The sequence below is a fragment of the Strongylocentrotus purpuratus genome, unplaced genomic scaffold (genome assembly GCF_000002235.5).
Source record: "Strongylocentrotus purpuratus isolate Spur 01 unplaced genomic scaffold, Spur_5.0 spur5_contig_36, whole genome shotgun sequence".
Taxonomy (NCBI): Eukaryota; Metazoa; Echinodermata; class Echinoidea; order Camarodonta; family Strongylocentrotidae; genus Strongylocentrotus; species Strongylocentrotus purpuratus.
The window spans coordinates 261,114-325,615 of NW_022145018.1; the positions used below are offsets into that span (position 1 = coordinate 261,114).

Sequence of the window (64,502 nt, forward strand, 5' to 3'; positions counted from 1 at the left end):
TATATTTTTCTTTTACACAAATATCTGATTTGAGGATTGATGACGATTTTCCGAGAAGCCATTCAACAAGCTATAACATTCCACAGGGACTGAATTTGAGAGTGAAATCAAATTTGGTGACCCCAGTACAGTTGTAGCTACCTTGAGTGTAAACAACAAAATGATTCAATGAGTGAAATACATGAGGACATTGCATTTTTTGTAGGGGAGTTTTATACATTGAGGTGCATTTTCACCACGCAGAATAGCAGCCCAAGTCAATGCGCGATCAGCGGGCCATGTCACACAATGGCTGAAAAGACAATATTCTAATTAAATCATTCAACACATTTCCCACATGCCTAAAACAATAAAACTACACAGAATTGTAAATAAAGGTATGTTGGAAATATATGTGAAATAAAAATTAAAACATATTGTTTAGTTTGTTTTAAATAAATTTACAAAAATTGCTATTTCTACCTACTGACTGCTGTTGAGTGTGTTCGCGGGGCAGACTGTGTGCACAGGCAGTGTGATCACCTTAATACTATTACCCCGGCCATTGAATTCAGTGCTTGCCCGCGCATAATGTGTGCATAATCTCCACTCCCCGAAGAGCATTCCAGCCAGGCGTTACTTGCCGCTCAAAACACTGTTTGGCCCACACTGACGGTCGCATCCTACCGGGTACTCATTTAACACCTGGGTTGAGAGTAGCAAGTGCAGGTTAATGCCAAAGGATATCAGTGCCGTGTCAGGATTCGAACCCTCGACCTTCACATTTCCAGTCAAGCGCCAGTATGTCCTCCGTAGGTTATAACATGGACCTAGTAGGTCCATGGTTATGAGACGGAGGTGAAGGTTCTTGAGAGAGATTAGTCCAAACACGTGTATCAATTACTGACATATACTGACCTCGATCTACCAGAGGTCAGTGGCAGAACAGACAAACCCGCAAACTTTCTAAGGGTTGATCTAAAAATAAGAATGTGCAGTACATGATTGAATGTTAGGAAAACGTCAAGTCGACTTTATTATTGATTAATCTTAGGTATGATTAAACGTATCTTCTCTATTTTGAATTAAGAAATTTAAGATCAATAATGTAAAGTTATGTATATAAATGATTACCCAAACTGTCCCTGTACAACGACTTCGGGGGTATTTTGAGATCATCACTAACATACATGTGCTCGGAAAATGCAAGCCTGAGTGGGACGCGTCTTCGGGCCAAGCCCACACACACAAACAAATATTTGGGTAATCTAACTCAAATAGGGAAATACACTTTGACACTATAATGACACACTTTACCGAATGTATTAACTCATTGAATTGAGATTGATAACGCACAGGAATGACTTTTGTTAATTTGACATTATAGTGACATGGCAAATGAGTGTTTTAAATTAGTGAGTAATTTAACCTAATGTTGTGAGTAAATCGCTCCATCTCAACTAGTGAGTAATTCTTCAATTACTCAGTCAGTCAGGTTATTAGGCTAATCGCATGGTATTATATTGCAAATGAGGAATCTAAATTAGTTATTTAACCAAATGTTGTGAGTAAATAGGTGCGCAGACATAGGGCTCCTCATTATATACACACACAAAAAGACACATCTGCACATACATGTATAGGATGAGATATGCGAGCTGGGGATCTTACGAAGTAGTTAAGATGAGAGAGAGAGCCCCAAATAGCCTTGCTTATGGGCCTCGCGATTGCAGGACTTCGCCATGCACTACATACACTTCGCTCGTGCACAAGAAGAGCTTCAACATTTCAGCACTAGATCTAGATTCTATATCTAATCGGTAGCCTTAACTTGTTTTAGAAAAAGTCTGAATAAAATTCAAGGGATCCCCTTCAGTAATATTACTACTCACTGATTCAAAATTAAGAACAATCAAATCTACTTACACTTATTCTGTGGCTCGTCGGCCGCTTAAAACGTGACGATCGGGTGCGTACGTACGATTACGAACGCGTATGAATATTCATCAGCGAAATATTTACGCGCATGCAAAGAGTGAGATAGCTGCTAAGCTTCGAAGAGACTGAGGTTGTGTTTTTTTTTTTTTTTTGCTCATCCAACCAGTCTATGACATATTAGGGAGCAAAAAGCCACTTTACACAATTGTGAATATTTTTACTCATTCGGCCACTAAAGTTGGAAAATACTCATCCAATATTAACTTAAATGTACTTTAATGAGTAAAAAGACTCATCGAGAAAATAATCGGGTCACATACTCGTTTTAAATATCATGTGTGTAAAATTGCACTAAGAGAAAAGTGGTTTATTCAAAAAATGTGTAAAATATGGAATTTATTAGATATATTCTCTCGACTGAATGAGTGAGCTTGGATTTCTACTCGCCATACTTAGTTCCGTTTTTGTTTGTGTGCAACGCACATTTTACACGTACACAAGCATGTACTATAAGTACTACACACAGGGATTAATGCCGGATCATTGCACAGCAGTTCATCACGACCACTTGCACAAAATACAGGCACGTTCCGTGGCCGTTCGATCACAGCTAGAGCCGACAATATTATCAAAGTCGAGTCATAACAAATGCATTTCAAAATTGAAAACACAGAAACGATTAAGACAGGGAAATGGAAGAAAAAAAAGGTAAAGAGAACAACACTGAATATTCCGGCCCGCGCAGGAAATGCGTATATTAATATACTGAAGTACAGTAAACATGGCGGCCGTCCGGCCGATTATAAAATTATATATTGCGATTACAGTTTACAAACAGTTTTTTTTTATATTTATATTTTTAAAACAGGACATTATACAAATCATACACTAATTCAAGTACACTTTAACAAATATATTTTCATGATTATGTATATTTTTGGGGTCTGGTAATATGATTTGGTGTCAAAACATTCTAATTATTACACTTTGAAAATAGTGCTATCTACGTGTTATACTCTTCAGATGACATGTACCTTTTCGAACTGAGAGGGAGCTATACCAAATTTACCGGGAGTACCTTTAAATTGTTTTATTTTACAAGTTACAAAACGCTGTTTACATAATAAACCACGTTTAATGTCTGTCATATTGGCATTATATAAGTATGTACCATCACATTTTATTAAGAATGTTTAGAAATCACATTGCTATAATACTAATCTACGTCATAATAAAACGGAACGTTTATGGATAGGGTAGGTGTAGGGAATTGCAGACCTCTAAGCACATTTGCAAAATTTACATAAACATGAACAATGTTACACATACAGAAAGTTTTGTATTCTCTTCGGTAACTTCTTCTCTTTATTTGGTGTCAAAATTGTGGTCGTGATGTAACTAAATAATAAGATAGCAATGAATAATGACGTCATCATCAAATGTCTCTTATTACCAACATGTGCAGGTAATAAGGGACAGTTACATATCAAGAGATTGTAAGTACAATTTGAATGAAAATGGGATTGTTATAGTTAGTTCAAACACTTTTTGAAAGAGATACATGCAGCCAATGAACTTACTGTAATTTTGAAACGATTTTAAAACAATGTGGCCTACTTGGGATACTCCCAAAACCGGTTTTGTATACAAACAAAGGTTTACAGTCTATATAAACCAGCTCGCTGATCTCACATTTTTATTCATATTGTCCAGAAATCTCGTGAGTCTTCTCATTCTATTGGCAACCCAATATTCAAATGTGCACCTTCTTTTTTTTTCTTTTTTTTATTTTCCAAATTTTTATTGATTTTCGATTTTTTTTGGTAACATTACAAAAACAACAATCATACAAGAATTAAATAATTGTATAACATTAAAAGAACAATAATCAAATACGAATCACTGTAACAATTATCAAAAAAAAAAACAACAATCAAACAAACAAACAGACCTGATGTAAAAACTAAAAAATCAGTCTCGGCTGGTTTGAACTGTATCATTATCAAAATATAATTATGGATAATTAAAATAAATTCTCAATAGGGAACCATTGTCTATAGTGCATGTTTTCTTTGTGCTTTTGTTTAGCAATTACCAACTATATATGTCTGATTTTGCAAATGAACGTTTCAAAACCTATGAAACTTACTACTAAATTCCTGAATTTCTGAATATAAATGTATCTCTTCAATAAGATAATTAAGTGATTCAATAATATTTTATGTGGTCCCTTCCAATCCTTTATGAATCCAAACATCATTATTTTCCGAGATAGATCCTCATATCTGACAGATAGCTTTAGACCAATTTTATCAACAAAAGCTCGTCTTAAATCTTCAGCAACCTTACCTCATAAAAAAGGTGTAAAGGAGTTTCAACAGAGGTCTCGCACAATGTGCAAAGTTCTGTCTGAACTTGCTTCATTTTAAATAGTCTCTCATTGGTGTATAGAATATTATGCAAAATTTTAAACTGGAAGACTCTCATCTTAACTTATATTGTGCATTTAAATGGGAGTAGATACATTTGTGGCCATTCCTCCTCTTCTTTCCCAAATTTAGTGGGAAAAAGGGGTTCACAGACAGGTCTACATGTCAATTTACTAACTAAATCAACATAAATATTTCTAGTTTTTAGTTTTTGAATTTCTACTGTCAAAAGGTCAGACTGATCATGTTCATAATCTATTTTCTCCAAGAACATTTGTATCAATAATTGAAATGAACTTCCCCATTTCTTCCTGACTAGCGATACTATTGCCAAATATATCATGTAGTATTTACCTGGTACTCCTCTTGCTTCCCAAAGATTAAATTGCACAATGTTTCCATGTACATCAAAAAGTTGATATACATAACATAGACCTGCCTCATGAAAGGCCTTAATACAGTAAACTGATGTATTATCAATAAGAATATATTGATTGTTCCAAACAATTTGACTAAGTACACTTGCTTGGGCTCCTTGATCATCAACAAATTGATTATACTCCTTTGTCTTGGACCATGCTAACAACAAGTTATGATAAAATATGGGAATTCCAAGAGAATTCAACTGGCTCATAGAATAATTACTCATAAAAATCAATTTTCCACCAAATCGTTTACTATAGTGGTCAAAGAACAACTTTCAATGATGATCTGATTCTGTATAATATCTCTGAATCCACTTAACCAGCTGTGTCTCTATCATGCATTTTAGTTTCGGGAATTTAAGACCACCTTCAGTATAATCTGCAATCATTGTTGCCCGTGATATCTTATCTGGACCTTTTCATATAAACTGAAACATCAACTTTTCAACCTCCTTAACAAAATCATCGGGTATTTCAATATTGGAAACTATATACATAATATTAGACATAACAAATGTTTTCAACAGTTGAATTTTTCCTATTAAAGTTAACCCCCGATTCTTCCATCTTAAGAAATTACATTTTATTTCATCCAGTCTCTTATCAAAGTTCAGTTTCCTGACTACTTCCTGATCATATGAGAAATGAATGCCTAAAATTCTTATGCTTTTGTCTGCCCAATGTATATCATTTGTTTTTTCTCCATTGTGCCTATCTTTCCCAACCCATATACCTTCCGTTTTTGTTTTATTCAAATGAAGACCTGATATGATTGAGAATTCTTCAAAAACTTTAAAAACCATCTTCATTGATTGTATATTCCTACAAAAGCAAGTTATGTCATCAGCATATGCTGTATACTTTATTTGTTTTCCACTAAATTCAAAAGCCTGACTATTATCATTATTATTAAGTCTTGTAAGAACAACTTCCAAGCTCAGTATAAACAGTAAAGAAGCCAGAGGGTCACCTTGTCTGACTCCTCTAGACACTGGAAAATATCCAGTGGTAAATCCATTCACCAATACACAACTACTTATATTAGTGTGCAATGTTCTAACCCACTGTATGAAAGATGGTCAAAAATTGAACGCTTCTAAACAATTTAGCATGTACCAGTGGCTTATTGAATCAAATGCTTTTGTTAGATCAAGGGCTAGCATAATACCTCTCAAATTCTCCTCCTTAGTATATTGTAAGATGTCTGATATTAATCCTATTCCTTCCCCTATGTATCTGCCTTTAATAAAGGCAGTTTGTTGACTATCTACTAACTTTCCTATCACCTTAGCAACTCTCTTCGCCAATCATTTAGCAAGTATTTTAACATCTACATTTAAAAGAGTTATGGGACGCCAATTGCTCAGTGTGTGTTTATCTCTATCAGGCTTAGGGATGAGTTTAATTGTACCTTGTCTTTGTGACACAGACATTACACTATTTCCATATGCAAAATTGAAAGAATCAATAACTTCTTTTGATATCAAAGGCCAAAACATCTCATAAAACTCCACAGTTAACCCATCGTTCCTAGGTGTTTTATTTCTAGCCATTTTGAACAATTCTGCCCTAGCTTCAGAGCAAGTGATATTTCCTTCACATGAATTTTTTTTCTTCGTCTGTGAGTTGCTTGATGTTACTCTGACTTATGTAATCTTTGCTCACCTCATCTTCCACCTTATCTTTGTTCTCAAACAAAGTTTTATATGATTTTTTAATGAAATCCTGTATTTCAGACTGTTTATCAATACGTCCTACATCTGAAATCAAAACATCAATATTGGAATTTGCTGCTTGACCTTTTTCCAATGACAAAAAATATTTAGTACTCTTTTCCCCTTTTTTCATACCATGTACACCTTGACCTCAAAATTGCCCCATCTGCAAAATAGTCATATATTTTAAACAACTCCTGTTCTATTTCCCTTTTCTTTTTCATTAATTCTTCATCTATATCTTCTGCTGCCATCCTGTCATCTAATTTTTTCAATTCTTTTTCAAGAGCCTTTCTTTTCTCTTCCCTTTCACATTTCTTCTTCTTAGAAAATGGTACAGTAAATTCTCTAATTTTAAACTTTAACCAATCCCAAAGCCCTCCTTTATCATTACTATCTGTAAACTCACCAATCCATTCTGAGTATTTATTAGCTAAAGCATTAACATACTCCACATCATTCAATAGACTATTGTTAAATTTCCAGTAGGACGGACCAGAATTTTTTGTCTTAATTTTCATGTGCAAACTAACATGATGATGATCAGACAAAACACACGGTATGATATCATTTTCACTAATTGTATTCTGTAAGGATTCATGGATTAACCAAAAATCCAATCTAGATTGCACCAGCGGGTTATACCTTCTCCATGTAAATCCTTGTTTGCAGGGGTCAATAACGATATAAATCACAGACTTGGCACATTTGGCACATATGGTTACTTAAAAAAGGCCATGGAAAGGGCTGTCCAAATGATGATTTAGATCTCGCACTGGAAATTTTACTCTAAACATAGTGTATATTATATATTATATACATTCTGAAGAAAACAAAACCATTGATATTATCACAATGTCTGTACCTAGTCCATTAATTTGTTTTACTTGAAATTTTGTTTCAATACATCATTTGAGACAATATATTACAAAATCAATGTAGAGCATTTAACTGCTTCCTGTTCAAGAAATAAAGGTAAAAATAGAGTTGTCTTTACTGATTGAGATGACATGTATTCAAACAAGTTTTTTTTTTTTAATTTTCTTAAATAAAATATATACAATCAAGAATATTTAAATTCAAACACATGAATAGCAATCAGTGATCTTAACACATATAAGTAAGAAATGGGTCATATTTTTAATAACTGCTTCCTGTTCGAAGAGTAAAGGTAAACAACAGAATTGTCTTTACTGATTGAGATGACATGTATGCAAAAGGTTAATATTTTTGTCTTCAATAAAATATATACAATCAAGAATATTTATATTCAAACATATGAAGAGCAATCAGTGATCTTAACAGCCTCATCTGTACTCCTGCCTGATACAAATGGACGAACTTAGCATCTGCAACCTCATCCATTGACAAATCCTTTACAACTAGCTTTACTATGAGAATACCTAAGAAGTTTCAGAAAATTAAGGGTCTTCTGAAGCCTTCCCTTGAAATTATGAGACTTGTAACCTGGGATTTCTTTCCGTGTACCTCCTCAACACAGTTCTTGGACAATGCAATTGCTGTATTATTATCTTAACACCTCCTGATCCTTCACTAGTATTACATCTACGATTGATTGACAGAAATGATCATATGAATTTTCATACAATTTCTTCTCAAGGTTTCCTTCGCTGTCCTTCTTTGTGAGAAACCTTGTATAATTCCGGTAGCAGTTCAATTGATATCTCTCTTCTAAGGCGAAATGATCCTCCCTACGAATCTCTATTAGAATCTGCTCATCTTTGCGTCAGTACTAGCTTACCTGCAGAAATTGTTTAACAGTAAGCTAATTTCTCCTTTTTTATTTAACTTGTAAAATGCTGTTTTTTTTTCTTTTCTACATTATGATACACTGTACGTACTGGAAGAATATGCGGAACCATAGGCTAAACACGATTGCTCATGTGATTGCCTTGGTCGAAGTCGTCAGATCTTTGTAGGTGGATCCGTTATCACTGATTATTCTGCCTCCAGCGGAACATCGTTAGTTTTTTGGCTGAAGCAAATTTTTAAAGAGAAAAAAAAAGAATCAGGAAAAAAAATATATTGGTCCACACTTTACATGTAATATAGGAAATTAACAATTTGACATATTTTCAGTCCCCTTCCTAAGACAAGGAATACACAAACTTTCATTGTGTCAATTGTTGTTCTTCTTAATGCTGACTTGTTAGAGGTAAAGGTCAGTTCTAGTCATGCCATTGCATTGTGAAAGAAACGTTGTGGAATCGATCAGAAAAGGTTAATCATCTAGCATTTAAGTATTGGTTTGTACTGCAGGGTTCTGGAATCATCAAAATGATAAGAAATTTGGCCCTTGTAAAGTTACAGGCACTGTACACAGTGAGATGTACACGGGACTACGTGACACGTGCGCGATATCTATCTGGTCCGGATAGATATAATAATTTACCAAATTTAACAAACAAAATTTCGATTGGTATTACTAATAGCTGAATCAAAGTGTTCATTATTTTTAATGTCCACCCAATAATGTTCGATCTAACTTTAATATGCTATTATACATTACTCATTTACCGTATGAGGTCAACCGTAAACAGTTTATGGCCTTATCATACATGCATGCGCACGGAGATTCAGCACTGGCAGTAACACAGAAGTCATTACACTGAATACAACTGCGACAGTTGCCAGGAGTGAGAACAGTCAAGATTTAATTTTCTCATGTATTTGTTTTCTTCAAACATCGGTGAGTGAATGTTATTGTACGATATGTACTTCATTCCCATTCAGATATTACCGATTGTAACTAAAGTGGAGCTTTTGAGTTAATTCAAGTATTGTACAATGATGTTGGAAAATTTTACAATCAATATAGGTGGTCATGATTTTACTTCAGGTATTGTTAATAAGACCCGAAGCCTAAATTTGCTTTTTGAGTGCGTGTGGAAGTGTCCGCTTATTTCAAATTATACAAAGTTATTTTGATATTCTTATGATTTTCATGATGATAGCCTACCTGCATGTATAGTGCCTGCATATATTATGAAGGGAATAATTATTTATTGGTAAAATCTAGTGATTTTTAGAGATAAGCCCAATCAAGAATAACCTAGATCGTTAACACAAATACCAATGCATGGGACTGTAATGTGAAAAACTGGGCCAACAGTCATTGACTAAAACCCGACTAAAACTTAACTTATTAATAATAATAATGATTTCGATATATTGTTAAGATGATAGCAATAAATTACCTTCATGTCCTGGTCTTACTTGCTTCTTTCTGGCCCTCTCGATCTTAGTTCTGTCGGTAAATCACATGTGACATGCGCGATGGTACTCCAATTGTTGAGGAGGCACATTGAGAACATCTTGATCTTTTGAGACAAAATAAGCCCCAAATCATACTTTTCAATGACATATGCAGCAATAACACTTTATTTGGTGTCAAATTCCTTCCACTGGTAAACCCTGATGATAAATTGTGTCTAGCTTGTCTCAGAAAGTGAGATATTTGTCAAATCGGCATCAACAACGGCTTGCAGGACTCCATGCACGGTAGCAGACAGTGCATGCAAACAAAGACTCAGAGTACAGGGACTGTGATTGCTCAATTACACTCTGCGATCTAATACCCCAGCTATAATTGGTCAATTAATAAACAGCTATGACATCAACATTGCAGAATGACTGGCTGATACATACAGTGATTTGTGCAACTTAATATCAAAATATCGTACTTCATTTTTATAAGAATTTTTATTTGAAATATTATGATGACCTCAATATAATGTTGTGTATTATCAACAAATGAAACAACTTATGAAGAATCAACATGATGCAAAAAAAGATGAAGTCCGGATTAGAGACAACACAAAAGTTGTACCAGCACGCAAAACATTGCTCAATCCTACAGCTCGATACTGCACCCTCACTATAATCCAGGCGATGAAGAAAAACAGTGTACAACTGTTGCAACTTTGTAATTTAGATGACAGATTAATTGTCACCGAGGTAGTAGTCAACTCAAAATACACTTTTATGTTTAAAAATCGATGGTGTATAAATACGTGCAGTATCTCTGTATAGCTATTTTTAAAATATAGTAGGCCTATGACCAAATTGATCCCATAACTATAAAACTAACTTTGTGTGAGATGCTGCTTATAAGTATCGGCTTGTATGGTGATGTAGATATGCCAGAAGGAAAGGATTGGGGAGTCCTAAAAAGGACTGTATTAGTGTTGCTGATTAATTAGTACTCTTCAGATAGGCCTACGTACACGCGCATGCACGCGTTTACCCATTGGTATTTTCATTGATTATGCGATTTATAAAGGTTAAGTCTTAAAGACCATTAACACTACTTGGCCAGAAGGGATTAGACCACACAGCGAGGTCACTGACAGGTGGCTATTTCATTAACTCAGCTCTCAACCAACGAAAAAGAGGATCATGGGGACCAACAGGCATCGATTGGGGAAGTTTTCTATATAGAGGGAGCAAGTAGTTACAAGTAGGACAGTGGGGCTTTAAAGATAAAGTTGAGTTCTGGTCATGCGATTGAATTGTGAAAGAAAAGGTTTGGAATGGATCAGAAAATGTTGATCATGTAGCATGTAAGTATTGGTGTGTACTGTAAGGTTCTGGAGTCATCAAAAATATAATACAATTTGCCCAGTCTTGGCAATGTAACAATGACTGTAAACAGGTAGATGAGTATGGGACTACACAACAGGTGTCGGGCCTACTTACCTTGATTTCCTTACCTTTCTATGCGCATCACTCAGCCAGTATACATTTTCTACCACAATTGTTTAGCAAATGACATTTATTTATAATCTTAAACATTCAGTGTATGATTGAATTCGATATTGTGAGAATTAATATCCCTTTTTTCCCAGAACCCAAGCTTATCTTTAAACGGAGACAACTCAACAGACCATTGTTCTACCAGGGTGCAACAATTACTGAAACCTACAGTTAAATATTGTGCCCTCACTATATTAACAGGAAACTACCAAAGGGACAGCAGTGTCACACACATGCAGACCTGTCTTAAATTGGAATCACTTGAACGCAGGAGGGAAAAAAGTCGTTTGGTTATGTTGTACAAAATCTACAAGGGAAAGGTGGGCTTAAAGCAAGAGGACTACATACAAGTATCAACAGGGTCAAGGTTAAGAAGAAACCACCAACACTCAATAGAAATCCCCTTTGCCAGAAAGGACGTATACAAATACTCCTTTTTTTCCAAGAACTGGACGAGCATGGAATGCCCTCGACCAGCAGTCTGTAATAGCTACATCAGTTGATAATTTCAGAAACACACTCTAGCATGCATCACCTGCCATACAAGTTAGCGACATGCGGAATACCGCCCTGCTGACTCCAATTTCAGAAGGTTCAGAAGGTTACATATGAAAAATATGGACAGTATATTACTGTTGCAAATTTGTAATCTGTATTACATATTATGTAATCTGGCTCAGCGTTACTATACCATTTTGGACAATCTCCTTACATATTTTACTGTGATAGTATTGGTATCGGGTGTTCACATGGTATTTAGACGTCAAGTGTACCCATCAATTCATTATAACTGTAAAATTAAGGCCTGAATGGGGAAAAATATTGTAACAATTTTGGTCGATAAAGCATTAACATTAGGGCACATTTTTTTTTTTTTGTTACATATAATAGGCCTATCAAATCTCTTTTGATGATGGGAGCGAGTACAAAAATTACCCGTGCAAAAGTGAAACAATCTTAGTCATTTTTGGCCTAAAATGTCCGAAATGTCGCGAGTCGGTTCAACATATTGCTCCGGTTGTCTCATTTTCGCTCGCTGGAATATTGCCAGCACAAACCACCGACCTCTACCTCCTGGATGGATCACCGCTCATTCCCATTCACTATACGTTTTTTACTTAAAGGATGTATTGTCTGACCGTTCATGAATATTCATGTTTTTGCTTACCTCGGCAAAATGTTTTTTTTTACTAAATGGAAAAATTACGGTGGGTGAACTTTCAAAAGTCAATGGGACATGAGGGTTCCAATGAAAGAGTTATTGATATCGTACGTCGATGTGGATGTGCGTTTCGTTTAAACAAAAAAATATTAATTGTTAACGATTTAAAACAAAAAAAAATTGGTGTAAAATTTCAAAGGCTAACATGTTAGGCTGCTGACTCTGACGATAGGGGGCGTTGTGAAAGGAGACTAAACGGAGCCATATTATTGTTTTAATCAACAGAAAACTATATTACGGGAAAGGTATTCAAAATCTCCTAGGGTAAATGTTTTCACGATAGGTTTTCTAACCCGACAACCCAAATGGAAGGAATGAAGCCGCTTTTTAAAAGGTTGAATTGAGTAGGCATACTGTCCTTTGCTACCCCAACACGGTCGTTTGGTCAGTGTAACGTAGCCTTCAACAAATTGTTATTATACTTTGCGAACATTTTCAGTGAAACATTTAAACTAAATATCATTATTGATAATATGTTTTTAAACAACACTTGTCTAAGACAATTCTCGCTCATACTTTTTGTTCTATGCTAGCTTATACTAGATAATTATCTAAAAACGATATCGAAATATTTGTATGTAATATATGTATTATACCATTAATCATAGGCCTATCAAATCTCCTTTGATGATGTTAGCGAGTACAAACAAATGTTTGATCAATAGTAATTAACGTTTATCTGCATTAACGATTAGGAAACAATTCTAACCTGACTTTGGAAGTGGAAACTTCACTGACCGCTGCTGGTTCATCTTTAGGAGAACTACCGACTGATTTGGATGGTGACGGTCTCAAGGATGTGGAATCTGTTTTTCCTGGGGATGTCTCGGATATTTCTATTTTAGAAGTGGAAACTTGTGTTAGCTTTGTAATTTTGATTTGATTGGTTTATTTATGTTTAATTTTCTGTTTGTTTTGTAGTTTTACAAATATATAACAAACAGATCATTGCAAATGTTACATGACTATAGATTATATAAAGAATTAAGTAAGTAAGGTTGTAACTAATTGAAAACACCAAGCAGGAGAGTTGACAAAGTAAGCAAACATTGAAAGCATGACAACTCTCAATAGATACATAATAATACAAATATGGAGGGAAAAGGGGAAAAGAGAGACAGAGATAAAAAGAAGGAAAAGAAAAGAATTAGGAGGTGTACATACAAAATAACATAAGTATGCGGTAGTTGGATTTCAATTTCATATATCAAGATATAAAAGAAGATGCACATTTGAAAATTGGGTGGCCAAAGAGATATATTATAGAATAAGAAGACTCACGAGGTTTCGGGACAACATGAATAAGAATGTAAGATCAGCGAGCTGGTTTGTAAAAAAGCTGTAAACCTGGGCCTGCGAGTCAGAGCCTTAAAATGTTTAGTCAGTATCCCAGTTGGTCACTCTTTATTCATTCGTGTATTCATACCAGGCCATGAAAGGTTATAATCAACGTTTCAATGAATGTAAGCAAACAAAGTAAGAGTACTTATAAATTATCGAGTTTTGTAACGACTGGCGTACGAGGAAAAATTATGAAGATTGAAAAAAAAGCAAATTTTGATGGTGGATTTTAAAGATAATGAGCAATAAGAAACTTGTTCACCGGTCTTTTAAAGGATAGCATTGTATTCATCGTTTTTATTTCAGGGGGTAGTGCAATCCAGGTATCAGGGCCATAATGTTTAAATAAGTTTTGGGCTAAGACGGTTTTGGCGTTAAATAGGTAATAGTCATTGGAATGCCTGGTTAGATCGGAATGAAAATGAGCATTATGTTGGAATAATATGACTAGTGATTGGTGAAGAATACCTAATTCAAGCCAAATCATGAACATATATTTGTGCATATAGTGTATAACACTTATGTTTAGATTGTTTAATGTGGCAAATAAAGGTTCAGTGTGGTCGCGGTAACCTGCATCGGTACCAATTTGATTTTTTTTTCTGTAACATTAATATACGAATAGTATTGCACTTAGGCCTACACAAAAGAAAGATGTTGTATTGCCCTTTACGACCAACCCAACATTCTTGAAGAATTTTGTTTCAAGAATAACAAACAAATATTTTGTTTGTTTAAATGGGAGAGCGCAGAGTGTTGTCTCAACAAAACATTTTAAACCAAGGATTAGTATGAGGTGAAAAGATATGAATGGAATGATGTCGTTTGAAAACACATGTGTTAAATCATTACAAACTGAGAAATATCAGCCCATAGCGGGCAATACAACTTCTTCTTTTTTGTTAGGCCTTATGAGTAGCCCATATAGTATTGCAATAAGAAATGTATGGTAAAACCAGTGTATTATATTGCACAACGAGCGAATGTGTTGGCAATTTTTGTTAAAGCTCAAATAGTATAATATTTCGAGAAAGGGGTAGAGATATAGTTCACGAGATCATTCCAGTTTTTCATTTATTTATACACCTAAGAATTGGGTTAATGACTTTTTGTCTATTGGAACATTATCAACAATCAGCTCAAAATTATGAATTTTATGATTTCTTGAGTTTCTAAAGTTAAAACTATTTGTATTCATTATGTTCGTGGTATTTGTTGTATAATCCCGTTGCATTATAATTTGAATTACGATTCGATTTGACAAATCATAAATTTTCATTGATTAATTGTATAACCTCATTTCCTTTTCAATTAGCTAATGATCAACATGTAATTCGTTTTTGTGAGATAAGGTTTGAATTAGCCAATTTATACACAATTATTCAAGCCAATTTTAAAAGGATCATAGTTGTGACTAAATTCTAAATACATTTACCAATTTACCATTTTAAATGTTACTTCTACCTTTCAATAAAAACTTGTTTTTCAAGGGTTTAAGAGTGGGTATGATTATGAGTTTTGCCTATACATATATAAAATATGTGAAGACAGAGGTAAATTAGCATGCATTGAACACAATTATACCAGAAATATATCACAATGTTACTGTTTCAAGTTTTTTCTATTTGTTCGGGTCCATACTAACTTGCCATATTGTCGTTCAGGAGGTCCCCTGCTAGTCGAAGGTGATTACTCGCGTTCAGGGCTTTCTTTAAGTCGTTACGTTCTTCTGACCTTGGTGTCTCGTTCCTCCAATGGCAAAGCATTGTGAATGTTCCCATGTATGTGTCAATTCCGTATTTTTCCTTCGTTTGTATGTAAAGTTGTATTTTCGATCGTTCAATACGCAATACCACGCCTAGAATGTACATGTCAATATCCTTATGATTGTGCTTAGCCACTGTCTTGAGAAGGTCGTCAAAATCTTGCTCTCCAGATGCCTCTGTAGGTCTATATTTGTACGGAGAAAATGTCAAATGTTACTTTTTTATATAATAATCTCAGTTGACCGATTTTACAATGTATAGCATATTAAATTTTAAACTGGGATTTGATTTAAAGTAGATAAAAAAAAAAATTGCTTGCCTCTTTTTGTTGGTGTACGTCTTGAAATATTTTGCTGTATTAAAAACGTGCTTTATACATACCTACTTTGATGTAATTTTCCCGTATTTCCGAAGCACAAGCGTGGATTCAATTTTTTTTAAATCTTTTATTTTATCTCACTTTCTTGTTAGATGCAATTGTAAAATAACTATAGACAGAATACATGGTATATTTCCTTTAGTGTAGCGTGGATGACAGGAGTCAAAGTACAACGTATGAATGAGTGCCACAAAGATGTAAATTCTCCAAGGTCTTTCCAATCTTATTTTAGGCATTATTTGATCTTATTCAATTAAATTAAGATGGGCGTGTATCCCCAAAATAAATTCATCTATACAAATCTGAATATTAGTCAAAATTGACTTATATGATGGCATTTCAAAAAACGTTAAATAACAATATTGTAACATAACGCAAACAATCATGACAATTCCCGCTCATTCATTTTGATCTGTGCTGGATTATATTAGATAATCATCTAAGAAGAATATTATTACAAAATATATGAAATATCCCATCAAGTATATTGTTAACAATAATGATTAGCGTTAATCGGCATTAGCGATTAGGAAACATATCTGACCTATCTTTAGAAGTAGACATTTTAACGGCTGCTGCTGATGCATCTTGAGGAATGTCGACTGATATGGATGCTGACGGTCTCGAAGATGCGGAATCTGCCTTTCCTGGTGATGTATCGGTTATTTCTATTAATTTCAAGAGTGGAATTTAGTTTAAATTTGTAAAACTGTGTATTCAATTTGTTCATGTTATTAGTTGGAGAATCCTGTTGCATCATAATTAGAGTTAAGATTCAATTAGACAAATCATAAATTGTCATTGATTACATTCAATGCCTCATTTCTTTTTAAATCTGGTAACGATCAAAATGCAATTCGCGTTGGATAGATAATTTGTATTGATTAATGTAAGCAAGAAAACGTTTCTGTTTTACAACCAGGGCAATGTATAAAGAACAATAGTTGTGACTAAATTCAAAACACAGTTGCTAATGTGCCATTTCGAAGGTTACTTCTTCTTTTCAATAAAGACATATTCTTAAGAGTTTAACTGTGGGTATGGCAATATGAGTTTTGCCGTAACGTATGCTTTGTTCGTAGCAACATAGGTAAATTAGCATGCATTGAACAAAAATTATACAACCAAATATATCAAAAATGTAACTGTTTTCAGGCTTTTCTATTTTTGGGGTTATACTAACTTGCCATATCGGCGTTCAGGGGGTCGTCTGATAGTCGACGGTGATTAATCATGTTCAGGGCATTCTCCAACCGTTCACGTTCTTCGGACCTCCTAGTCGTATTCCTCCAATCCCGAAGCAAACTAAGTGTTCCTATGTTTGTGACAGTTTTGTATTTTTCGTTAATGTGTATGTAACGTCGTATTTTCGGAGGTTCAAAACCCAAAACCCTGCCTAGCTCGTCGATTTCATCGAATTTACGAATCTGCTGAGCCACTGTCTTGAGATGGTCGTCAAAATCTTCCTTCATGGGTACCTCGGTAAGTCTATATTTGTATGGAAAAAATTAAAATGTAACCTTTTACATAATAATCTCACTTGACCGGTTTTAAATAGCACATTAAATAAATCGGATTACTGGTAGATACATAAGCCATATTTTCTTGGTCATGTCTTAACATTTGTTGTTCTATGTAACGTGCCTATATATATATATATCTACTCTGATTAGATTTTTCGGTTATTTTTTAAGCACAGGCATGGATTCAAATTATTTTAAATATTTGTGTGTCTCTCAATTTCTTGTTAGATGTAATTGTAATCAAATTATAGCCAAATTGTCCTTTTTTTGTGTAGCGTAGATGACATGAGTCAAAATAAGAAGTATTGATAATTGACAGGAGGACGTAACTTCTTTAAATTCTTTCAAATTTGTTTTTCATCTTTTCTTCTTAATCCATCGAATTAAGAGGGGTCTATATCCCAAATAAAATATTTCTAAACAAAATCTTAATATTAGTTTTAAAAGACTTATCTGATGGATTTGTTAAATCTTTAAATGAAAATATTGTAGCAAGAATACAAACAATCACGACAATTCTCGCTTATACCTTTCGATCTATGCTATACTAGATAATTATCTAAGAACATTATACGAATGATATTATGAAAGATATGAAATTACCCATCAACGATATTTTAATCAATACCGATTAGCGTTTATCGATATTATCGATTAGGAAACAATTCTAACCTGGCTTTAGAGGTAGGAACTTCACCGGCTGCTGCTGATGCATCTGAAGAAGGAATTTTGAGTAATATGCATATCTTAAGAGTTATTATTTTCATAATGTTCATGTTTTTGGTTGAATAATTATTTTATATCATACTTAGAATTAAAATTGAATTAGACAAATCATAATTTGTCATCTAAACTTGTTGCCTCTTTTTTGTTAAATCTGCTAACGATTAACATGCAATTCGTGATGGTGAGATTTAGTATGAATTAAAACAAAAATTGGACTGATTATTGTAAGCAAAATCTTTGCATCTCCATTAGGTGCCGTGGTCGAGTGGTTAAGTCGCTGGACTGTCGATCACAAGGTCCGCGTTTCGAGACCCGCTGCGGCACTAATGTTCTTTGTCATGACAGTGATCTATATTTCCACACTCAATGTAAATGGGTACCTTGCAGGAATTAATTCCTTGAAATGCTAGAGCGCCGTTATGGCAGCACAGCTAAGGCCGGGGAAAGGATCTCCAAGTTTGGAAGCGCTTAGTGATTGTTATAAGCGCTATATAAGAAACTGAGTATTAGTATTATTGTTATTATTAAAGGGATAGTTGATTTCTGTTGCAGAGGGCGCTAAACAAAATATTGTTTTGGTGATCTAATGAAAAACTGAGTGTCAAATTTGAAAGAACACATTCTTAGATGACAAAATCATCTTTGTTTGATCGAGATTGGTTCAGAGATGGCTAAAATATCCATTAATATAGCATTTTCTAATAATTGTGTACCACCACAAATATTAGATAATTTGAACAAGCCCTTACAAAAACGAAATAGCGACATATACGTTTTATTCCAGCCAGTGCCGATGTTGGCTTTTTGTTGGCTTTTTCGTGTTGGTTATAATAAGCACAACCAGCCGGTCCGTGAATTGTTATTATTCATTAATTGATTATTAACGGTTACCGTATTTTTTTTTTAAATTAGAGCTGAATTGACATGATCTTATTTGCTAAATTTCACACATTTTGGGGTCTAAAATTACCTTCATATTAATTTTAGGTCATATAAGGGCACTACAAATGTTATAAATAATAAAAGCAGCAATGACAATGCACTTTAAAGGCATTTGCGACCTGAAACAGGAACTGAACTATCCCTTTAAGCTTCTTTCGAAATATGGAGGAGGAGGGGAAAAGTAAGACAAAATAGCGATTAAACAGAAAGGACAAAGTTAACAATAGGCGAATTTTTCCTCTTAAAGTGGTAATTCCAAGTGTTTTTTTGTTATTTGATGTCTGTTCATGACACTTTCTCCTCTAACAGAAGTTGTAGCTTAGTTTAACATTCGATTGATAGGACAAATACATGAAACAAAACAAATGAGCAAAATTATTTTTAAACCTACCAGGAGAAGCAAGGAAATGTGTTCTGAATAGTACATGCATGTCCATCTGATGCTTTGACTGTTTCACTTTCAGCTGCACCAGCACTTCATCTGCTTTCCCATTAAAATCCAACTCGAAATAGACAGTACGTCTTCTAGCCATTCTGAAGGAACCTCCATCAACATGCTTCCATTGGATATAATTAAGCGTTAAAGGTGAATAATCAATAATTGTTTTATTGTATATATCGATGGAAAGCTTGTAATGTGTAGAATATATCTTCTTTTTGGTAAAATATATGACTCCACTAAGTAAAAATTACCCCCCCCCCCTCAGTGTTATTTAGGGTACGCATGTACGTGTTCCCAGCGACCCCCCCCCCTTTCAGCGAAAGTCCTGTGTGTAAAGTAAATACGGTTCGACCTTTTTTCTTTTGTTATACGAGCCTTTTTCAGCACCCCCCCCCCCACCCCCTCTTTCAGCAAAAGTCCGGTGTGTAAAGTCAATACGGGTTGACCTTTTTTCTTTTGTTACGAGCCGGGGAGTTTGGGAACACGCATGGTACTATTCCTCCGTTCACGGAGTGGGGGGGGGGGGATAACTGAACAAAATTCGTCTTCAAATCACCCACTTCACCGAAAAGTCTTACAGAATAGCAAGTGTGCTGTCGTTGTTCAAGAGTACTGGTTGTGGTAGTTGTGGTAGCAGAGATCCCCACTTATTTAATTTGAAATGACAAGGATAATTTATAACCACTGAAAAGAAGATTAACAGGCATAGTCCTATACCGCCGCTGGATTAAAGTTAAAGTAGATATTCATTGATTTCAAAAACTAACTTTATATACATTTTTGCAAAGTTGAAACTTTGATTCGACAAGGTAATAAATATTCAATGCTTGGAATCATTCGAAGTATTGATCATTATAAATTACAACACGCTTAAATACAGCCCCGGCATAAAACATGAAGAGCTCTCCGAGCGATGCTCAGATGTGTGAGATCACAGTATGGACATGATTTGCACAAGCAGACGATGTCCCATGACATCTCAACATTTTCAGTGCCTGCATTTCATCTTCTCTTGAGTTCTTTCTCTTACTTCACTACCGTCAGGGTTAATGTATAATCTATTGCCTCACTCTAAACCTCACACATGGTCTTATTTTGATGACAAATGCAGCGATACAAAAATAAAGGAATCTGTCGCTTGTAAACAAAATAAGACGCCATTGTATATTCAGCTGGTCACGCCGCGGTATGTTCGGCGTTTCAAGAGGGAACAAATATATACAAAACACACACACCCCAATTGTCATTTAATAAAATCTGAGAATGTATACTATTATCTACATCTATTAGGAATAAATTATCGTCAAAATCATTCAATACATTAAGGTAAAAATGATTATTCCACCATTATGACTAACAGTATATAAATATACAGTATGCCTTAAATCTAAATGCTCATAACTTGATTTTGCACAGAATGAATGTAATTGTAATGAAAAATAAAAGTAAAAAGGTTCAATTGAGGGCGCTGTATAGCTGTCGCTAGTTGTGTCTTGTGGTGTGAATTACCTTACCTTATTTTCACTATTTACTGCAAATCTCTTCTGAAGATTTTTTGACTATTTGTTATTTAACCTCTTGGGATAATATATAGCAAGGTATGGATCTATTTCGAATCATGGTTTTCGTGCATTTCATGAGTTTGTATTTGCTGACATTGTCGATTAACTATATCGTAGACACTTACACAGCAAATCATTTAAGCGGTCTACACCCTCGTAACCCCTTTCTTATGCAAAGTACTGACGCGGACTTAACAATGTCCAGAAGGCGTTCACGGCCACCGCGGGACTGTATTACTGTAGTCAGCCGATGAACTTCTCCAATTACGTAACACCTTCGCGTCAAAACAAATGTCGCCGGAGTGGCGTCGCGTTGATAAGAAACTTTGTATTGAAAGACGGAAACGAGAAAGGAGAGGCGGCCAGCATATTCGACGCCCATCAAACCAATTCTGAATTATTTTGATAGAGAGCACTCGACGATTCAGTCTCGGAATGTAGATCAAACACATTTTGTGGAAATTAGAAGAACCAAATAGAACAAAGATCTTTCGAAAGTATCTTTCCCATCTTTTATAATGAGCAACGCAAGATCCTTGAACAATAAATTTGATGAGTTTGAGGCCTATGTATCATCTATATAGGCCGACGTTGCCGTAATAACCGAAACTTGGTTCGCGGATAATTTATCAAAAGACAGTGTTTCCATAAATGATTATGACTTGTTTGCGAGGTCGAGGTCTCATCGCAGATGAGGCGAAGTAGCTATACATGCACGGCAGTTCCTGAAACATCAGCCAATGTCAAGTGTGACCGTCCCTTGTGACCTTGATGTGGTTTGGATCAAACTCCAGCCACAAGGACTGTTTCCATGGTGGTGGTTGCGGCAATATATCATCCTCCTTTGTATGCAGCGACTGCTGACACTCAATTCGACCATTTGCTGCACTCGATGAACGCCATTGCATCTACACATCCAGAGACGGGTTTCATCTTGTTGGGGGACTACAATGAGTTAGACATCTCGACGCAAACCGCAAACAGGGGGTTCCGACAAGTTGTCAGTGAACCAACAATTGGAGGTGACCAGATATTCTGGGCAAGATAGTCACCTATATGCCAGGCTACTATAATTCCCCAACAACTCTACCCCCAATGGCCCGAATTCACAAAGGAGGTTTAGATTTAACCTAGGCTAAATCGCGTCATAATACGTCATAACACCGAGCTTTAGACCATGGGTCATTATTTTGGTATTCACAAAGGAAGTTTAGATTTAACCCAGGCTAAATCGCGTCATAATACGTCATAATTTTAGCCTGCTCAGAAGGGTGGTTTAAACAGCGGGCTAAATCTAACCCACGGTTTAACGCGTCATATGACGTCATACCAGCGAGCTTTGGCTTTTTAGCGCAGACGATCCTACACATTTTGTTGACAAATTTGTGGTGAAACAAAGTGAAGAGACCTTCACAAAGTTGCTGTTTTTTCAACTGTGATAGCCTACATTGAAGGTATGTTTAGTTATTCACAAAATATGAGTACCATATTCTCAGCTTAGCTATAATGAAAGCACAATTGAACATGTTTTATGTGTGTAAAAAGTGCACGAATAATAATCTAATCGTAAGTTGCACACTTTGCGAACATTGCCGCAAGACCTCACGCAGCTCGGACCCATGTGTGTGTATTTGTGTTGTGTTGTTTATGTTATCCTGCGAGGCGAGGCAATTTCGCAATAACTGCGAATGTGCCAGCTAACAATACGAAATAAGTTATAACATCACACGATTGTGTGATTCGGGAAGAAAAATATGTTGATCATGACATTTGAGACATTCTCGGCTTTGGGGGGGGGGGGTAGCGACAGTTCCATTTGCATTTTCTGCTCTGCTGGTGCTGCTTCTCATCTAACGGAGGAGAACGAAAAATGCCGAAATGAAAATAAAAATTCTTCCACGCCGATGGATTTTACTAGTCTAGTCTAGACCTACTAACAAGAGTAGACCTACTGACTGAATAAGACTTGAGCTTGAGCTCGAAATCGGTGGCGGTGAGACACACAAACACAAAGGCCTAGCCCTAGGCTAGATGATAGATCTAGGCTAGGTGTAGAACTAGATCTAAATAGAAGTCTACGTCCTCAGTCTCAAGAAATTAGTCAAAGCACGCCAAACCATGGCATGAATTTATGAAAAGGATTTTGTAAATTATTCCAAAAGATGCATGGTGATGAGGCACAGCTTTCACAGTCTTCTGTATGCAGAGTCATCAAAGACGTATCATAAGCGTTTGTCAAGAAGAAGGAAACAATTCATAGAAGAAGGAAACAATTCATGAAGTTCCCAACATCAAGAGAAGAAGTAGAAGCAACACAGCAGCAGTTCTACCAGTACTGCAGGTTGCCTGGTTTTCTAGGTGCAATTGATGGGACTCATGTCTACATCAGGAGTCCTGGTGGAGATCAAGCCCTGTATTTTAGGAAGAACAGATACTCTATTAATGAAATGAAAATTTTACCTTTTTTTTGGAGATGCCCCCATTTACTTTTAATCCAATTAATTAAATGACCGATATGGAATTGGTTCACCCTTTAGTTACTCTGAACGAAACGTACACCCATGCAGTACTGTGGTCTGAAACAATTAGACCGTATGATTTGAAATCTAATGGTTGATATAGTTCCTCCCAAAAACATTTTTGCAAAAGGTACCAACCACTTTGAAAGGGAAATGGTCATCATCTTCATCATCATCAACATCATCACTGAAATCCAACTGGCTCACAAACTGATGTAAATTGGGCCCACACCTGTAAGTACTTCGGAACTCAAGATAAATTATTCAGCTGCCTTCCTAAAACAGGTTTAAAAATATGTCACGTTAATATAAATTCAATTGTACCAAAGTTATCTGAACTTAAAATTGTACTTCAAAATAATCCTTTCCATGTTCTTGCTGTTTTTGAAACCAAATGCGATGCTACCATATCTGATTCTGAATTAGACATTGAAAATTACAATATTTTCCGCAAAGACCGCAACCGGCATGGAGGGGGTGTGGCTCTTTACGTGAAAGATGACGTAAGTTGCCGGTATGAAAATAATATTACATGCGACGATATTGAAGCTCTGTGGGTAAAATTATCGCCAAAACATTCAGAAACACTTCTTATATGTGTTATCTACAGACCTCCAAATTCGTCGTCAAGTTACTTTGATTTATTGAACGTAATGTTGAGTCAAGCTGTCACCAATACAGATGTGGAAATGATATTACTTGGAGACTTAAATTGTGATATGTGTCCAAATAACATAGACTCTTTATCACGATCTCTCGAAGAGATGATGTCTGGTTTTCTTTTCGATCAACTGATTGATGTTCCAACACGAGTGACGACAACGTCGCAAACTATTATTGATCTTATATATTCCACTGACGTAGAAAATCACTCCTTGAATGGAGTACTAAAAACATCATTTAGTGATCATTATATGATTTTCACCGTTTACGGTGATGCTGATATTACTCAAAAAGAAAATATCATAGAACGGAGAGATTTTAAGGGTTTTGAGTTTGCAAAATTCAATTTTTTACTTTCCCAAGTGCATTTTGAAGAAGTATACCAGTGTAAGGATGTAAACTGTGCATGGGATATATGGTACAATCCGATAATGAAAATTGTAAATATGTGTGCACCATACAAAAGAAAACGTCTAAGAAATAATCCATGTCCTTGGGTGACAGGTGACGTCATTAAATTGATGAACACGAGGGACTACCTTCGTGATAAAGCAATACAGCTCTCGTCATCAGATTTTTGGGGACAATATAAAAAATGCAGAAATCTTATCACACGTGAACTCAAAAATCTTAAAAAATCATACATTACTTCATTATTGAACGACAAATCAGGAAACGCAAATGCGTTATGGGATGTTATGCGACGTCTTACTAAGAAAAGTCAGTCTAAAAATATAATATTGAATGTAAACGATGTTGAAATATCAGACTTGAAGGAGGTTGTTGAACATTTTAATACGTATTTTGTTGACTCCGTTTCTGAACTTACTAAAGGTTTTGAACTCGAGACCGAAACTATTAAGAGATGTGAATCACTTGAAGAAAATCTGGAAAAACAAACAAACGGTGATTTACTTTACTTCTCAAATATCTCGATAGATTTCGTCATCAAACAGATAAAATCATATACTTGCAAAAAAGCAACTGGGTATGATGAACTCTCTGTTAAAATACTGAAATATATCTGTGATATTCCTCATGTAATGGAAAGTTTAGTATATATACTCAATTTGTCTTTGCATTCTTCAGTATACCCTGATGCTTGGAAGATAGCCCGAGTCCAACCAATTCCCAAAGCAGGGGATACAGCCATAATGAAAAACTACAGACCCGTGTCTATATTGCCGATTTTATCTAAAATAATTGAAAGGGCAGTTTATTTAAATATCTTTGAATATCTGTCTCAGCATAATCTATTTTATAAAAACCAATTTGGATTTCGTCCTAAGCACTCATGTGAAACAGCCCTATTGTGCATGGTTAACCAGTGGTCAGACAATGTAGACAAAGGGTATTTGAATGGTGTAGCTTTTATAGATCTCCGACGTGCATTCGATACAGTCAACCACTCTCTCCTCTTAAATAGATTACATCAATATGGTTGCTCTCCGCATGTAATTAAATGGTTTCAATCATACTTGAAAAATCGCCAGCAATTTGTCTCATTAGGGAAAGAAAAATCAACATTTAGAAATATAACAATGGGAGTTCCACAAGGGTCCATCCTGGACCCGCTCCCTTTTACTCTATTTGTTAATAACCTCCCATGCTCCATCCCAAATGGCATTGTTTATATGTATGCGGACGATACTACTATTTCTGTATGTGGAAAAACTAAGCAAGAGGTAGAACTCAAACTGACAAAAGCTCTTGGTGAACTGAATTCTTGGCTAAATAAAAATAAGTTGATTTTGAATAGTGATAAAACCAAAACGATGCTGCTAGGATCAAAGCAAAAGCTTAGATCATTAGATAACAATATGCTGTCGATTGAATTAAATAGATGCCAATTGGAATGTGTATATACATATAAATGTTTGGGAGTCATAATTGATAACAGTCTTGACTTTAAAAAACATATCGAAAGTATCGCTTTAACTGTGAAACAGAAATTAGGAACTATTCGTCGATGTAAACATTATTTTGATAAAGCACAATTGAACAAACTGTACTGGGCTTTTGTAGTGCTTCATTTAATGTACTGTTGTACCGTTTGGTCTGGGAGATCTGAAGCAAACCATAGTAAACTGGAAAGACTACATAAGAGGGCAGCATATATGATATCTCGTTTGTCCTGGGAAACCCCATCTGAACAAGTGTTTGAAATTCTATCCTGGCCGAAAGTAGATCATCTGTTTTTTAGAGCATCTTGTTGCATGATTCATACATGCTTACATAAAGCTGCACCTGAAGTACTAGGTGATAAGTTTATTTATATTGAAGCGATATCATCTCGAACAACAAGGAGCACAAATAAGATGCTAATTAGGATGCCACATGTTCGTACAACCTTTTATCAGAAGTCATTTCTTGTCACAGGTCCATCAAACTGGAATAAGTTACCCGAACGTATTCGATTTATAAACAATATAAAAACCATTTAAACAAGAATTGGCAAAATGGCAAAAGACATCCACGTTTTAATATGATTATGGTATGATATAACTCTTCTTTCTCTCCTCTTTTTATATATGTTATCATATCTTCTTCTTGTTTTCTCTTGTTGGTTTGTTATTGTGGTTGTATGTTGCTGTTGTTGTTGTTGTTGTTTTTTTTTTTAATAACCTTTTACTGTTTGCTTTAATAGGATATATGGCATTTACAAATTTGTACTATATACATTTTACTCATTTCGTTATTCTCTATGTTCAAATCCTTTTTTATAACCTGGTTTGCAATTTTTGTTTGTTAAAATCGTATTTTGTAACTTTCAATATTTATTTATAATTTTATATTGGTATCATATACATTTTACTCATTTCGTTATTCTTTATAATCAAATCCTTATTTATAACCTGGTTTGCAAGTTCTTGTTTGTTAAAATCGAATTTTGTAATTTTCTATGTTTATTTATATATTGATATGTTGATGAAATGTATATACTTGTTTGTGTAATGAAGGGCCTCAACAAAAACCAGTAATTGTTTGCTGATTGGGCTACCCTTCTTTTTAAAGATGTGTTATAAGTTAAATAAATAAAAATAAAAAATCGTTGTTTGACTGCTTCATCACCATCGCCACCGACAACATCGCTGTCATCATTATCATCACTGACATCATCATCGACTTCAACATTGTCTTCGTCAATAACCTTGAATACTTGTTTTGATTATCCATATTAAATCATCAATATTTAAATATACATTTCTCTTGTTTAATGGTGGGGTTTTTCTCGTGAAATCATTAAGTTAGGAGGTAAACGTCTTACGAGTGAATGACCTACTTTGTTTATCTTGTTTAATTATTAATATACCATTTGTTGTTATGTATTACTTATAATTACCCAGTACACACCATGAATTAAAATGGATTCAGTATGTTTCGCTCAATCCAAACACCCACAGAGAGAGAGAGAGCAAAAGAGAAAGAAAAGGGGTATGAGAGGGATTAAAAAATGGAGTTCTAACGAAATAAAAAGATTATTTGAGAGAGGTGGGGTAGAGAGCTGGTGAAAAAAGAGAGACAACAGACAAAAACAAGGAAGGTGAACGAGTGAGAAATAGAGACAAAATTTACAAAAAAGTTTGACTTTTCTTTTTGTTTAAATCACTATTCCCTTGAGAAATTCAATATAGCAGAAAAATTAAGAAACAAATGAACGTCCCCCTAAGAAAAGAATTAATACAGCAAATAAACCAATTCAGAAACAATTGATGCCCCCCCCCTAAGAAAACAATTAATGCCCCCTCCCCCTAAGAAAAATTACCCTCCTAAGAAAATGATTAATACCCCCTCCCCCCTAAGAAAAATTAAGAACAAAATTACCCCCAATAAAGCCCCACCCCCTAAGAAAACAATTAATTAACCCCCCCCCCCCCCGAGGTAGGCCTAATAATTCTTTATCACGAGACTGCCTTTTTTTCTACGGAGTCTACGCTATATATAACACGAGTCTTACTTCGGATTGATTAATTGCTAAACTAAAGTGTGACCTACGCTCTAAAATCATCATAACAATCAACGAAAATGTGATCATATAGCTCTAAAATGAACACTACATCATAGAAAATTTTCACTCTGGTATAAGGGTCGTTTACAGAATTTTCTTGTGGACTCTTTCACAAAAAGTCTCCTGTCAATGTTTAGTGTGTTGTGAGCAACAATGCGCTCTGGCGCGGCTGCCCAGCTGATCATAATTATGTCGGACGATTATAGGCCATAAATTAACAACGATAGTGAGGAATTATTGAGATAATTTATGCGAAATGCGGAACTATTATGAGGACATCTGTCAGAGAACTGTTTTAGTATGTGAATAGTGGTTTAAAGTCTTATCTCAACTTGGAATTGGTCGGTTTTCAGTCTCTACTTGTAGGCGAAGAAAATACAACTGAATCTGGATTTAGCAGACGACGGTGAACTAGGTGGAGTAACCAAGTGTACTGAGCGCGCATGCTCAGTTCAATGCTTCAATTCCGCGCACGATCAGTTCATTTTTATGCTCTCTTAGGCGTGCTTAAACCATGGGTTAAACCGTGGGTTAGATTTAGATCATGGGTTATTTAACCCTCGCTTTGTGAATACCGAGCGAGGTTTAAACCGTGGGTTAGATTTAGCCTGGGCTAAATAACCCAGGGTTAGATTTAGCCTGGGTTAAATCTAAACCTCCTTTGTGAATTCGGGCCATTGGGTTCCAGCGATCACCTTGCGGTTTCCTGGATCCCTACCCAATAGTCACCGACGCCCAATCGCACAAGAACTCGGATTGCAATACCAATCAAAGACAATGCTATTTGCGAATTTGGACAGATTCTCCAGAACTATGATCGGTCTCCAGTTTATCAGGCCGAGAACACGAACGACAAGTGTGATACGTTCTATTCCACACTTCTGCCATTGATTGACGAGTATTTTCCCTGAGTTGTTGTTAAATGCCACAACAATGACAAACCATGGATTTCCCCTAATATCAAAGCCCTTATTGGTAAACGTCAGTAGGCTTTCACAGGAGGTTCGAACAAATAGAAAGGACGGAGGAACAAAGTAAATAAACTGAAGGAGAGCAATCCATCTCAGTGGCACAAAAACATCAAATCAATGGCAGGAAACAAGCCCGGACCACCTGCCATTGAGGTCGAAGGGATCGACGAGTCAGACCTCGCTGATTTCAGCAACGCTTTCGACAGGATAGATCATGAACTAGCATTTAGGAAACTACTCGAAATGGGGGAATCCCCGTCTTTGGTTGCATGGATTTCGAGCTTCCTTTCCTATCTAGAACAATGTGTGCGCTACATGTCACAGCTCTCAGACTGGATGTAGATCTCGGCAGGTGCGCCGCAGGGGACTCAAGGGCCGCTTATCTTTATCTGCATTATCAACGACGTGTTCAAGGACAGTGATGTTTAGTGTTGGAAATACGTCGATGACCTCTCCCTGCTTGAATGTACGAAGGCACGGATCAACCAAAAATCCAAGAAGTGGTAAATGAACTTGAGAAATGGACCAAAGACAATAGCATGAAACTGAACCCTAGCAAATTTGTCGTCATGAACGTTCACTTCATGAAAAACCAGACAACCGTTCCAAAAGTAAACATTGGTGAACTGGAAATAAGGCGCCTTGGATCAATTCGAATGGCTGTAATTACGCGTGCTTCCTGCAACGCGGCCTGTGTTTGCGTGAAAGCCGCAATCGTCCTAATCCCTATATTAAAAAGACGCTTCTGCTCCAAACGACTCCACCACAGAGCGCGACCTACTCAAAGTGCTTTTAACTGATACCACTTGACCGTCATCTAGAGGCCTGGTCTGCATTGTGCGTTTAAAGGAAACCGAACCCGGAGTAATAACTTTACTTATACTGAGAGATTTATAATATTATTGCCCATTAATCTACAAGATTCCCCACCAAAGTTAATGAGAGAGGAATAAAGCAAAAATAAAGTACAGTTTCTCAACACGACATGGGCATCGCCATTTTCTTGATAATGTTACGTACTATGCGAAGTCGTTTATCAAGTAATGTATTCAAATTTATGGAAGTTTCTTTCCCAGACGTGTGTGGTGATGAAGCATTTCATTCACCTGCTATTATCCTTTGTACTACAATTGCCAGAACGCAAATTGCATAAATATGTTAGTGCTCTTCTGGGGTGTAGGTTTCTCATAAATGAAATAGACTTGTCAACTCCTATAGTGTAGTATTTATAAATGAATTTTGTTACAATTGTGCCCCTATTATTTATTTTTCACCTAATATAATTTCTATTATCTCAGTTATTATTTTTTTTTAATTGAAAAGTAAAGGTCTCGTTATTGATTTAAAAATTCTTTCCAACTAAAGCTTGGTGCATGATACATGGACAACTTCAACAGGTACGTCACATTTTCAACAAAATGGCTGCGCCCATATCATGCTGAAAGGCATCACATCATGCTAGGAATATCTTCATTTATATATATCTCGTACATTTTCGTAAGGAATATTGTACAAAGGGCAGGATTACATCTCATTTTTCAGAATACCTACACTTATTCTTTGGGTTTAGGTTTCCTTTAACTCTCAAACTATGCAGGGGCCGCGAAACCGGGTGGATGGGGCTTTTAGAACTAGTTAAGCTTTTGGGTGTGTTTGTACAGGAGGACTTAAAATGGTCATATCATGTCACATAAATGGTCAAGGCGGCAAGCATGAGGCTACACATGATGCGTATCTTGAAAGGTTTTTGGCTACCTATTGAGGATTTGAAAGTTGTGTATTGTTCGTACGTGCGCCCGAAAGTCGAATACGGCGCACCTGAGCTCCCACTTAGCCGAGTTGGAGCCTCGAGTTGTGGCGAGCTGGCGCGATCTTATGGCAAGCAGTTTTATCATTTAAACATATTTCTTTATATCAAGAATTCAATTCTTGATATCACGAAATCGAATTCCTAATATATCGAAATGGAGTTCTTGATATCTAGAATTACAATTGCTTTACAACATAAATTTATTTCTTGATAACAAGAATTGATTTATTGATATCAGTTAATAATAAAACGGCTTGCCATAAGATCGCGCCAGCTCGCCACAGCTCGAGGTTCCAACTCGGCTAAGTGGGAGCCCTGCTTTAATCAGGGCTCCCACTTAGCCGAGTTGTATTAGCGAGTTATGGCGAGTTGCCTCAAAGAGGCACTCGCAAAGGCTCGCGAACAATTCGGTATGGCTTAGCATAACTCTTTACAACATTCCAAGACTCTCCTCGAAGTCACGAGCAGGTCCTAAATTTTGAACATGTTCAAACAAATTCCCCGATTCGTTGTAATTCGAGGTGAACTCGCCTACACTCGTAACATTCTCGCATTACCCGTAACAGGCTCACGCTGCACTCTTCATAACTCGTAGCAACTAGCCACATTATAAAGAGTGCAGCGCGAGTTTGTTAAGAGTAATGCGAGTATATTACGAGTGTAAGCGAGTTCACTTCGAGTAACAACGAATTCACCTCGAGTAACAACGAATCAGTGAAAATTTTGAACATGTTTAAAATTTTCGCTGATTCGTTGTTGCTCGAGGTGAACTTGCTTAACACTCGTGATATACTCGTAGCAACTCGCCACCTTATGAAGAGTGCAGCGCGAGAATGTTACAAGTAATGCGTGTATATTACGAGTGTAGGCGAGTTCACTTCGAATTGCAACGAATCGGGGATTTTTTTTTGAACATGTTCAAAATGTTGGAACTGCTCGCGACTTCGAGGAGAGTCGTGGAATGTTGTAAAAAGTTACGCTAAGCCATACCAAATTATTCGCGAGTAATTGCGAGTGACTCCTTGGGGCAACTCACCACAACTTGCCATAACTCGCTAATACAACTCGGCGAAGTGGGAGCCCTGCTTTAGACGAGTTGTATTGGCGAGTTATGATGAGTTGCCCCAAAGAGGCACTCGCAATACTCGCGAATAGCTCTTCTTGTAACTCGGGATAACGCGCGAAACCTCGGTATGGCTTGGCGTAACTTTTTACAACATTCCACGGCTCTCCTCGAAGTCGCGAGCAGTTCCAGAATTTTGAAAATATTCAAAATGTTCACTCACTCATTGTAACTCGAGGTAAACTTGCTAACACTCGTAATATACTCACATTACTCGTAACAAGCTTGCACTGAACTCTTCATCACTCGTAGCAACTCGCCACCTTCAAGTATACGCGAGTGCTTTTCGAGTTTCCAAGAGTGGAGTACGAGCACGACGATCGTGCTGCGAGTCATGCCGAGTTGCCTACGATATTAACGCGAGATTAGATCGAGTACGGGGATTTCAGGTGAGTTTCGTATGAGCATGAGCAGAGTGCAGGGCGAGCATAACGAGCATGACGAGCGCACCATGATACGTCAGCTGGCCTACAATATTGTGCAGAGGATCAAGGCCTGTTCTTCCTCCAATATATCGAGGAAATATGCTTCTGGCATCCATCTTTATTTTGAAAAGCGCCAAAATCAGAGGCAACCCTCTGCGGGAGGCAGAGGGAGCAGTGCCCCCACTTTTTCAAGTACTCGAAATGTGCCTATTTTTACATACGAAAAGTGACCCTTTATCTTTGCCAAGTGCCCTCTAAAAATCTGTGGAAGTGCCATTACCCTTTTCACCTCTTATAAGTGTCCCTTCTATTTGACAAGTGGCCCTTTATCTTTGACAAGTGCCCTCTAAAAATTTGTGGAAGTGTCCTTACCCTTTTCACCTCTTATAAGTGTCCCTTTTATTTTGACAAGTGCGCCTTTTCCTTCGACAAGTTCCCATTTTCCTTTGCAATAAGTGCCCTTTTCACTTTTGATAAGTGCCCCCTTCACCTCTGATAATTTGCCGTATTCAAATCTGAGATATGCCTCTTTTATTTTGACAAGTGCTCATTTTCCTTTGTAAGAAGTGCCCCTTCCCCTATTAATAACTACCCCCTTTTTGACTCGGATAAGCGCACCTTATCTTTTCACATTTTCCCTTTTTCGTTTCTAATAAGGGATCTATCCCATTTTTTAAAAAATAAAAGCCCCTTTTCACCTGTTATAAATGCCCCTATCAAAATCAGACGGGGCCCCGTTTCCTTCGAAAAATGCCCATTTCCTTTTTTCATTAGTGCCTTTTTTCATCCCTGGTAAGTCCCTCTTTTAGAAGGTGTAAGAAGTGCCCCATTTTCACTTCTGATAATTACTCTTTGTACTTTGAAACTAACTCCTTTTCTGTGTCCCCTTTTCCTCTCATCATTAAACACGCCCCTAATTTCAAGCAACTAACAGCACCTTCACCTAAAGCTCGATCGCTCAGATCGCTCGCGTTTATAGATGTTATACTAATGTTACTTATCAAAAATATGTTTAGTCATCCGTTATAACAAAACATCTGCATATAACCCCATCAGGATAGGTTTTTTTTGCTCTTGATAAGATGTAATTTTTCGCACTGCGACTTCACAAATCTAACAATTTGCTCGCTCCTTTGGCTCGGTCGCAAATCATTTTAAGGACCATCACACTCAACTGCAAAGTATGATGCTTAAACAATATATTTTGTACTGTGTACAAAGTGAAACAAATATTGAAATCATCCGTGATAATTTGTAATCACAATTTAAGGGTATATACCTATGTCTAAAACATTCTATATTTTCGCTCTGAGATTTCCCTTTGAAGGTGCCCTTTTATCTTGGTGCCCCCTCCTCCCATCAACTTCGGGAGTCGCTTGGCCGACGCTGGCCAAAATGATGCATTTCCCGCCCCTTGATCGCATATGAATTGTTAAAAAGTCTTATCACTCGTTAGAAAATCCTGATACCGTGTTGGTAGATCGGCACAAGTCGTACACAAGTCATCGCAACTCATAACGCGCTCGCGTAACTCGTAGTTGGAGGGGGGAGGGGACACCAAGAAAAAAGAGGGCACCTTCAGAGGAAAATCCCATGTTTTAGACATTTAGCAGTTATTTTGTTCCGGTTTTATCAGCTACAAAAGCTTAATTTACTTTTATTTTCTACAATTCATAATATGACGTGTCAAAGATTTAAAATGATTATTATTATTATTTAATGAATCTACTCTTTCGATTGGTATGTAGTCTGTCTATATTTTTCAAGCCTCTGCTTTTCACTTTAAATGATAACACAATTGGCAGAAGAAGATGGTTCTAAACGACATCAACATTGCTTGCAATCTATAAAGGGCCTATCTCAATGAGCGGCGAATGCTTGCGAAAGCTTGCTCGCCAGAGTTTGTAAAATGTTGTAAAAGGTTGCAAGAAAGATCGCAAACAGTTTTCTTTGTTGTAAACAGTTTTTCTTGTCGCAAAGAAATTTTGAACATGTTCATAATTTCTTTGCGAATTTATTTTCCCGCAAACAGTTGCAGGCGTTTGGAAAACAGTCGTTAGCGTTTGCAAAACAGTCGTAAGCCTTTGCAAACGGTTGTTAAACGGTTTTGCTCTTTGTTTTCGTCAGTTATCTGTGTTTCACCACGTTACCATATGGTTCCTTTATAAAATCGACCCATTGAGTACCAGTAGTTAGCAAAAGGTCTCAAACGTTCACAAATAGTGGCAAAGGATTGGCAAATAGTTGCTAATCTTCGCACAAGTTGTCGCTAACATTTGTTTACAGTCGCCAATAGTCGCCAATTGCCTTTCGCAAACACCTTTCGCAAACACGACTAATTGTCGCTAAACGTCACTTAATGTCGCTGATTTTCGCCAACATTCGTCAGAAAAGTTGGCGAATCCAAATTCGCAACGTTCGCAAGCATTCGCTGCTGAGTGAGATAGGCCCTTAAGCGTCGATCAGCTGACGCAAAGGCAACCTAAATGTACAGCTCCATCTGCAGTCTGGGTGAAATCTCACATTAGTTGGAAAATTTGAAATTGTCGGTTCATTTTCATCCTTGTTTTCACGAAGTGACGGTAGTGAGGAAAATCGTAACGCAAAGTGAATGCAATTTTTTTTCACTACCGTCACTTCGTGAAAACAGCGACGAATATGTTGCTATTGTTATATGCCGTAGCATGCAATAATTAACAAATTATGGTAATGGGTTTATTGGACCATCGAAGGGCGCATTATCTTGTATGACTAATGTTGTGATCGTTAACAATATGGTGTCTCTCGTAGTACTTTCTCTTCATTCTTTCTCATTTTCTCTAAATTATAATTTTCCCTCTTTATTTCTCCATGCCCTTTTTTATTTTATGTTGTCCTCTCTCTTTCTCTACCTAATTATTTCCCTTTTCATATTTTACAAAGCTCGTGCGATCAATATATATATATATGTAAATGCCGAATTCTATATTCCAATTGAATCTAAGATGATGGTAAAATGTTCTATATTGAACTGTGTCATCATGCGCTGCATGGTCGACTGGGCTTCCTGAAAGGATTAAGAAATAAGCAATTGGGCACTATAGCACATCCCCCAGCTCCTTAGACGGCCACACAGTGATAGTTTCATTGTGAATGTGAATCAGTGTTGAACCTTGAACCTTGTGGTTCGAAATCTTCTAACATTTTAGTGCATCGCAGACAAACGCTAGTCTTCGCTCGAAATGACAAAAGTGGTCCGAACTGGGTAAATAATTCAATGGGATTCATTTTTCTGATATCGGCGCATACTGTATTTTATTTTATTGAATTTGAATGTTAAAACCCACCCATTCATTGATTCTAACTGAACGTTTGGACATATTTCGGACAAAAATTAATAATTTGTTAATTGTGGCCGTCGGGTGACCGAAATGACCATATTGTTATTGATCAGGGTCAAGAGGATTACACGAACAGTCTTCTAAATGAAAATTAGCCTTAATTATAATTTTACTAGGTAATATATCAATTTATATTTATAACAAGATATAAAGAATAAATAATACAAAGCTTGACTTAAAGGGATAATTGAGTTCTGTTTAAGACCGCACATGCCTTCAAAGTGCATGGTTATTGCTCTTATTCTTATTTATGACATTTCTAGTGCCCTTTTAGAACCTAAAATTGCTATGAAGGTAATTTTAGACCCCAAAATGTATGAAATCTAGCCAATACGATCATACCAATTCAGGTCCACTTAAAAAAAAAAAACGGTGACCGTTAATTAATTATTTAATTAAAAATAACAATACATGAGCAAGCTAATAGTGGGTAATATATTAAAGCAACACGAAAATGCCAACAAAAAAGCCAACATCGGCATTGGCTGAAATACGACATAAAAGGCATTATTTCGTTTTTTCAACGGTTTTTTTCAAATTTTTCAAAATATCTTATATTTGTGGTGGTACACAAGTATTATAAATCGTTATATTTCAGCCGTCTCTGAACCGATTTTGATCAAACAAAGATGATTATGTCATTTTAATATTATGTTCTTTCAAATTTGACATTCAGTTTTTCATTATCTCACAAAAAACTTATTCTGTGTAGCGCCCTCTGCAACAGAACTCAACTATTCCTTTAAAGGTGAAATTCAAAGAAAATCACAAATATATCAACTTATGTATCACTAGAAACTGGTAAGCTATCAGATGGCCATCGTTCAAGTTTTAGGTCAACTACGTATCGGGTGATTTATTAAAGTACAAATATAACCACCTCCATAGCAGCTGGGATATACGAGAGACTCGCCAGAAAAATAACGATGTTTTAATGACGTCACTATATGGACCAATACTGCCCAAGCAGACGACATCCCATAAAAAATGAACATAATTGCAAAGCTATTATTTATCAAATTATAATGAGTTTAGTGTATATAAATGTAATGGCATGTCAAACCATTCAAAAGGGAACATGACCCGATTCTTATAACTAAAATATTTTGCTTGTAAATTCACAGGATAGGGGTTAATTAACAAACAAAGAAACCAGATTTTCAAATTGAAAAACCCCCGGAATGATATTAAGGACGGTATTTGTTTCCTCTTCCCACGCCGAACGCACCGCGGTGTGTCCAGCTGAATATACAATGGCGTCTTATATTTTTTTACAAGCGACGGATTCCTTTATTTTTGTATCTCAGCATTTGTCATCAAAATAAAACCATGCGCGGGGTTTAGAGTGAGGCAATAGATTTTACATTTAGCCTGACGGTAGTAAAGTAAGAGAAAGAACTCAAGAGAAGATGAAAACACAGGCCCTGGAAATGTGTGAGATATCATGGGACATCATCTGCTTGTGCAAATCATGTCCATACTGTGATCTGACACATCTCAGCAGCGTTCGGAGAGCTCTTCAGGTGCTATGCCGGGGCTGTATTTAAGCGTTTTGTTATTTATAATACTCATTATTTCGAATTTTTCCAAGCATTGAATTTTGATAACCTTGTCGAATCAAAGTTTCAACTTTGCAATAATGAAAATAAAGTTAATTTTAAAATCAATGAATATCGACTTTAAAATGATACAGTCGAGACCAGTTAAAGTCAAGAGCCACAACTTCTAATACGGGAAGAGGAGGATGGAGGGTTTTAGGGACTCTCACCGTTTTAAGTGGTTCGGTATCACTTAGTTGGCAAGTGACTTCTATATCGTCATTATTAACAGCCATCTCATCGTCATCGTCTTTAACGGGTTGATACTCTGATTTCTCCCTGATATCATGAACATCTTGCTGTGATAGAGTAATATTACAATACGATGTTTATGAATAAGCAAAACCTATTTATATAAAAATTACTTTTAAAACAGTTTTAAGTTAAGTAGAGGGGGTAACAACAGTAATTTACTCTGAATAATGTATAGACACATTGACAAAAAAACTTCTAAAACAATTTAACATTGCCTAGGCCCATAGTGGATTTATTATCAAGACATGGAACATTCCATAAGTTTGCGGTTTTACTGTTTGTGTAGTCCTGAACAAGGATGTTGGGTTTTAAAGGGGATAGAATAGAAAAGAAAATGAGCATGTTCTGACGGTAGTCCATTATAGAACTACGTGATATGGTAAGGACAGTGGTAGAGAACAACAAGAGGTGTTCTTTAGGAGCAGGAAAGGGTGGATGAACCAGGTCATGATTCTATCTGCATTAATCTTCTAGTCAAGTTCACTAGTCTTGTATGGACTACCCACACAGCAAATGCGCAAATTTAAAGAGTATTTCACAAGCAAAAAACCTTTGATGGTCATTTGAATCCTTTGAATGAATTTATTTTTCAACTTAAATTTGTAATCATTTGTAATCGACATCACGCATTTAGTTTACTTTTTACACGTCAATACAAATGAATCCGATCCAATCAAATCATCAATATTGACCTAGTGAGCACTGCACGACGAGTATTAGTGGATGTGGGTATTAATTACAACAATTAAGTTACTTCACACGACATATTTTGTTGTCATACCCAAGAATGTCCATGAGGTTTGTTGACCATACGAAGCTCCAGGAACACTTTTCTACACTGTGGCATAATCTTTGGAAGAAAAGGCATGAAGGACATTCGTTTTGTCGTCCCGATGAAGACATGTGCAATGAAGGCCATTAGTCCTTTTGGAATGTGCTCCAGTAAAATCGCCACACGATTATGTGTTACCCTGAAGCTCGGAGTTTGTACAATGCGTTCACCTTCCGCTTCTGTAACAACAAAAAAAGGAATTTAATTGCACCATAAACATTCAATATCCGCACAATACATGTATATGTAGAAATGGCAAAAATACGTTTTCAACTTTGAATGTTTCTAAAACTACTGTATGACATTTGAATTAAATAATTACTGCCACCATTTTAAAGCTGATATCTTGTTCTTTACTCTCATAAATGTCACATGCCAAAATTTCGTGTCTGGGTTTACATTAATTGTTCGAGATTTTAGTAAGAGCTTATTCCGGAATATATTGTGTTTATCCACACTGTACATACACTAATGTCAAGCATAAGTTGTTAGGACTTTTAGGACTATCGGATTACATTTTGAGTAAATTATGGCCTATACCATTTAAAGGCGGAGTACTTGCTCTTTACTCTCATATACGTCACACTCCGCAACGTCTTGTCTAGGTTCTATTGTTCGAGATTCACTCCGCACTGTACATACGATAATGGGTAAAATATGAATTCAATTGTGAAGGCTTCTAAAACTAGTAGTAAAAGTACAAGTAGTGGTTGATAGACCTGTATCGATTGGAATAATAGTAGGCATTTTGATGGGATTAAACGACTCTTTTTTTTTTTTTTTTTTTTTTTTTTTTTTTTATTACTTGTGTGCGTTTATTAAATTGGCAGGGCTCCCACTATTAAAGCAGAGTTGGAGCCTCGAGTTGTAATGAGCTTGCACGAGGTTATGGCAAGCCGTTTTATCATTAAAACATATTTCTTGAAATCAAGAAATCAATTCTTAATATCAAAACATATGTTTAAGTTGTAAAGCAATGGTAATTCTTGATATCAAGAATTCGATTTCATAATATCAAGAATTGAATTCTTGATATCAAGAAATATGTTTTAATGATAAAATGGCTTGCCATAACCTCGCGCCAGCTCGACACAACTTGATGCTCCAACTCGGCTAAGTGGGAGGCCTGCTACGCGTTTAGTTTAACACACGGTTGCGTCCTTTCTCATGTTAGAATTAACGCCGATCGTAAACTCATATCGGCGTTTCTCCAAAAAGACGGTTTCTGGGGAAGCATAAACGCACACTCATTTGTAAACGCGTTTAAATGACGTAATGAAAAACGTGTTTTCGGTTCACGTGAAAATCCGTGCGCCACTAATACGGTGCACAATAAATATATTTTACTTGTTATTCTCTCAAGGCATGCGCATATACAGGCACAAGCAGAGTCATCCGAGCAAGTTCATGTGTAACCTGTTAAACTAATACTAAGTACTTCTTCCATATTTATATGTTTGTGTTGAAATGAGTGTCAAGGGCTCAAACTACAGCGAAGAGGAACTAAAGGCCCTCTATTTGCTTAATGTCAACCATTGTGTTTCCTCTAGGGCTCCCAAAACAGCAACATTATTATCGGTTGCGTCTTCTTTTGCAGGTTTGCCCTGTCTGTAATGGAAGGCAGGCTCTAGTATTTTACTGCATCCTCGGAACTTTGCTTTTTAGCCCTGGCACTACTTGATAAATATGAATATATATATTACTGAATATTGAATACTGAAAATAGTTACGCTTAAACTTTTTCACACAGTCATGTATAGACCTACAATTAGGTCAATGATCAGTTGGGTTGCTTTGGTACACTTGAATTCTTTGAATTATTGATGGTTTGCCAATCACTATTCCGTTTTGTACGGCATTTAAAAGCACCAATTCGTGACGAGCAAGGATGCGGAAAGATATTTCACTGGTAACTTCTATCACCAATGCAGTAATGAATTACAATGGTTTAATGAGTCTATTAGTGATGTTTAAAGGTAAAGACTAGTATTGGAAACGCCCCAATTTAAAAAAAATAAATAAATGTAAGCTCCTATTACCAATCATGTGAAATAATATGTTTTAACTAATACATAATGGTAACAATTTTGACGGGAAACCGCCCACTAATTGATATATTTGGTAAATTAGTTCATCTATTGTTATGTGAGAGATAAACGCACGTATACATATACATCTTTCTGTGTACAGTGCTTATTACTTTACGAAGACTGGGCCAAATTTCTTATCATTTTGATGATTCCAGAACCTTGCAGTACACACCAATACTTATTTGCTAGATGATCAACCCTTTTTCTGATCGATTCCACAATGTTTCTTTCACAATGCAATCGCATGACCATAATTGGTCTTTATCTTTAAAGATAGCATGGCTTTTTGTAATAAGTAATGCTATGCTTCCATTTTATTGTTTCATATAATGGAACAACAGATGAAAGTTGATCTTTTAAGTCCTCTTGCACAGACAAATACCTAACAGTAGGTACTTTTGAGGTCAAACCTTCAAAGTAATTTCTGTTTTCATTACAGATACTGGAATAGAGGAAATCAGGCTTCGCTTTGAAAATCAAGAATGGTACAGAAAAGTGGGATTCAATTATGAAAGCATCTTAGATTATGTTTTTCTATTTTAAAATAACTTTTTGTTCCCCTTTAAATTGGCTAGAGTTGCCCATTTGACAAATTTATTTCTGAATTTCTTAGAGCTGAGTTATGACCCTGATTTGTTTTCTTCAATAAAAAGATTTACATGAGGTGACAACGCACTTCTGAAAAATGTTAGTCATCATTGAAAGAGACTACTGGACACACATATAGTATTCAATCATATGTTCCGACCACTTTGTAGAGGAATGCTACGATAATACGGGTTAGACAACTCGGTTTCATTCAGATGCTGTGCTAACGTAGTTCTGCTTTCCACAACGTTTGTTGACATCAGTGTGTTGATGCTGAATGCAGTACCCAAACCCCTCGAAAGAGATCTTGTGCGCAATATGACCATACATACCCCATCCAAGAAAGCCCTAGAAGTGTGAAGCGGAAGGTAGAAAAGACGTATGAGCAGCTGTTATTCGTGAAGAGACGACTTAAAACAATTCAGTCCAAAGCACAGAGTAACCAAGGATTTACGGAGGAGGCATTCTGTGCACTGAACTTAAGGCCAAAGAGGCAAAGGCAAATGGACACGAACTTGTTTGTGCCCTAATGATGGACGAGATGTCCATAAACGTATCAGGACAATTACCCCCTGGATAGTCACCCCCGGAAAACTACCCCAAAGGACAATCGACCCCCCCCCCCCAGGAGAACTACCCCCGAAGACAACTGCCCCAAGACAATTACCCCCGAGGAATTTGTAACACTGTAACGTATAATATGAGTTTATCTCCAAATTGATATTTACCGAAAATTTCATAAACTTTCGTTTTCTTTGTTATTTAACAAGTTCATTTCAGTCTTTTGAAATTATTCAATTCAATGTGGGGGTGGAAGGTGGACGTTGCCTAATTCTCCCGGTAGTTTTGCTACCGAGTAAAGAATAGCAATGTAACAATACATTGCGCGCAGATGAGTACGCGTTACAGCATCTATCACCAACAATGGCATAACAAAGAAATTAGGATGTAAAATTCCATGTTTGCATCCTCTATAACTTTTTTAATATAGCTGATCGTGTATTTGTCTTTGTATGTTTAACGGGCCATCATCCAAGATCCATAATTAAGGTTTTCTTCACGCTATCTATATATTTCTGTTGTCATGCTGAAGTATAATATTTGTTCTGTTACGTTAAATTATTTTAAAATAGAAATTGACTTGTAGTTGTATGGACGGTGCCATGTGTCAAAAGAAAATAAATATCCGCTCCGTGTGGTAACTCATCTCATTTGATTTTGTAATTCCAGCGTTTTTCAAAAAAATATCAGAAACGGTTAGAGTATGTAATTATATGAGAAATAAAATTGTAAATATAATTAGGTATCTTCATTCCTCGCTCGCTGACAATATTCTGACAGCAAGGCGCCCGAATATATATTATATATTTTATTTCGAGATCACATTGTTGCCGTACTGCCGTATTTAAAAACATGATCAATAAGGGCAACGAGGGCCCGAATATCCTCATGTTCGTGTATCATGGTCATGACCGAAAACATCAATTTTTATCCATTTACATTCGTCGGCAAGGTGCCCACATACAGACCTGCTTGAAATCGTTTCTAGTGTGTTGATTACAAACTAGATTTTACCTCTTTTTTTTAATTCTTAAATGTGCCCATACGTGTGTACATAGCACTTGACGAGTGCCAGAGTCATACAAAATAAATAGTCTGTGAAGACTTTGGGGTTTGGGAGAAACTTTTCAATTTTTCCGAGGGTACCGTGAATAACAAAAAGTTAAAATAATGCTGCTCCAGAGAAATGTATTCCTATGCATTTTGAGAAACGCTGCACAATTACCTAAAACGTACATCCCTCGTGGAAATCAGCAACCACACTGGCGTTGCATAAATTGTTATTGAAGAGAAATGTGTATTATTTAGGAAGACATCGTGCTATGGTATTTAAACGAAAATGGGTTCATGGCTCGTAGCCATCTCTCAATGTGTCAAATCGTCTTTTGCTATTGGATCCTGATTGTCCACAGGGGTAATTGTTCTAGGAGGGTAAATGTCCTCGGGGGTAACTGTCCTCGGGGTTAATTGTCTTTGGTGGATATTTGTCCTCGGGGGTATTTGTCCTCGGGGGTAATTATCCGGGGGTAATTGTCCTTAGGGTTAATTGTCATCGGAGTGTAATTCTCCGGGGGTAATTTTCCGGGGGTTAATCGCCATGCGGGGATAGTTTATGGGGGGTAATTTTCCGGGGGGTGATTGCCAGGGGGTATTTGTCCTAGAACAGTCCATACAGAAGCATATTTAGTTGGATGGTAATACATTTGTATGGCTACGTTGATGTCGGAACAGAATGTGAGAGTGACACAAATCCAGTTGCAACAGAAGATCTTGTTTTTTATGGTGGTACCATTGCATTTATACTGGAAACTTGTATTGCTGGTGGATACTTTTTAATAAGTGCGTGACAAGAGTTGAACGTACAAATCTTGTTCAGCAATGCTTGAGTAAGCCAGCAAATATCAAAATATTGATTGAATCTCTGATATGTGATGACCATCATGTCATGTGAAAAAGTTGGAAAGATTTGGAGCATCAATGAAGGTGTCTGACCCCCCCCCCCCTTCCCCAGATAACCATGTCAGTTTTTTTTTTTCGATATCTGTCCCGTGATCAAACTATAATGAGAAACGCCCTGGCATCAAATGCCATCTTGAAGGTTGAGGAGGGGAAGTATTTCAAATGGAGCTGCATAAACTGCAGAACGATGAAGACTTGCGTTTAAGGAACAGAGTACGATCGAGTGCTCACATGGCACATTCAATGGCCAACACAAATGAAAGTAAACATTGCTGATAAAACTCTGTGCAGCAGTGTTGCGGATGCACTACAATTTCTCGAAGAGCAGGGACCTCCTCAGTTCAAGGGCTGCAGTGCTACAGTAAAAGTATATCACATCTTCGATTTACTGAACTCACCAAATCCATTAGAACGCAACTTCAAAGCTTCTCGTCCACAAATTGAACACTTCTGGAGACCATTCACGATAGATGCTTACATATACCTCAGCTCCATCACAGATGCTCATGGAAAATACATGTATCTCACACCACGCAAGACCCCATTCTTTGGCTTTCTGATTGGCATCAAGAGTGCAACCTTCATGTATGATAATTTGGTAGCTGTAGAAAGTCTCAAGCTGAAGTATTTACTTATGATGGGCCAAGACCACTTTGGGTTTTCTGTTCTCCACAATATTTCCACAACTCGCGAATTCACTAACTCCTACAAGAAAATGATCATCAGACATGAAATAAAGGGAGTTGGAAAAAACTGCATCGTACATGATATCACAACTATTCTGCATGTATCCAGCCAACATAACAAGATTAGAGATTCTAGCTATGGGGATGACTTGCACCTTATCCGAAAGTGAGACCTGTCAGTTCGAAGTCCTAATACTACTTATCATGACTATACGGACATTCCAAACCTCGGTGAACTTCCCTGACATAGCAGGATGCGCAGTGAAAATTATTTTAGCAGTTGAGATGCGAGAGGCCATCGCAACTGGTGAAACCATGAAGGGCAGCTTTCATGAAATTTAAACAATAGAGGAGGGCTAGATAATTCCATTGAAGTGTATTACAAGAAAATGTGAATATTGATATCAGTGTGATGCAATATATAGTTTTCAAGAAAATTCTTGAATGTTATTATTATGACATATCTTTTTTATCTAGTTTTTATGGGATGTTCATTTTCATTACATTTTTAAAAATCTTAGTTCTACATTATGTCCAATGAAGTGTAGGTAGTACCAGCTCAATTTCATCTTTCATCCCATCAAGTTTGATATCAATGCGATAACTCAACCGCTAAGTAGTTTTTGCAATTTTCATTTGCTGTTTAGTCCCAATCGCCCAGAAAATGGAAATTCATATGTGTCAAGTAAAGTAAAGTTTGCAGAAACTCTTTTTGTAGTTCGGAGGGGGGGGGGGGGGGTGAAGTATACAAATGCAGATCTTTAATTGGGACTGAAATGTAGACTGAAACTGTACAACTTGAGTTTTTGTTTTAATATGCTTTATTAGAGTCGGTAAATGGCTTTTAGATGCGCAACTTCGGTTAGCTTGCTTTGCTATCATTTCACCCTTCCATTCCTTCCCTGCATGCCCTTACCTTCCTTCTGCATGTAAGCTATCATCTGTCCTCTTCTATACCCTACCTTTCATTCTACCTCTCTGCTGCCGTTTGTACTCTGGCAACTAACATCTAAGCCCATGAGTCCATAATCGCCTCTCTACTAGCAACTCAAACTCCCACCTCCACGCTGGTGCCGGCTGGATAACTCGGGTCCGCTTTGTGGCCTGGGGAAACCGACGGGGGATGAGTCTGGGAAGGAAAACCCTAGCGTGAAACCAGTAAGAGTTCTCCTCTTGCTTTATCAGTGAATTCATTCACAATGTCAATAGAGAAGGACATTCATGACAGCTTTTAGAACTAAACCATACTGTAGGAGTTGCAACCACAGATATTATAAGCAAATGAAAAACTATGATGGCACAACCTAACAACACTAGGGTTAAAGTCCCTAACACAACATGTCCTGGATCAGGCATCGATTCCTTAGAATCTCATGACGGCTTGCCCTCAAAGCCTTATGGAAGGGGTAAATATGATGATGGTGTCTGTAAAGGACGACCATTTTTAAGATGTAGAAAGACAGTAATTGTATCAACTATGAATGTGAGAACTATTAGGGAGCAAAGAAATAGAGAAGAGCTATCAACCAATTTAAAAGCGCAGAACATTGATATTTTGGGAGTACAAGAACATCGAATAGTACATAATGAGCCTATCAGATATGAGAAAGTTCTAAACAACATGCTTATAACATCATCTGCAAACAGAAGTTCAGCCGGAGCTGCAATAGGAGGTGTGGGATTACTACTAAGTCCCAGTGCATATGACTCCATAGCTAGCATGAGATCACATTCTGACCGAATACTCGTCGCAAACTTTCAAGGAAACCCTGCAACTACAGTCATTACAACTTATTGCCCAACCAACGTAGTGAACGAGGATATCATTGAAGGACACTATGACAATTTAAGAAGAGCAATTGACTCCATACCAGCACATAATGTTCTTCTTGTGGTTGGTGACTTCAATGCCAGAATTGGACCTGAGGATGCTAAATATACTTACCATGAAACAACCAACAAAAATGGAAAGTGCTTAGTGGACATGGCAGTTGAAAAGAACCTAGTTATAGCAAGTGGTCAGTACTGTAACAAGAAAGGGAAATTGTGGACCTATATTAGCCCAGGTGGAAGTAAATGCCAACTGGATTATATACTAATAAGGAAAAAGTGGAGGAACAGCTTGAATAATGTTGAGGCGTATAGTACTTTTGCCAGTGTAGGATCCGACCATAGAATAGTATCTGCAAGAGTCCGTTTGAGCCTTCGAAAGAGCAAAACCTTGGCAAAAGGAAAACAGCACGATTGGAAACTTCTCAGCACTGACAACCACCTTCAGAAGCTATACAGCATTGAAGTCCGCAACAGGTTCCAGCCCCTATAGAAGGAGGAAGAATCAGCTACCGAGAGGTATGAGCGATTCATAACAGCACATAAGGAGGCTACTGAGAAAGTTATCCCAGTGAAAAAGAAGACAAGAAAGTTGCATTTTCCCAATGATACACGTGTAATCAGTGCTAGAAATAAGATCAATAAAGCCTACATGGAGTACCAGAAAGATACAACTGATGAAAATCGGCAGATCTACAAGCAAGCCAAGCACAACCTTGAGGAAGCATACAATTTAGTTATAGAAGTAAACTAAAAGATGTGGAGAAAGCGCATGCCAACAGTAAACATGGGCAGAGCTGGAGACTCATAAATGACATAACCGGAAGGAAAGCATCTCCGGAAGGGCAGTTAAAAGGAGACACACAGAAAGACAGGGTCATAAACTGGTTCAACCACTTCAAGAATCTTCTTGGAAGCCCTCCTGATATAGATGATGAGGATGAAGAAATTCTGCCTATACTAGAGAGTCTGAACATCAAGACAGGGCCATTTGATCTGAAAGAATATTCAAAGGCAATAAAGTCACTAGTAGAAGGGAAGAGCTTTGGGGAAGATGGCATACCACCAGAGGTTCTAAAAAGATGTGACCTGGATGAAATCATTCTGAGTTTCTGCAACAACGCTCTGATCAATGAAGAAAAGCCCCACCAATGGTCCATACTGAACATTGTACCAATACCAAAGTCTGGAGACCTGAGCCAAGGAGGAAACTTTCGAGGAATCAGTCTAAGCTCCATCGTGGCCAAAACTTTCAATAGATTGATTTTGAACAGGATCAGACCTGTACTTGATAGTCACCTGAGAACCAACCAAAATGGATTCAGAGTTGGAAGGACCACAGTGGGACATATTTTGGCACTACGCAGGCTTATAGAAGGAGTAAAAGAAAATCAGCTCCCGGCTATTATCACATGTATTGACTTTCGCAAAGCCTTCGATATCATCCACAGAGGCAAGATGTTAAAGATCCTTACTGCATATGGCATACCGGAACAACTGGTGAATGCTATTGGCACTCAAGTGTATTTCCCAGCGCGGTCAACGGCAACATGTTGATATGTACACTGTGAATGGGAATGAGCGTTGCAATTATGTCGTACAGTTCTGTGCATATAGCCCGTACAAAAACTATATACATATTCTTCTTCTTTGGTAATTGTACAGTTTCTGCCAAAAGAATCAAAAATTATTCGAACTTCCAGAACATCCCCAAATGCTCCAAAATGTCCAAAAAATATACTAAAATGATCAACGATACCTTCTTGATGCAGAACAACTAGTCCAATTTCACCTCTGAATCTCATTTGGTTGAATCATAGGCGTATTTTTTAGGACAACGCAATACGTGTGTACGTATGGTGGTCGAGAGGTGGAGGTATCACGATCGCGATATAAAACGATAGTAATAAGTTGATATGTGTACACTTTCAAGGTTTTTTGTTTCCTTTGTTGTCAATTGGGTTGTAAACTATCAACCAAAGTGACGATTCTCTCTCTCTAACTAAGTGTGTGTGTGTGTGTGTGTTTGTGTGTGTGTGTGTGGGGGGGGGTTATTGTCTGTCTCTTCTCTCTCGTTCTCTCCCTATCTATCTCTCTCTCTCTTGTGTTTGATAATTTGGTTATGTTAATAACTGTTGAGGAGTTTAATTTTGAGAAATGTACAAATATATCGCTTTCCTTTTTGATGAAATATTTAAAACTCAATATATCTTCTTCTCTCTTTCTCTCTCTTGTTTACTTGTATAAGGGGCGGGGATACATTTTAGAATATATACATGTGTTGTTTGAATTTTTATTTGATCTTTTTGGGAGGTGTATATATATATCTCTCTCTTTATTGTTTTCACATAGGGGCATTTCACACATATGCATGCAAATATTACATACCGACTTATAATTTCAGCAATCAATTACTTTTTAGAGTAGCAAACCCCAGCCGTTAATTAAACATTTCTCTCACAGCCACTAAACATATTTCACTGATATCATATTCATCATTGTCATTATAGATATCAACAATTCATAATCGTTCATTTTTTTCTCAGTGTGGGACTATAATGTATACACACAAAAATATGACTTGAGAGAGAGGGGTGTGATACAGACTGTACGTTTATTTTGATTTGCTTTAATGTTTTTGTTCAGAAAGTCATTTTGTGTACTCTCTTGAAAAATATTGGAAGTGAGGATTACGGTTAACAAACATTTAATACTGACAATGTATTCCTTTAATTTACTTGATATATTTAACTGATATTTTATGAAATCAAATGGATATGTTTTATATATATATATATATATATATATATATATATATAAGCTTATACTATGTGACAGAACTTATGTTCCTCCACATACTCTTGACATTTTTTAAAGAGCATTACAAACAAACTAAATCAGGGAGGGTTTTGAACTTTGGGTGTAAAGGGCTCGCTGAAAATGGATGCTAGCATTACCATACAAACGAAGGCATTAGTTTAGAGAAAGATTGATTTTATTTTTATTTGTTTTTTCTTCTGCATTCATGTTAACATACAGTTTTTCGATAACCATTATAATATAAAGTACAATAAGTATTTTTCTGACAATGAATCATAAATAAGCAAATACATATATATATATATAAATTGTTATTTTCAAAAACAAAATGGTAAACTGTCATAAATACAAAATTTCCTCAAAAATTATAAAATATTATACAATTATTTGCGGAAGAAGGACGGTCATTGTATAAGCAGATTGCTTGATAATACGACAGCCCCAGACAAAACTCATGAAATATATTAACACATTTATTAATACAAAGCAATATTTATTGCTTTGTGTAACACAACGGCTTTTTAAAATTACCCATTTCAGGTCTCGATAAGGGTACCTTTGTTATTTAAAAATGCCCGATATTTATGATGTGAGATGAAGATCGCTATTCATAATAAAGATTCGTGAGGACCATTATTCATAATACGAAATCGGGGTCGCTATTTATTAACATGAAGAAGGGGTGCTATTCATAATACGATACGAAGGTGAAGAGCGACCCTCTTCTCGTGTTATGAATAGGAATCCCCATGCTATGAATAACGACCCCGATTTTGTATTGGGAATGGCGACCCTCTCCCGTATTATGAATAGCGACCCTATTATTCGATAATGAATAGTGGTCCTCATGAATAATGACCCTTATGAATACTAACCCTTTTCTCAAATGATATATGGCGGTCCTTGCGAATTAGCCGTCCTAATGAATAGTGGTCCTTATGAATAGTGGTCCTTGTGAATAAGGGTCCTTTAATATGAATAGCTGTCCTCATGAATAGCGGCCATTATGAATAGCGAGCGAACCCCTTCTAGAAGCCTCCGGTATACCCATCCCATGCTTAATACAATGTGGTTCATTGAGATTATGTGGACTTTGCAAAAAAATTAAAGATTAATTTAGTTCCGGTGAAGCATTCAATTGTGAAAGAAAAAATCAAACTGTCGAGAAAGGTTGATTATGTAAAACAAAAAAATGGGGACTGATGTGCAGTGAATTTTTTTTGTGTGGAACCATCAAATAAATCTACAGTATCTTACTGAAAGTCACCACCACTGCACACAGTGACGACGCACTTGTGACGCGGCTTTATTTGGTTCTGACTTTTCATTTATTTAAATCATATTTTGAACATATTTATCAAGAACAAACGTTTTTTAAAGGTGAAATTCAAAGAAAATCACAAATAAGTCAACTATCTTATCATTAGAAACTGGTAAGCTAACAGATGGCCATCGTACAAGTTTTAGGTCAACTACATATCGGGTGATTTATAAAGAATGCAAATACAACCACCTCTACAGCAGCTGGGATATACGAGAGATTCGCCGGAAAAATAACGATGTTTTAATGGCGTCACTATATGGACCAATACTGCCCAAGCAGACGACATCCCATAGAGAATGATCATAATAGCAAAGCTTTTATTTTTCAAAGTATAATGAGTTTAGTGTATATAAATGTAATGGCATGTCGAACCATTCGAAAGGGGATATGACCCGATTCTGATAACTAAAATCTTTCGCTTGTAAATACACAGGATAGGGGTTAATTAACAATCAAAGAAAACCAGACTTTCAAATTGAAAACCCCCCGGAATGCTATTAAGGACGGCATTAATTTTGTTCCCTCTCGAAACGCCGAACATACCGTGGTGTGTGCAGCTGAATATACAATGACGTCTTTTTTTGCTTACAAGCGACAGATTCCTTTATTTTGGTATCGCTGCATTTGTCATCAAAATAAAAACCATGCGCGGGGTTTAGAGTGAGGCAATAGAATATACATTTAGCCTGACGGTACTGAAGTAAGAGAAAGAACTCAAGAAAAGATGAAAAACACAAGCACTGAAAATGTGTGAGATGTCATGGGACATCGTCTGCTTGTGCAAATCATGTCCATACTGCGATCTCATACATCTCAGCAGCGTTCGGAGAGCTCTTCAGGTGCTATGCCGGGCTGTATTTAAGCGTTTTGTAATTAATAATAATCATTACTTCGAATGTTTCCAAGAATTGAATTGTTATAACCTTGTCGAATCAAATTTTCAACTTTGCAATAATGAATATAAAGTTAGTTTTTAAAATCAATGAATATCTACTTTAAGATTTCGATATTCTTCTAAACGAATAGTAAGTTGAAACATATGAGCTGGATGGATGGGTAGCTGCTAAGAGAGAATTGAGAGTATTATCATTATAGAAAAGGTGATTAAATTGTTTTTGAAAGCGATTCCAGGTTGTAACATAAATCTTTAAATAATACTGTGGGTATTTAATTTGAAGAAAACACCTAATCTGTTACGAATCGTAAAGAAGTCAGACCTGTTGCATGAACCATGTATCTTTCTTCTCTCTCTTTCTCTCTCTTTCTCTCTCTCTCTTTCTCCTGCCCACAGACTAGCACACCCACTCTCCTTTCCGCTCCAATTTCCCCCTTTCCGTTTATCCTTCTTCTTTTCATGCTCTCTAATTCAAAATCGTATGGTACTTTTAATTGACGTTATCTCTTACATTTTGTTGGGGGTGACAATAACTCCCCACCAATCCTTTCCGCCTATTTCGGTTTCTCGTTCGTTCCTAACAATGTTTTACACAGACAATCACCCCCCCCCCCTTATTTTTTGCTATACTGACCCAATTATAATATCTTTGTCTACCAAAAATGTATTTATACTACGCTTGGTGACTTCACTCACTTACTTTAAAAAAAAAAGTAGTCAGCTTAGTCCGTTTCATATTTCACTTTTACATTTATTACAACTACGTTTAAAGGGATTGTTAAGTTGTGTTGCAGAGGGCGCTACACACGATAATTTGTTTGTTAGATAATGAAATACTGAGTGTCAAATTTGAGAGAACGTACAATTTAAATGACAAAATCATCTTTGTTTGATCTAAATTGGTCCAGAGACGGCTGAAATACCCATAAATATAACGATTCATAATATTTGTGGTGCCCCACATGTATTCGATAATTTAAACCAGCCGTTGAAAAAACGTGATAGCGCCTGATACGTTGTATTTCAGCCAATGGCGATTGTTGGCTTTTTGTTGGCTATTTCATGTTGGTTATAATACGCACAACCAGCAGGCCCGTGTGTTGTTATTATTAATCAAGTAATCAATTAATTAGTTAACGGTCAGCGTTTTTGTTAAAGTGAAGCTGAATTGGAATGATCTTATTGGCAAAATTTCAAACATTTTTGGGGTCTAAAATTACCTTCGTAGCAAGTGTAGGTCCTAAAAGGGCACTAGTTATGTCATAAATAAGAATAAGAACAATACAAATGCTCTTTGAAGGCATTTGCAGTCTCAAACAAGAACTGAATTATCTCTTTAAAAAATAATAATAAAAAATGCTATTTGAATAGGTGAACAAATACTTAAAACAATATCAAGCCATGAAATTAATAATAGAGTCGGAATAACAAGTACTTGGTATTAAAGAGAAGGTTGAGTTCTGGGAAGAGGTGAAAAATAATTTGTGAGCATTTCTCATTCTTATTATGCAAGTGTGGAAGAACATCAGATAAGACATGTTCCCTGAAAAGCATGGCTCTTCAAATGCCTTCATATTCTAAATATGCATGTAACATCGTAAAAATCGGGGGCCGGCTTTTTACGCTACGTGTTCGTGTAGTCCCATATACATCTTTCTGTGTACAGTGTTTGTAACTTTACCAAGACTTGGCCAAATTTCTTATCATTTTGATGATTCCAGAACCTTGCAATACACACAAATTCTTATATGCTATATGATCAACCTTTTCTGGTCGGTTCCACATCGTTTCTTTCACAATGCAATCGCATGACCAGAACTCAACTTCATCTTTAAAACTTAAACTAGTCAAATAAATTTGCAGTTAAATGTGAGGGAATGTAGTAAAAGGCTAAAGTTGTAAATTGTATATTCCTTTTTTGTAAATAACATCTTTTTGCCATGTATCTTATTTTCGCTATATAAAGAGCTTGATTCCAAAAGGAGCTAAATCCATATTTTATCAAAACTGAGTTTTTTGTCTTAAAATAATGATTTCCTACATGGGGACAAAATGCACTATAACACATTCGAAAATTTCATCAAGAAGTATGAAAAAAATTGGGTACAATATCATGTTTCATTCCAAAAGGAGCTAAATCCAAATCGGGTTCATTTCAAAAGGAGCTAAATCCACTTTGGGTACTTCTGAGTAAAGCAGCTTTCTTTATTTCTCCACTTTCCCTCTAGCAATGCACCTTCATGTTGTTATATATGTTAAATGTGTCGCCCTGGACCAATAATGTATGATAAGAAAACAAAAATCTACCAATTTTTTTCGGATTTTTATCATTTTGTTTAGATTTTGTGGATTTAGCTCCTTTTGGAATGAAACATGGATTTAGCTCATTTTGGAATTGAACAGATTTAGCTCCTTTGGGAATGAAATTGTGATATTTTGTTTACTTTCTTTTCAAAAGGTTTTTTTAATTGTGATTTCACTATTATTATTTAAAAGAAAAGGTTTGCTGCTAAATTTGAATACAATTTCAGTGACTTTATTGAGAAAATATGAAATCTTTAAAGTAGAATAACATGTTTCATTCCAAAAGGAGCTAAATCCACGAAAATAAAAAATATGAAAATTTAGTAAAAATCAGAAAAACTAGTACATTTTTTCTTATCATATATTATTGGTCCAGGGTAACACCTTTAACATTATATAGCAAAAGGAAGGTACATGGCTAAAGGGAAAGTGGAGAAATAAAAAAGGTGATTTACTCAGAAGTACCCAAAGTGGATTTAGCTCCTTTTGGAATGAACCTTTTCATATGTACATCAAACAAAAACATTGCTTGCAAACATGATGATAATGGGCAACGAGATGCCCGAATATTTTCATGTTCGTGTATCAAGAAAACCGAATAAAAAATTGTTGTATCCGTATTGTCAGTAGTGAGGTGCCAGCATACACAATGTTATTACTTGGTATCTTGTGTGTGTGTTCATTATCAAATTTTAAAGGTGAAATTCAAAGAAAATCACAAATATGTCAACTAATGTATCAATAGAAACTGGTAAGCTAACAGATGGCCGTCGTACAAGTTTTAGTTCAACTACATATCGGATGATTTATAAAAATAAAAATACGACCACCTTCATAGCAGCTGGGATATACGAGAGATTCGCCGAAAAAATAACGATGTTTTAATGACGTCACTATATGGACCAATACTGCCCAAGCAGACGACACCCCATAAAGAATGAACATAAATGCAAAGCTATCATTTGTAAAATTATAATGAGTTTAGTGTATATAAATGTAATGGCATGTCAAACCATTCAAAAGGGGATATGACCAGATTCTGATAACTAAAATCTTTTGCTTGTAAATACACGGGATAGGGGTTAATTAACAATGAAAGAAAACAGACTTTCAAATTGAAAACCCCCCGGAATGATATTGAGGACGGCATTTGTTCCCTCTTGAAACGCCGAACATGCCGCGGAGTGTGCAGCTTGAATATACAATGGCGTCTTTTTTTGTTTACAAGCGACAGATTCCTTTATTTTTGTATCGCTGCATTTGTCATCAAAATAAAACCATGCGCGGGGTTTAGAGTGAGGCAATAGATTATACATTTAGCCTGACGGTAGTGAAGTAAGAGAAAGAACTCAAGAGAAGATGAAAACACAGGCACTGAAAATGTGTGAGATGTCATGGGACATCGTCTGCTTGTGCAAATCATGTCCATACTGTGATCTCACACATCTCAGCAGCGTTCGGAGAGCTCTTTAGGTGCTATGCCGGGGCTGTATTTAAGCGTTTTGTAATTTATAATAATCATTACTTTGAATATTTCCAAACCTTGAATTTTGATAACCTTGTCGAATCAAAGTTTCAACTTTGCAATAATGAAAATAAAGTTAGTTTTTAAAATCAATGAATATCTACTTTAAACACTTTTACCACATTAACATGTCATTCTTTAGGAAAAAAAATGTCAATATGTGTGTACATGACACTTGACGTTTACTAGATTGATGCAAAAGTAATGTTCTGAAATTAATTAGGGTAATGCAAAAATAATTTTCTGAAATGAATTAGGGCGATAAAAACTAAAGTTCCAAAATTAATTAGGGTGACGCTAACTACTTTAGTCCTTAGAAGGATCCGTGACTATAAAAACGTTAAAAAACTCTGCGCTAGCGCGCAATTCATTTCGTCTTTGTAGTTCCCTAAGTATCAAGCAAATGAAAACTCTTTTTACTCGATCGATACGCTCCTCTCATGATATGCGGTGCATACTATCAACCATAATAATAACAATGATAATCATAATAATATTACTCATAATGATAAATTAGTTTACGCAGGGAAGCATTGTAAACATCCTTATACTATCTCTTTTTTTTTATTGCATACAACTTGTATTCGTTTTTGTGTGGGAATCATATTATTTCGTTGTAAATCATATGTTATAATGTGGTTCTTTGTAATTTTGTCTTCCTTTTGTATAAGGACTTACTGAAAAAGACCCTTACTGTTGAATGCAGGTTAACTCTTTCATCGTAGTGAAATACATAAAACAAACAAACAAACGCGATCTTTGAAAGCTATAGAGGAAATGCTATGAAATATTGTAAAATAACAAAATGAAAGTCAGTGAATTGAGAAGGATCATTGGTTGTTTGAAGTGTTTGTTGACTTGCGTATCTGCACGATTATGATTTGTAAGCTTTGTTCATCTGACCTTTAACTGATATATTTATGGTCTAAAGGTTGTTGAATTTTGTACTAGATATGTCGGAGTGTTTACTTACCTGCCCTATCTCTTCAAATATGATTATACACGTGAAAAACGTATCTATATGTAGGTAAAATATCCCTAATTTGAACGATTAAAGGTGTATCACCACAATAAAACCTGGAAGCACTGACCCCCTCCCCATGATACATGATAACAGGCCTCCGACATTCACAACCTGTATAAGCTAAATTGTCCACGTTGATATTATTGTTCCTATAACAAAAAAGGACATGGGAGGGGGGGGGGGGGGCAACATAATGCTATATTACCCGTATGCACATATTATCAATCCAGTTCTGTTTGTTTCTCGTTTTGAGTACGTTGTCACTCCGTGTAATTACAAGACCTGGAAAATCTCCCAGTGCGTTCAACGGCCACACATCGATCTCTGCATTGTGAATGGGAATGAGCGTTCTACTGATTTTGTACAGTTCTGTGCACATAAGCCGGGAAAAGGCTACATATTCTCATATCTTCTTCTTTGGTAATTGAACTGTTTCTGCCCAAAATACCAAATTATTCGAACATCCAAAACCTCCTAAAATGCTCTAAAATTACTAAGAAATATACTAAAGTGATCAAAAATACCTTATTGATGCAAAATTAGTAGTCCAATGTCATCTCTGACGCTCATTTGGTTGAAATTTAGGACAACGCAATCTTATTTCTAAACGTGTGAATGTAATTTTCGTTGTTTATTAATGTACGATGGCAGAGAAGTAAAGTTATCGCAATTTGCGATATCAATCAAAAGTAATGACTAGATAACTGAACTCTTTCCAGGCTATTTGTTTATTTGCGTTAAAAACAATAACCAACACTATATTTCTTTCTCTCTCTCTCTCTTTCTCTCTCTTCGAAATGGGAGATTTTGTCTTTTTTCTTCTCTCTCTCTCTCTCTCTCTCTTGTCTTTCATAATGGGGGTATTGTCGATAATTGTTTATACTTGTTGAGGAGTTTGATTTGAGAACATATAGCTGTGTTGTTTGATTTTCTATTTGATTAAATATTCTGTGTTATGATCTCTCTTTTGTTAGTGTTTTAACATAGGGGCATGTCACACAAATGCAGGCATATATTATATACAACCTGCTAATTCCTTTCTATTAGTACATGTCCGAATGCAATACACTTCATACAAATACATAAGTATGTGCATTACCCAGTAATTATAAACTTCAGGTGTTTAACATGAGTGGGTGATTATAATATTTTGATACTGGCGTTTTAATGTTTTTTGTTTGGCTTGCAATAGAAGAAGTACGTGCGTTGTAATCAACAATGTACAATTGATTTGGTCATTAGCAATACATGCTTATTACATACTCTGGGTCACTGAAATGATATTCAAGTTTGTGGCAATTAACTTCACTTGCATTAGTTTTTCAATCATAATGTACATACGTACATGTAACTGAACGTTAATGTATATATATATATATATATATATATATGTTTATATTGTACAGTTTTCCTAGTAAAGCTTGATCTCAGTGTGATGCAATATCATTTTCAAGAAAATTCTTGAATATCATGATTATAACATATCTGTGTTTTTTTATAAATAGTTTTGGTTTGATGTGGGGGGGGGGGGAGAATGAAGTCTACAGATGCAGATCTTTATTTGGGTGCACATGTACACTGAAACGGTATAACTTGAGTTTCTGTTTTAAAGGTACTACGTCCCATTTTGCAGGCCCCCCAAAATAAAAAGGTTAAATACCAAAGGCATTTCAAAGTAAATGAATTCCCCCCCCCAGAAAAAAGGGCGTCTTAAAAATGTCTTTAGGTGGGAAAATAACGATTATTAGTTGTCGAATTGGATTAAGAGCTATAGAGCCGGTAATTACTAGTCTGATTTTCAGACCATTGTACCGAATAGACGTATATGTCATGCTGCCCAAAGATTCAATCAGTTTATTTTTGGCCATTACAAAAAGTGGGTTATTGATGTAGACAAATGCTTATGTACCCTGTTACAGGTCATTTTATGTATGTTATTACCAAAGAAGAAAAAGCCAGTCAGTCACTCAATAGTGTCTGACAGTGAAGTCTAGCAAGTAAACCTTGCATAATTTGAATATTAGGACACTGCTAACGTTTAAATTCCCAGGATAGGGCATACATGACATACTCATAATTCCTGCAAAGTTCTACAGAATTTGATATTGACTGCAAAAGGGACATAGTATTTTTAATATGAAAGAGAACTTAACTTCAACTTTTATATATTTAAGTTGCTAGAAGATAAAGCGTGCCAGTAATTGATAACTGAAAGAGCCAACTTCAACATACAAGTGAATCTGAGCCGTCCGCATACAAAATATCATAACATCATTTATGCAGCGTCATCATGCGCAAGGTCGACTGGGCTTTGTTAGCTGAAAAGTTCGATGATTAAACAAATATGGCGTCGAGTGCACTAGAGCGTATTTCCCAGCGCGGTTTACGGCAACATGTTGATATGTACACTGTGAATGGGAATGAGCGTTGCATTTATTTTCTACAGTTCTGGGCATATTGCCCGTGAACAAGTTATATATTCTCATATCTTCTTCTTTGGTAATTGTAGAGTTTCTGCCAACAAAAATCCAAAATTATTCGAACTTCCAGAACATACCCAAATGCTCCAAACTGTCAACAAAATATACTAAAATGATCAACAATACCTTCTGAATGCAGGAAAACTAGTCCAATGTCACCTCTGAAGCTCATTTGGTTGAATCCTAGACGTATTTTTTCAGGACAAAGCAATCCTATTTCTATACGTGTGAACGTACGGTGGTCGAGAGGTGGAGGTATCACGATCGCGATATCAAACGATAGTAATGAGTTGATAATTATACTCGTTCTAGGCTATTCTTTCTTTTGTGTATTATTTTATTGGGTTGTAAACCATCAACCAAAATCACAATTCTCTCTCTCTATCTGTGTGTGGGGGTGTGTTGTCTTTCTCTTCTATCTCTCGTTCTCTCTCTCTCTCTCTATTGTGTTTGATAATTTGGTTATGTTAATAATTGTTGAGGAGTTTAAATTTGAGAAATGTATAAATATATTGCTTTCCTTTTTGATGAAATATTTAAAACTCAATGTATCTTATTCTCTCTTTCTCTCTCTTGTTTATGTGTTTAAGGGGCGGTGATACTTTGAGTATCAATTTAGAACATATAAATGTGTTGTTTGATTTTCTATTTTATTTTGACTTTATTTTTATATCTCCCTCTCTCACTCTCTTTGTTGTTTTCAAATAGGGGCATTGTCAAAAAAATGCAGGCATATATTATGTACCGACTGATAATTTGTATCTATCATTTTTTTTAAGAGTAGCGACCACAAGTCGTTAATTAAACATGTATTGTTATAGCTGCTAAACATATTTCACTACTATCATAATTATTACTTGTAATAATAGATTACAACGATTCATAACAGTTCATTTTTCTATCAGTGTGGGGCTAGAATATATACAACAAAGAAATGAATTGTGAGAGAGGGGTGTGATACAGACTGTACATTTATTTTAATTTAATTTAATTTTAGTTTCAGAAAACCATTTGTTGTACTCTGTTGAAAATGTATGGAAGTAGGGATTACGGTTGACAAACATTAAATCCTCACAGTGTATTCCTTTCATTGACTTGAGAACAGATTTAACTATTATTTAATGAAATCAAATGGATATAATATATAAGCTTAATCGTGTGACAGAACTGATGTTCTTCCACATACTCATCCTACTTTTAAGCATTACAACCACCTAAATTACGGAGGGGTGTGGATTTTGGGGTGAAGGGGTCGCTGAAAAATGAGTGACAATGCTAGCTTTACCATACATGCGATTGCATCCCCCCCCCCCCACACACACACACACATACAAACAAAAATGTATTAATTTAGAGAAGGATTGCCTCGTGCAACACAACGGCTTTTCAAAATGACCCATTTAAGGCCTTGATTTGGGAAACATATTTATTCATAAGGACCCCTATTCATAATGTGAGATTAGGGTCGATATTCATTATTCACATTGAGGGTCATTCTTCGTAAGGACCATTATTCATGATACGAAATCGGGGTCGCCAATCATTAACATGAAAAAGGGGCGCTATTCATAATATGAGACGAAGGTGATTAGCGACCCTCTACTCGTGTTATGAATATGGATCCCTTGGAATAACGACCCCGATTTTGTATTATGAATGACGACTCTCTCCTCGGATTATGAATAGCGACCCTCTTCTTCGATAACGAATAGTTGTACTTATAAATAATGACCCTTATGAATAATAACCCTTTTCTCAAATGATAACTGGCGGTCCTTGCGAATTAGACGTCCTTATGAATAGTGGTCATTTGACTATGCAAACATTTTAATCGATTCATGTGATTAAAAATATATTAAGAAATTGCAAACTTTTCAAAATCGCGCGGGCAGAGTAATAATGAAAATTAATCCATATTAACACATCTCTAATGCACAAATTCATTCACTTTTGAAATGGTCATCTCTCGAATCCAGGCGTAAGAAAAATTTAAATGTATTTGTCTATAAATCAGTCCATAATATGTTATCTCCCAGTATGAATGAAATGTTTCAACCCCCTTCTTATAGTTATTCCCTCCGCAATTCCGGTAACTTTGTTCTCCCTAAACCTTGAACTGAATATTGTTGCAGAACTACCCAATATAGAAGCTCAATTCAATATAATATTTTTACTCCTACCATTAAATTACTTCAAACTGTTCACTCATTCAAAAAGTATTTAAACAATATTATTCCAGATATATTGCGGCTGTTAAGGTACATATCTTCTTCTTCTTCTTCTTTAACAAAAAAAAATTAATAATTTACTTGTTTAGCTTTCTCTCCTGTATATATCGTAACTATTTCTCTCCTTCTTCTTGTTTTACTCGAATTTGCTCTCATCATTATTTTAAGTTCTTATTTTGCTGTAAGTTTTCCTGTTTTTATGTTTTCTATGTCTACAGTGCGTCCCAGAAAAAAACGAAACCGAGAATTATCAAAGTTTTAACATAACTTAATCACAATTATAATTGATAAATGACACCTATTTGGAAAGCTTAGATCATATTCTTTCATTTGATGCAACTCATATAATGCAGAAGAAACCAAAAAGTAATTTGGCGGACGGTATCTGCATTTCAAAGAGAAAATCACATTTCTAGAAAGTTGAGTTTCTGCCCTTTCATATGACACCTCAACAAGGAAAAATGAGCAAGAAATGACAAAGTTCTGTTTGTTCAAAGGAGTGCTTGCATTTCCGTAATTGTATACAACGAATTTGTTTTCACTGGCTGCTTGCCGTTACAACAAACAGAGTTGACAAAAGACTAGACTCCGTTTCGTTGACAATCAGCCGTAGACGAAACACCTCATGCATGGCTGATTCTTAACGAAACGGAGTTAAGTCTGTTGTCAATTATGCTTGTTGCTACGACAAGCAGCCAGTGAAAACGAATTCGTTTGATAACATTATTGAAATGCAAGCACTACTTTAAACAAACAGAACTTTGTCATTACTTGCTCATATTTTTCTGATTGAGGTGTCATATGAACGGGCAAAAACTCAAATTTCTAGAAATGTGATTTTCCCTTTGAAAGGCAGATACCGTCCGCCAAATGACTTTTTGGTTTCCTCTCTTCAAATTCATTTTAATCACTCATGCATGAAATATGCATCATGTGAGTTGCATCAAATGAAAGGGGAGGATCTAAGCTTTCCAAATATGTGTCATTTATTGATTATAAATGCGAGTAAGTTATGATAAAACATCGATAATTCTCGGTTTCGTTTTATCTGGGACGCACTGTATAGGGACCCCTCTGTACACCAGCCTTGTTATGCTAGCAACGCTGAGTAGGGCCATCCCTCCGTCTTCCTTTTGATTAAATGACAGAAAATAAATACAATACAATACAATATAATACAATGAATAGGGAGCGAACCTCTTCTAGAAGCCTTCGATATACCTATCCCATGCTGAATACAATGTGGCTTAGGAAAATTATGTGGACTTTGCATATCAAAAGTTAAAGATGAATTTAGTTCCAGTGAAGCATAACATTGTGAAAGAAAATTCAAGCAGTATATTATGTAAAAAAAAAAATAATAATTGGGGACTGATGTGCAAGGTATTTTTTTTTTTGTGGAACCATCAAATAAATCGACAACATCTTACTAAACTTTTACTACCACTGCACACAGTGACGACACACTTGTGACGCGGCTTTATTTGGTCCAGAATTTTCATTTTTCTAAATCATATTTTGAACATATGAAGAACAAACCTTTTTTAGAGGTTCGATATTCTTCTAAACAAATAGTAAGTTGAAACATATGAGCTCAAACAATATATTCATCTTAACCTGGGCCCTGTATCATAGAACGTGTAAGCAATAACAAAGTGCTAAATTCATATGAGAAATTTGCTCTCAACCAATCAAATTCCATCGTTTTAGTAGCTATATAACAGTTATGTTAACTTGTTTTAATAATAATTTGTATGTACACTGTCGCTCATAACGTTGGAATATTTGTTATTTACCCCAATTTATGGAATTATTTTGTCAATGATTTATTCTTACATATTGCTCCGATTGTCTCATTTTCGCGCTGGAACATTGCCAGCACAAACCACTGACCTTTTCCTCCCGGACGGATCATCGCCCATTCCCATTCACTATACGTAACGTACTAAAAGGCTGTACTGTCTGACCGTTCATGAATATTCATGTTTTTGCTTACCTCGCCAAAATGTTTGCTTTTACTAAATGGACAAATTACGGTGGGGGTTGGGTGAGATGGACATAATGAACCAAGCAGAAGTGATCTATGATAATTCATGCTTTTTATCCTTAGTGTGCTTGACCTATAATCTAAAAATCGCTTGGCAAACTGAGTCCAAAGTTCGACTTGTTTCACATGTGTGTTATAGGTAATGACGAGCTTGCAACCTATTCTGATCAGATTACGGTGGGTGAACTTTCAAAAGTTAATGGGACATGAGGGTTCCAACGAAAGAGCTAGTGATAACGTGAATCGGGGATGATGTGCTTTTCGTTTTAACAAAAAATGATTTATTTTTTTTAATTTTTTTTTTAACGATTTTGTTTTGGTACAATTTCATAGGCTAACATGTATGGCTGCTGACTCTGACGATAGGGAGCGTTGTGAAATGAGACTGAACGAAGCTATATTATAGATCTATATATTAGTATAAATTCTCAGATTTTATTGAATAATAATGTGCCAGTGTTTGTTTTGCGTGACTCCTAAATGATGCGTATGATACTATGCTTATCAAATAGGGGACCTACGCCCTTAAAGTGACTCGGTAACATTGTTGAAGGTTGATGGAAAAAAATGCTTAATGTTTGTATAAAATGTTACTTACTATATTCCTTCTACTATACTTACCCTCTGACATGCAAACAATCCTGAACAAATTCTCAAACAACAAAGATATCTATGGTTTTCTTTGAAGGCGTCGATGTGAGGCACCCTCTAACAGTGATTAACATTAAAATCTTCCAACCATTTTTGAATTTTCCCAACCGTTTTTCCATGAGAAAAAATACATAAAACAGGCTATAAAAATCTGTCAACACTTAACTGTCTGGAATGGAATGTAGAGCCATTGTATTGCTTTGTGACGATTTACATTCACCTAAAATGTAATTAAATTGTCCTTGTCTTGATGCTGAACAGACTTTGACAAGTAGCAGAATAGAAGTAGAATAATATAGTTGGGAGAATTAAGGAATCGACCAGATCAGTTTTTCCCAATTTGTACCATGAATAATGATCTGTTTTCACTCAAATTTTCAGATCATCTTTAATTGTACATCTCGCATTGATATCACTACCTTAGCACCACTATCTCTCATATGAAAAATGTTACAAAGTCCCTTTAAGCCATAAATGACAGTAATGGGGATTATATACATCACTGAATAAATCCAGCGATCTGATTGGTCGAAAATGCAGTCATGGTTTTAGCCATTCCCGTAAATAAACGAAAAATGCCAAACCTATATAATAGTTCTAGAGTAAATCAGTAACATCTGGGCAAAATTCAAGTTACCGGAAAAATATTTCAATCTTGTTGAAATACCCATTGGTTCACGTGTTAAAATCTGGTTTGAGCGAGCGCGGATACCATACATTGTGTGTTTGCGAATCGGGGC

At 36.1% G+C, this 64,502-nt stretch overlaps 1 long non-coding RNA gene across 1 annotated transcript; it reads left to right on the forward strand.

Moving 5' to 3' along the window:
- The first annotated feature begins 39,436 nt into the window (after positions 1-39,436).
- On the forward strand, positions 39,437-47,529 carry LOC115924061. Its single transcript, XR_004064154.1, has 3 exons — positions 39,437-39,447; positions 41,322-41,325; positions 47,446-47,529. It is a non-coding gene; the product is annotated as an uncharacterized LOC115924061 (long non-coding RNA).
- The last annotated feature ends 16,973 nt before the right edge of the window (positions 47,530-64,502 follow it).